We start from the raw sequence: 52,659 nt of genomic DNA, 5'->3' as shown, positions 1-52,659 counted from the left end.
AAGCAGGTTGCAAGGGTACTTTTTTTACAGCCAGAATCTGTTCTCTTGCCTAAATGTGACATACTAAAAAAGCAGCACTCTGTTTATCAAATCAGTGTGGAATTTCAATGCCTGCACTCATTGTTCCTGATGAATGAAGGGGGGCAACAGCCCTGGTGGAGCTTTCTTGGAGGCTGATTTGGCTCAGTTCTTGCTTTCTGTAGGAGGACTTGGCTCTTTTTTTCTGGTCCTGTTTTGACTTCTGAGTGATGCTGGAAAACCCAGGTCCAGCATGAGATGCAACACATCAGTGAGGCTCTACAAGATGCTTTTCCTCATCCTCTAGAAAAGAAACAGCCTTTGTAGAAGACTAAGTAATACAGTTTCCAAGCATTCTTGGTACACAAAAACTGGGCTGTTTTAGTCTTGGCTTCAAACTCTCAACCACCACTGCTGGTTCGATGCTGAGGCCACTGGAGTTTGCCTGTCCATCACTGTAGTAGTTCCAGAGCTGGCTGAACAGAGAGCTCTTACCAGACCTGGTGCTCTCAGCTCTCTCCATGTGCTTATGTGCACATCAGTATTTTTTCTGAGTTTGGGGGACTTTTTTTACTGTTGGATTCAAAACAAAAATTTCACACAGTAAAGCAATTTATTGTCCACGTGCTTAGGCCAGTATTCAGCAGGGGGCCAATTAAAATAGTGTAGTGCTTGTTAATAATAATTCAAAGTGACTTTCCGGTTCAGTTTTGGTTTATTTAAGGATGCATGCTGGGACACAGCCAGCACTCTTCAAAGGCCCGAACACACAGACCCGGCACAGCTCAGGATCTCCACTCCTTTAACCATGACTTACCATGGCAGCTGAAGGTCAGTTTTACTGCTCTCAGTGGGGATATTGAAAATCTAAGGAGAAATTAGCACAGAGTTTATATATTGTTTGTGTCCCACGGAAGTCCTGAGCCCTGATGTGGAATTTCAGTTAAAAAGCCATTCTGGTTCTTTGCAGCTCTGATGGACAGAGTCTCTATATTAGTGAATACACCACTAATAAAACCCTGGCATGATTTGCATTCTTTAGTAAATAAATGGACACCCATCCATAGGTCTCATAAACTAGTGAAGCTCCAGTGACTTTACTCCTACAGTTAATGAATTGCTGGGATTAATTACAAATTTGGTTGATGATATTCATCTCTATATAGCTCTATTTAAAACTCTCCCCTCCAAAAAGTAAGCATGCACTTGCATTACTGCTGCAGACCAGGATTTGGGGCTGGGTGGCCATGGGGGACAGTGAGCAGAGCACAGGGCAGGGGCCCTGCAATGGCAGGGAGCAACACATTTCCAAAGCTGGAGTTTGTGATTCGTTTGGATGAAGTGTCACTTTCTGCTTCCCTGAAAACACAGCCTCCCTCAGGGCTGTAACCTGCACCCCTTGGAGTCCTGTGTCCATGAGGTTTATGGGACATTTGCTCTGTCAGCTGGTGTAGTTACTCCATAAGTGCATATCATAAGCTCCAACATTTCGGTGCACCGACAATTTTCTTTAAAAAGTGTCTGTAAGTGTGAACTTAACCTACTTATTTTTGATGTCCAGTGAAGCTTTAGACAGCAATTTAATCATTATTATTGGTATTGTACAGCTGCTCCCTGGAGGTGCTCAAACCATGTCAAAAAGGGAACCAACATAATGAGTCTGACAGAATTTCAGAGGGAGGGATTAAATTTAGGATAATGAGTTCTGCTGCATTTTTAATCTTATTGTAACAATTCACACCACTGCATCCTGTTCATCTCTGGACTCAAAAATAAATGTCAATTGGGAATTAGGCTGTGCAGATATATTCTTTTTCAAGTCTTTTCCTCTTATAAAAATTAAAAACAAAAGGAACATTACATCTCTTCTGAGATGGGGTGGAATAAATTCTGTCTATGTAGGAGCTGGGGCAGCCTCTTCTTGTTTCTCTGAATCAGACACCAACTTACAGATTAACTTGGGCTTTGTGAACTCCACCGGTGGATTTTTAAAGCCCTGGGTGCACTCCTGGGTTGCAGTCCTGCATGCACTGGGGGGCAGTGAAAAGAGTGTGTGAAAAGTGAGAAGTGTGTGTGCCCACCCAGCAGGAGGGCTCGGACAGGCGGTGCCTGGGGAGCTGGCTGCTCCCACGGGCAGGAGGCTGTTTTTCTATAGCCAGAGTTCCAAGCAGGGTTTGGGGCTCAGAAGAGCTGACAAAAGTTGCCTTTCACTGGTGGAGTATTACTTCTGGAAATTTTATCTCTCACCCCTCTCTCCTGACAGGAGCAGCATCATTGTTTAGTATTGAGAACCGTAACTCCCTTATCTTGGGAGCTGAACAATGTGATATAATTAATAGAAGTAATGACAATTCATTCACTGAATACCAATTAGTGTTCAGCTTTCTAAGGGAATGGCAATTGGAAATGGAAAACAGGTTGGATGATACCAGATAAAGAAATCATTTCTTTGGTGTAAAGGACATTAAGAAGGTGTTTCATCCATGACAGGATGAAAAATGAAGCAAGCTTTGTGGCAACTGTGAATATTTTCATCTGTCAGTGTGCATGCTTGGATGGAGACACGAGCACAGTCCCACACAAGCACCTCGGTGCCCACGGCTTCCCTCATGGTGGGCTCTGCTCTGGGGCTGCCATCACTGGAACTGGATTTCTTCTGTTGGAGCTGCACTGGCTGAGAATGCTCAACACAGCTAATGGTTGCTTAATCTGTCGTGTATTTTTTTATGATGTGCTGAAATGCCAGGTTGGAATCTGGAATGCCTCATTTATTAGCTCAGTATTAGGAAGAATAAGGATGCAATTAGGGTTTGAAAAAATTCGGTTAAATACCCATTTCCTAATACAGAGAGATTAGGGCTCCTCCTGTTTCGTATTAGGAGGGCAGGCTGGACAGCAGCCCTGTAATTGGTGCAAATGGCACAGGACATGCTTGGAAGCACCTCAAGAATCCAGCTTCAGCTCGTCTGGTTCCTGGAGAGCTGCAGTTGCACATCCTCATGCTTTCACCATATTCTGGATTGCTTTTGTCCTCTCTTCTCCTGTTTGGCTAAGTGTCATTTGCAATTCAAGTCTCTCCAGCTTTTTGACAGAAGGGTTCTTGACAAATCTTGATTGCTGCCTGTCCTCCTCCTCTGGTTCTTCTCCATCTCTTTTCCCAGTCTCTCACTTATCCCTCAGAACTGTTCCTGTTTGTTCTCTGATGCTCTGGCACATGAAATGAGCTCAGTGTTGTTGCGAGAGGTGGCATGCTGCCCCCCTGCAGAACCTTGAAATGGCTTCCAGGAGTCAGCAGCCATCAAGCTTGCAACAAAAAACCATCCTCTGTGAATATCCATTGTATTTCCTCTGAAATACTGATGAGTTGGCACTGTGTTTCTGCACTGATGAAGTTTTGCCGTTATATGATCCCCAGAAAATTGGACTTCACAGTAAGACAAAGACTTTGTCCCAAATAGCACTTTTAGAAAATATTTTTTCTTGAAATTACAATTATAAAAATAGCCCTACTTTTCACTGTGTCCCCTGGCAAATGGAGCATGATGTTTAAACGCTCTTTGAAAAACATTCCTGAGATAAGATCATTAGTATATGAAAATGCTTTCTTAACAGAGGCAGCTTTTGTTGAAAAGCCTTCATTGGTGGTGGATTGGGAATAATTAAGTGAAATGTAATGACTCAAAATAACAAACAAGGTCTTCACAGTGATTTATGAACACCCAGTTCTCCTGGGGAAACCTAATCTGACATGAGCACAGTGTGAGGTGTGGTCGTGGTCATGGCAGGCAGGAGGGACATTTCTGAGCTGCAGAGCTGTGTCAGTGGCTGCAGAACAGGTTCTGTGCCCCACAGCAAGCCCATGCCAGGCTGGCAGCTCCTGCAGGGAGTCTGTGAGTTCACTGGTCCCACGTGTTCAGTTTGATCCTGACTGCATGATTGCCCTTTGTCTCTCCTGTCGGTAGCTCCTGGGGACAGGGACCTTCACGCAGCTCTGTTTTTGCGTGTGGCTGTGAATCTCAGCTGCTAATCTGAGCTCCTGTTGCCACTAACACTCCTATCTGCCTATATCTATCTATACCTATATCTATACCTATTCTACCTATATCTATATCTCCTCTCTGTGTACCTTCCAGTCCATTACGTTCTGCTAAATGCAAGTGGTGGAGGTTCTACACCAAAGTGGAAAAACCAAATGAAAATGAGAAATAGCCTTTCCAGTGATTTATACTCAAAGTGAATCTCCAGTGTGTGTGTTTGCCTCACCCTGTGCAGTGGTGTCCCAGGGGCAGGCAGTCCTGCAGTGATTTTTTAAACCTCTTAGAAACACACAGAGATCAGAAGTTAATTTTCATGTCTCTTCTATGGCTGCTTTATAATTAATTTCTCTGAACCAGTTTGTTTTTCTGCTGCCAAACACTTCAACGCTTATATGTAAATTATCAACATCTGAAGCTGTCTTTCCTTAGAAAGAATACAAGGCAGTCATCAGATAAAAGTCATTAAACATTCACAGCTATTCTGCTCCACTGATAATAAAATATTCTTAGGCAAAGGTGACCTTTTTACAATAGATTTATTAATGTCAGGACTTCAGAATTGTCTTTTCTCATTGCAAGTCTTACCAAAAACACCAAAAAGAGTGAAGTTTATGGTCTTAAAGATGTGTCAAAACACAGTCATTAAGGACATTTTCACAGCATGTTATTTATATAACCCATTTTTTTGTATTTTATGTGGAAAATATTGAGATAATACAGACATTCCTGACAGAACTCTGTATTCATGACTTCCTTTGACTTCTGATCATATTCTAGAGAATCCAGATATCATTTCTAGCCCTCACATTTATGGCCTTTGAAATCTCCCTGGGTCCAAGAAAAAGTTATTCCCATACGCATGAGAACATCAGTTCCTTTGAATGCAGAAACATTTTTATGTTGTCCTAAGTTTGTGCCCCCATTGGAGGGCAGATCCCTTAAAATCCAAACTATCCCAGAATTTCCATCTGCTTTTCCTGGTCTCCATCCCACCCAGCAGAGTTGGTGATGCTCATCCTCAAGCTGCTGTGCCAGGATTCAGTCCCATGTGCCTCCACTTTGGTATCTCTCCAAAATCAATATTTTAAAGAAACTTAAATTATTCCTCCTACAGGAGTAATGATTCATGCAGTGATAACATCAATATTAATATAATAATCGAACTTTAAAGTCAGCTGCTAAGCAACCTGTCATGCCCACGGAGCAAACTGGACTCAGACCAGAACAACTGGGACTGGACTGGAGAAAACTTAATGTGAAAAAGAAAATACTAAAGGAGCAAAAATGTTGGTCAAGTACCAGATTTTGCAGAGCCACCCTCTGGGCTCAGCTGGAGACTGAGAGCTGCCTTTTTGGGACGTTCCCATCCTGTCTGGTGTCCAGGCTGCAGCTCAGCCCCAGCACTGCAGGCTCTGAGCTGACACCGCTCCCCAGGCTCTGCCCTGCGGTGCTCCAGGTGCATCCACCCTGCTCACCTCCTGTGGAAATGAAGAATCAAGAGGAAATAGTTACAGGGAAAAATCTTATTCTCTTGCATTTTACTTCCCGCACTCTTCTGAAGGCCCATTCAGTGTTTTCCTTCTGGCAAACTATTTAGTCAGAGCAATTGCAGAGAGCTCTGTTTCTGCCCTCTGAAGGTTATCTAACGGCTTTCAGTATGGCCAGTTTGGGATGTGTCTTGATGTGCAGGGAGCTGGGATTAGCAGAATAGAGGGAAATTACTTATTCCAATAGCTTTTTAAATAAAAAAGCAAGTTGGTTTAAAAGAGGAAAGGCCATGCCAAGTATTTCCATTATATTGTTTTTTTCATTATCTTGAGGAGTCTGAAGAAGTCTCTGGGAAATGAGATTCTGTTCGGTAGAAGATGCAAGTGCAGGTTGGGAAAGGGTATCAGAGCCAGCTGGTGCAGAAGGAAAAGAGAAAAGAGGTCACTCATTATGATTTTTTCCTCATGGTTGCCAGCAAAACAGAGGAAGAAACATGTCCTTCGGGATATCCCAGCTGGCAAGAACATCCTTAAAGGCTGAATTCCAACCACACCAGCATCAGAAAAAATAGTTCAACAATCCCTGGAGACCTACATTTTTGTGGATTCACCAGAGTATTGGCAAGCGCCCTGGTTGTTTTAATCTCTAGAGTTGCATGGTGATGTATAAAGTAGAAGAAAAATAGGATCTCAACTCTAGGAACAGACCCAAATTGCTGTTGCTTTTGTGTTTCAAGGCTCAGCAGTGTTTCTTTGCCTTTTCTCTCTCCTTTGCTGTGCTTTTATCCTCCTAAAAAACACTTCTGCCTGTTGGCCTGCATGGTCTCTGCACTGAGCACTGCCTGGGCATGGAGGGACACCTGGAAGGTCTGGCATAGGCAGCAGGATGTTTTTTTCCTTTCTCAAACATCAACTACCTCACTTTCCTCTGGCTGTACCTTCCTTCTTGTCTTTTTAATTAGCTCACCTAACACATTGGCTGCAAACAGCGACCCAGGCTGCTCTTCCTCCTTTTTACATATCGATACATCATCTGCTGTGACTGATAATTTATGCAGACCCAGCTGTCCCCCTCCCTTGCCTCTCCACTCACTCCCTAAGGTTTTTCCAGGAGCTGCTGGATGGAAGATGCCTGGCAGCAGGGCTGTCAGCTCGTGCTCAGCACCAAACACACGCTGAGCTGGACCCCAGTGTGTACATCGGGGTCCATTTCGGGGTCAATAGTTGTAAGAATTCTCTCTGGCACCTGTCTGCACAAAAGGCAGTTCAGGCAAGTCTTTGTCACTCTTGTGAGTCTACTGGTGCTCCTGCTCCAAAAAATAAAGGGTTTTGATTAAAGCAAGCACAACAAGAGTAAGCCAGGGATTTTGAATTGTAGGAAGTCTTGACATAGTCTTCTGAACATTGAGGGCAAATTATCCATGGGAAATTACTCTGATTGTTGCCTCTATTATTTGTCCTTAAACCTAACTCAGTACCTCCAGACAGGTATAAAATTCTCCCTTTGCAAACAAGTGATACTTCTTTTCTTCTTTTACTTCTCAGCCCTCCCTGCTGAGGGTTTGGGTTTTTCTTGCCAACAAGATTTTTGGAAGTGGTCTTCTGCGCCTTTCCTGTCAAACAGTGCATTGTTCATGGTTCCAGTTTTTCTGCAGCTATTCAGTTTTTCTTTGATGGAAGTAGAAATAATACCTAAATAATCATTTTGATTTTTATTTGAGGCAGCTGTGTTGGGACAGAACCTATTGTTCAGATCTGTTACCTTTTATACAACAGAGAAAAAATTAATTACAGGGCTTTCCCCTGACATCCAGGCTCTTGCCTGCAAATATTCACATAAAAGATGAATGACAATGAGGTTCTCATTACAGCTTGATGAATTAGCCTTTTCACTTCAGTTCCAGGAAAGTCTACTTCATGGTCAACATTCTTGTTTAGGCCCTGCTGTGTTTTTTCTCTCATTGAATTCAAATTGTGCAGTTGCTGTCAAACCACCTTTGTTGGAGCAATCCATTATTTTGCACTGCCCTTTAGAATTCTTCACTTTTCCAGGGAATTTGCCACAGTGATTTGCCAGTTAGTCAGCAACAGCATCTTCCTAATTTTCCTCTGTGCACATCACACACCTGGGGCTGCAGGAAGAAGTGGCAGCTTTGTGTAAAACAGCAAAAGGAGCAGAAGAACATCCCCTTCTCAGTTCAGGGCATGATCCTTGTGTTCAGGGTAAGCCAAACTGCACAGTCTGATGTTCTCAGCCTACTGCCACCTTTTTTTGTGTGTGTGTCCACACAATGATCTTGTTGGCCTGTAACGCACAGTTTAGTTAAAAGTGGAATATATATGGACCAGGAGGGAAACGTGCAGAGGTGTTTGCTAGGAGTCGAACACTCGTGGATTCGTTTTCAGATTGTGAGAGGGTGGGACAAATGATGATGAACCTCCCTTGTGTCCCCCACATCTTGCGATGCCCAGAGCAGGGACACCCTGTGTCCAAGGGCATGAGGACCATTGTGCCTGACCAATCTGCTCTGAGAGGCCAAATTTGAAAGCTGTTGTCTACACAAAACAAAGTCAAAAGACTCACCCCTGCCAGGTGCTATTTCACAAAGAAAGAACATTTTGTTCCTTGCTCACAGTTCTTGGCAGTTTATCATGTTCCTTTACTTGTATCTTTAAGTGTCAATACCTTGATCAATTTTATTACACCTGGCTGTGGTCAGAATATTACTAATGGTGGCTCTGGTTGGTGTCTGGGGACAGGAATAAGTCATTTGTAATGACTGTAAGTGAAAACATCAAAATACTGTTAGGAGAATAATTGCAGTAGTGTGAAGCTATCATTATTAAGGTGGCAATATTTACCTTTATATCTTTTCCTAAAGCTTCCCAGACCACACTGACTTTTCTGGCTTCTTCCAGGTTTAAGAGGTTTGGGTGCTTTCGGAAGTGCTATCCCAACAGGATGCCAAGGCAGAGGGGTGGGCATGGTCACCCAGTGACCTTGCCTTGGATGGCAGTGCCTGTTCCCACTGTGTGGGAGGTGAGTGCAGGAGGGGAGGTGAGTGTCACCCAGCACTTCTTTGAGGAATTGTCCTCAGCTCCTGCACAATTCTGTGTCCTGGCATGCCACTGCTGCTCCAGAGCCCTCTCATCCATGAGAGCCCAGCAGGGACTCTTCTCCTTGCAGTTTGCTGCTGGAACAGGAAAATACCTTGGGAATTTTGTCTGCTCTGCCTGCCAGCTCTTCAAGGAAAACTCTGATCTCTCCAACCATGAAATAAAATCGAGTAAAATATCACTGAGCCATATGGACACCCAGCAGCATAACGCCCCTGTGGAAAGTCCTCCCTGCTGTCTCTGGTGCTGATTATCAACACAGCTTAGAGCAAAGCTGAGATTTTTAATGCCCCAAGCATGATGCACTCCCCTGACCTTGGGAATTATTTTTATTGCTATTTTGGCTGTATCTGTCCTTGGCAGGTTGCTGGATTATAAGCAGATGCAACAGAAATGGTGGAGACAGCTAATTTCAAAGGTACAGAGTCCTTCCACAGCACACGGGAAACATGTTTAATGTTTGGAAATCTTCTTGTGGCATGGGTTAAATTTGGAACTGCAAATGGAACACTAGAAATTCCTTCAGTCATCTGTTCTGACAGAAATTATACTAATGTCTGTATTTACATTGTTCTGTGGTATCTGTGCTCCTGCTGCCTGGGCTTCTTTGTGGGGTTTTTTCCCAGCAGCAGTGGTGGACAGAGTGTTTTGGCCAGGGGAGCACACAGCTGAGCTGGGGCTGCTTGCCCTGGAACGCTCGCTCCCTGGGCTGCAGAAGCAAGCCATGCACTTTATTGAAGGCTGCTTTGCCTCCAGGCCCTTACGCTTCTTTATTTCCCCTTAAATGGATGTTTTCCCCAAAGACAATCTTTTTAAAGCAGTTCAAACAAGTTTCCAATTACTTTTCATCACATTAGTCTTCTGTTCTAAAAATCTCAATCTCAACATCAAGTCCATTTCAAGAACTTGGGAAAGACTTCTTTTCTACCTGTTCTATTTTTGTAAGATGAGCATTTTAACAAAGAGCTTTCCTCTCTCCTCTCTCCACTTAGAAAACCTCAGTAAATTGGTTGAAAAGAGGACCAGTCTCTCTGCTCTAATAACAAGATTACCTCTCCCAGTTCATGCTCTGGATACTTGCTGACAAATGACCCCATGTGAGAGAAGACTCAAATATTTCAGGTGAGGAAGACATTTAAATACAGGGACTTCAGAGAAGTGCCTCACATGGGGCAGGTCCTTAACCTGTGCCTATGCTAAGTTGCATCCCAGACAACATTCAAGCAGGTTTTCCGAAATCAAGGCTCACAGAGCAGGTATGGCCCAGACCTGTGTTAACGCTTGGCTATCAGCCAGGCTGTGAGGTGGGATAATAACTTATATCCCATTGTTTTAAATCCTGAACCCATCGAAGAGTATAACAGATTACTGAATAGTTGTTACATGTGGGACTCTAGTGTGGTTGTTTATTTGCAGGTCCTACAGAACTGAGGTTCAGTGGTACCAGTGTTAATTGGAGGCCAGTTTTGGCAATTGCTACAGAAGTGTTTCTCTTCCCATCCAGACATGGAATGAAATCAGCTCCATTTCACTCCAACAGCCTGTCTTGACAAAGTAATCACCATTCTCATGCAGAATATTCAAATAATTCCCTGAAGTGCAATGTAAGGGAAAAGGAAACAAAAGATAATTATAATTTGCTGTTGGACTTTTCACAAATTGGGAGTTGAACTACCCTTGAAAGCCCTGTTTTGATGTGCAAGCCTTGCCCTCATGAGGGTGCAGGCACTGGCACAGTGCAGCTGTAAGACAGAGGCCCTTGTTCAGGTGCATGCCAGCAGCCACAAGCTCCTGGGTCAGGAGCTCACTGGGGGTCGCTAGCTGAAAGACACATCCCCTCTGGGTCCTCACCCTGTTTTCTGGAACTTGTTACATGGTTAATATTTGCAAAGCTTCTGATTTCATTGTTTAATGTAATTTTATTCAGTAAAGCGTTCTCATTGCATAAAGGTCTTGGTATTTAATATTTAATAGCATAAGTCCCACGTGAGTCTCAGGCAGAGGATAAAAATTACATTTTAAATTAATGTGCAGTCAATGCCTGCTGTTCTTTCTGCATTTAAAGGCCAATGGCCAACTCAAGCCCAGCACCATCTTGCAGGGGCAATGCCTGTGTTCTCTGCCAAAATGGGCAGTCACCATCACAGGACGTGTAGCATTCCCCTGTACAGGTGCTGTCACTTGCCTCCAGCTGGGAGCCCTGTGTTCCATGGCCATTTCAGGATGGACACCTGGGATTCATCCACACAATCTTGTCAGTCCCTCAGTCTGGCAGCTCGTGATAAAGGACACTGAGCGGTGCCCACAGCAGAGACCTCCTGCATGGCTTCAGGTGTCCGTGTGCCGAGCTCACCGACACCAGCACAGGACCAGCACCTGGGACACACAGCCCTACAGTTCAAACAACGCGTACCCCACACCTGTGGTGGTAATCAACAGGTCCTGGGCTCTGCAGGAAAGGGGTTTGGGCCCGATTTTGCAAGGATTCAGCATGTACCACATACCTGGAATTCCACGTTCGTTTATATGTTTGGTTATTTACGCTGCTGCTTTCGCAGTGATAATTTCATACTTTTCTTTGATGACTTTTAGCATTTCCTTTTTCTTTCTGGGAGAAGGTTTGAGATGGAAATCTGCACCTAATGTTTTTGTTCTTGAGACATAGCAACCAAAAAACATGTTCAACTTGTCAGATGGTTTATAGACCCACCCCACAACCAGCCATACACATGGTCCCTGCGATGTAATGTCCTATTGCCTCAGTGAAATTTTTATATACATATATATATACACATGTATAACATTTCAGATTATGTAATGTCACCATCTGCTGCTTTACATAAACAGTGTTCAGCTTCCACCTCTGCTGCTTTATGCAATGGTGTCCCCAGCCAAGCCACTGGGTAGGGGATGGAGGAGGGACTGTTCTGTTTGTTCTCCTCTAACTAAATACCTCTCCCTTCACTAGGGCAGAGGTAGGGAGCTTGCAGCCAGAAACACCACGAATTGCAGCAATGCCCATTTGTTTTCCACTTACTGTCCTTATTCTTCCATATGCAAACCAGCTTATGTTTACTTTGATGGGCAAAGTTGCTGCAGGGTCAAGTGGAAAGAAGAGATTGGCTGGAAAGGAGCAAATCCACCTTAAATGAAAGTGTCTGCAATAATTAGCAAATGTTGCAAAAATGAGCTGATAAACAAGCAAAATGTAAGAAAGGAAAGGTAAGCTTCAGGGCAATTAATTAAGATAGCAAATGAAAAGAGATCCAAAGTTTTTGCAAGAATTTAACAGATGGGAGGGTATACTGGGAGCATGGTATTTGTTCAAGCAGTGAGAAAAAGCTGGAAATAGAGGGATTCAGGACCATTTTAAAAAGGAACTGGTTTGTTTTCTAGGAATAAGCCTCAAGGAAATCAAGACAACATTTAATTTCTTTGCCCACATTTGTATTTTTGCTATTCAGGAAGTCCAAAGAAATGGAAGTTCCCTTTGCAAAACTGGAGAACCCACACACAGCTCTGCTCTTCAAGTGCAAGCATCAAAACAGTACTTTAATTAACCTGCAGTGCAGCACACCTGAACAAGTGGATTTGGGATGTAACCTGTATCCTGCTGTGGAGCTGAGCCTTATTGCCCTCTGGGGGTCCCTGCCTGCCCACCCTCAGCCCCAGAAGGAGCCAAGTGCTTGTGCTGGTGCCTGAATTCCCTCTGTACCACAGAAATGTGAGAAGCCTCTCAGGGCCAAGCCCCAAGCCCTCACATGGGCTCACTCATCCTCCACAGCTGTCAGTCAGAGGCTGGGGGAGACACTCCCGGAGGGGAGGGATTAGTGGGTGCATAAATGCAGGGCGGTGACTCCCCCTCTTCCTTTGTCCCTGAAGTTCTGTAGCAGGCTGAGACTCCACAAGAGATTTGGGTAACTGGAATCTGGCTAGTGAAGGTGGGCCATCATCATCCTAAAGCTCTTCTGAGGACTCCTAAAAGACTCAGCTCTAAACTGCAGAGCATTCTTGCTCCTAACCCTGCGAGAAGTCATACTTTAATGAGTATGCCATCACCCCAGTTTGGTTTTTTCCGTGACTAAAGCATGCTTGACTCTTTGGGGTGGGCAGCTTTGTAACAGTTAGCATTAAGGGACTTAGGGCAAAGGGATTGGAATTGCTCCATAGAGGCAGGGCTACATTCTGTATTCCAATTTTTGGTGGGTTTATTTCTAATGAAGAGCAAGGGAGCGATGTATGTTATGAGGAAGTGATCAATTACCTGGCATGTCTGTAGCACTGAGGATTTTATCACATCAGGAGGATGGTGATTGTTTTTTTTTTTTTTTTTTCTTTTTTTTCAGGTCTGCAGCAGAGCAGCAATCTCTGGATGCCTGATTGCAGCTGACAGGTGAGTTGTGGAGCCAGCTCACCAGTGACTGTGACAGGCCTCCCTATCTCGTGTCCCCACTCCTTTTCAGACTGTAATGGCTTGATGAAGATGTGCTGTCAGGGTGATAGAGATCCAGAGATTGTTACATGAGGAAAGCTTCGACTTGCTAAATTACTTTAATCTTGCAGGAGGCTCTATTAGCTCTTATTGGCCCCCCCTTTGTAGGGGTTAGAGAAAAAAGCAAAGGGGACGGGCTGCAAAACTGCAGCAGTGTTTGTTCTCCTGAAAAGCAGAGCCCAGGAAGAAAAGTGGGAATTGCACCTGGCTTTGGCTGCCTTGCTGGCACCATACTGTGCAGAGGATTAATTTAATTTATCCCAGCAGGTGTTGGGTGCAGAGGGCTGTTATTGGCTTCGGGGGGGGGGGGGGGGTTGTGAACTGCAGCACATTTGGTGTCTTGTCCCTTGCTGGTCTTGGAAAGGATGGAGAAATTATTGTGTGTTAGGCTACTCTTGCCTGTACCTGGTGGTGTGGGCTCCATCCTACTCCAAGGGAGGAGAGGGTTGTGGCATGGGGGCTGGAGTTTGTATGCAAACCTTGAGAAGAAGATTTTTGCAATGAAATGAGCTGATTACCAGTAGGAAGGAACTTCATTTATTATCTGATTTTTAAAAGCTTTAATAATTTTAGCCATTGGCTTTATCATCAGGCAAAATAATTATTTCAGTTATTATCTTTAATAACTTTGTAGGAAATCTTCTAAGTTCTTTTCCATGAATCCTACTTCAAATGCACCTGCAGAGATAAAAGCAGCAAACTTAACCCAATGAATAGCTGATAAACCAGAAATATCACAGCTCCGAGTTCATCCCGTGCATGTAATCAGTGTCTGTGCTCTCCCTGGCCTGTATTGGCGGCGAAGCTCTTTTATGATATTCTGTCATTTATGACAGCTCCTCCAGAGAGTTCATTAGGATGAACATTAATGTGGCTGAATCCAGGAAACTGCTTTTCCTGACATAATGCCAACATCTATTACAATGCTGTGCAGTGCAGGGGGAAGCTTTACGGTTGTTTAATGCACGTGTGTGTGTTGCAAATGGCATCACTTTTTAACTCTCTCCGTAAAGCAGTGTCTGTTTTCTGGATTGCCACCACTATAAATACATGTAATGGGGAGCCTGAGCAGCTGTTGTGTTCAGCAGTTGTCTACAATGATTATGAATTCATGGTTGTGGTTCCCAGTACTAGAGAGCCACAATTAATCTATACTATGCTTCAGACCATCAACGAGAGTGCTGGTGTTTCCTCTGGTCTATTGGTATTTCTTAGAATTCCTCATGCAAAAAATCTGTATTAGGAATTGAGGCAAAGGAAAGCAGCAATGGCAAAGAAACAGCCAGTGGTTTTCCCCTCTTCCATCTGTGTCTGCACAGCTGTGTAGTGCAGGAGCAGCTACTCAGAGTCTGCAGTTGGGTCACTTGTTTCAAGCTTAGCCATGGTGGAGTGTGGAGTGCAGGTGGGATGGATGTTGTGGACTCAGTGCTCCCATGCAGTGCAGACCATGTGTGTGCTTGGTTTTAAAACAAAAACAAAGGAAAGCAAAACTAAAACCCCTAAGTCCACAGAAGAAAACAGTGTTTATGACAACAGGAGAAACATGAGGCTGAGAATAATCTTTCCTTGCATGCTTGGCTCAGATGGAGAACACTGTAGCTTAAACTACCTCATGCTTTTTCCCACAGCCTTATTATAATCTCCTTTCTGGGTCAATTCCCAGGTAAGAGAGATGTGCCATTCCATTTTTAATTGTTTTCAGCTCAGTCTCCTGATTGCCAGTGCGGGGCTGGTAGGGCTGGCCGGACATGCTGTAACGTGTCCTGTACAAGGTTCTTATCTGGCCAGAGCTGCCGTGGGTCCCGTGCTGAGGAGGCTGCGTGGACACGGGCACCCACCTTAGTCAGCTGTAATGAGCCGCGGCTGCCAGGGGGAGAGGACAGCTGCAGTGGGTCCAGACTGGCCCCATCTGTCGGCTGCCTGCCCCGTGGTCTTGGATGGAGAGGTCCGAGTGGAAGACTTGGCTAAAAAGCAGGAGAATGACTTTGGGGGAGGAATTCAGGGCTGGTGAATTGCTGCAGTCAGCACGAGATGAGCTTGGGAGTCCCAGTAGCCTTGTGGGAGGCAGGAAACCCCAGGAATGTCCATTTGAGGTTAATTAAGTTCAGATCAAAGAAGCAGCACATCAGGAACTGCTGAAGGCTGCTGAGGAACTGGGGTCCTGATATTTGTGTAGGAGTAGGAGACTGAGCACAGCAAGTTCCGTAGATCACCCAAGAGATGGGGCTGGAAGAGAAAACCTGTGAATCCTGCTGCAAGATGTGAACCCAGAGCAGGATCGTTCCTGGCCAGTCCCAGGGAGCACGCAGCTTGTATGGACAACCCCTGCTTTGAAGGGGCTGTGGCTTCAAGGGAGGCAGAGCAGCTGGGAAGTGGGAATAGCAATAGATGGGGAAGTGAAATCTCAAGGGAGCATGAGAAAGTCCTGTGCCTGTTCCTGCCCCATGCCAGTGCCCAGTACCAAGGTGGCAGGAGCCACTGTGGCCAGTGCTGCCAAGAACTGGGCTGAGGGCACAGCCTGGTGTGTCCCTGTACTGGACTGGAAAGGAAAACCAAGCTGGGTTTTCTAACTGCCCTCTGCAATACTTCCAATTTTATCAAATGGATTTTATTTCCTCTTTCAAGTCTAATGATGTCAGGAAGAGGCAGCCAGGTTATAGCTCTATTTTTAATAATTAGGAAGATGGGTGCAGGACTGTGGAGAGGTTTCCAATAGCTAGTTATTTCTTTAAATGGTCTGGATTAGTATCCCATATAGCCGATGAATATATTGGAGTGACTGGATTGATTGATAGTAATTTCAGGATGTGACTGGAAATTCAATTATCTCTTAAAAATGATGAAACAAACAACTTAACCTGAGTTGGTTTTGTGGAGCTTCAGCAACCTTGACATTTTGCTCCATCCTGGAACAAAACAACAAAAACCCTGATTTACTGGGTGATTAATATTTTTAAGTTATTTTGCTTTGCTGCAGAAAAATAATTTCTGTTCAGCTAAATCAATGCTTCAGTCATTTGTATTTTACATGAAGATTGATATCTGCCCAGCACAAGGGTCTGGCTTGTACCATCTTCTGTTCTCTGGTGGTTTGGGTGCTGACTAATAGCACAGTTGCCTTCAAAATAAGAAACCCTTCAAAGCCAGCCCCCTCCAAATCTCCTCTCCAACACAACCCAAACAGAACAATTTGATGGGTTCCAGGTACTGTATTTTGAGGGTGTTTTCTGGGCAGGTGTGTCTTAGCCAGCTCTAGCAGGAGCAGTGCTGGGTGTCTCGTGGCAGCGGAGGCACCGGGGGCTCTGGGGATGCTCACACCCAGCTGTGAGGGATTCACACCCTGTCAGTGCCTCTGCCAGCCCGGGGAGGAGGAGGACAGGCACAGCCCATGGTCCCTGGCAGCCCGGGGAGGACAGGCACAGCCCATGGTCCCTGCCAGCCCGGAGGGGAGGACAGGCACAGCCCATGGTCCCTGGCAGCCCGGGGAGGACAGACACAGCCCCGTCAGTGCCTCTGCCAGCCCGGGGAGGAGGACAGGCACAGCCCTGCGGTCCCTGCCAGCCCGGGGAGGAGGAGGACAGGCACAGCCCTCGGTCCCTGCCAGCCCGGGGAGGACAGGCACAGCCCTGCGGTCCCTGCCAGCCCAGGGAGGACAGGCACAGCCCTGCGGTCCCTGCCAGCCCGAGGAGGACAGGCACAGCCCTCGGTCCCTGCCAGCCCGAGGAGGACAGGCACAGCCCTGCGGTCCCTGCCAGCCCGAGGAGGACAGGCACAGCCCTGCGGTCCCTGCCAGCCCGAGGAGGACAGGCACAGCCCTCGGTCCCTGCCAGCCCGGGGAGGACAGGCACAGCCCTGCGGTCCCTGCCAGCCCAGGGAGGACAGGCACAGCCCATGGTCCCTGGCAGCCCAGGGAGGAGGACAGGCACAGCCCTGCGGTCCCTGCCAGCCCAGGGAGGACAGGCACAGCCCTGCGGTCCCGTGGCAGCACTCCCTGCTGGAGGGCTGCAGGAACGGGGCTGGGGAGAGGCAGAGAGGAAAAATACCAGAATAAAAAAGCCCGATCAGTTAATTGGTGAAATCCTCTTTCTCTGGTTGACTGTATTAATTCTGACAGGAGCCTCTCCTCCTTCCCTGGAGTGCTCTGGCAAGTGAGATTCTTGCAAATAAAGCAAAGGATCTGCTGAATGCATAGCCATGCATAATTTAGGAGTGCTGGAGCCTTCTGCGCATCTCATCACAAAATGGCATTCAGTAAGTGCTAACACAACTCCTTTGTGGACAGACATTTCTGTGAATTTCTTGTTTTTCAGTAAGATTTGGACATCAGACCCCTGCCAGGAATTAAACATTGACCATCAGGAAGTACCCTAACACTTAACTGATGCATTTGTTCATGTGTGCCCACAGTCACAACAAAGAAGTGATTGTGGATTCTTGAGTGGGTTGGCTTTGAATGATAGTATGAATAAATGATGGAAGCCTACATTTTCCTTGAATTCACACTTTTCACCCATAAGTCATAAAAACAAATTTGTTGCTAGAGAAAATAGCTGGAAGGGGAGACAACGGCATCTCTCTCTTTCAAAGGGTGTGGGGAGAAAGTGTTGTATGTCTCTGGACCAGGTGTGTGAGCGGAAAGAGCCATAACTCTTTAACTTATGCGTATCTGTTCACACCAGGTAGATGTTTCATGCAGGGAGAAGGACCAAAGAAATAATTAAGACTAGTGTTGATATTTACTTGAACTAATAGAATGTTGTGCGACATCATCTGAATGAAAATCGAATTTGTGGTTGGTAGGTGGTTCATCCTCTTCTAACAGTGCAGAGTGATTAATTCTTCTTTATCATGCCACAAATAGTAATTAAAGAGAAATACTACATGGCTGCACCTGGTTTTCATTATACAGTTGCAACAGTGTGTAAACCAAATCTTTTATTGATGAGAACAGCCATAAGTTTGAAAACTGAGTGAAGAGCATGAAAACCCCTCTGAGGCTCCCTAGAGACATGTGAGAAATCTGAAATTATTAAAACATATGGTGGCATAAACTGATTACTGACAGCTCCTGCTGTGGCTGTGAGCCCTCATTCCTCTTTGACTTCCAACTTTTCGAAGGATTCTCAGCTTGCTTGGTTCTCCCCCTTCCCTTGGTAAACCTGCTGTGGCAGGGAAGCCCTGCCCATGCCCTGTACAGTGCGACCCAGCTGACGGACTGTCCTGCTGCAGGGACAGTTTGCTGGTCTCTGTTCAGCAGCACCCCCTAAGTCCCATCCCTGTTTGGTGATGGGCAGTCTAAAATCCCACTTACCTGCACAGTCCCTGAATCACAAGGCTTTATTCTACTGCAGTTTTTAAAAACCCTTGTTATGTATCTGATATTAAAGCTGGATGTTTATACCTGGTATTTGAGCCTCAGAGAGGGAGTATATTTGTATATCTGGTTGATATATTTATGCTGTTTGCCAAGTCCCTGTGGGCAAGGACGTTCACCACCACTCAGTGGCCATCATCTACTGCCATTCTCTCTTTATGTGTGCATATGTATTTACTGATATTGATTAATATTTATTTCTCATAAATAATACATCACTGCGATTTTGTGTGTGCCATTGCAAACTGCAGGAACACTAAGGGTAATGAATGTGGTGGTAAAGCTGCTCCATCCCTGCAGAGCTGCCCCAGGGCCTGGAGGCTGGCTCCTGCCCTCACATCAGCATCCCTTCCCACAGTGCTGACAACTATTGCTTCTCTGAGGAACTCGAGTTATTCATGTCAGTACCTTTTTGCCCAGAAAAATGGGCAGATTCTCCCCATACCTCACAGCCCCATTGTGCCAACCACAGCATGAGTAAACAAGAAAAAAGCCAAGCCCCTGGGCCCAGGTTCAGTCAGCTCTCACTGGAGGGAAGGAGGGAAACAACGCTGAGAGGTGAGCACATCAGCAGCTCCTCTTACGGGAAAAGTAGGTTATTCTGAAGCAACAAACAGGAGAAACATAAAACAAATAAACTGAAGAGAAAAGGAGGTGGAATTTGGACAGAGACTGGTTTATTGAATTCCAGCTGGACAGCGATACCAAATCTGGGAGCACTCTGCAGTGACTTTGGCACTGTCCCCCAGTGCTGGGAGACGGACCAACCCACTCTGCCCAGTGAGTGCCCAGCTAGGAAATACTGGAGAAAACTGGTTGTTCCCAATGGGCTTTCAGGGAGCCCATGTCCTTGTGCTCACAGAGTTCAGGGCATCCCTGGGAGTCCTCATCTGAGTGAGTATTTGCCAGCAAACCCCAGTCAGTCAAGTGCAGCCCAGTTCTTTACCATGGTGGTTGCTATTGCTGTGCAAACTTTGGTATTTGTTGGAAAAGGCTTATACCAGAATGGTTTGCTTTAGGAAAAAACATCCCTGATAAATGGGACTGTTCTGCTTTGAGTAACACGGTGGTGCTGGGGTCACAGCTAGAACCTCTCATCGTAGCAGGGGGAAGACTAACCTTGCTGCAGCATAGTAGCCTTGCTGGCAGCTTCTTTTTTTCCTCCCCTTTCCTTTGGTGAGGACACAAAAGGATGGAGGATTCTGCGCCAAAGCCAGGATGCTGAGCCCTGGGGAGTTCTGATTTGGCCCATGCCCTAATCCTACTGATCTGTTCTTAAGCATGTGCTTTGATGATCAAAAGGCAGTTCAGATACCAAACAGCACTTTGCTACCCCAGTGGTTCTTTTTAAAATGCTTTTTAAAGAGGACAGGAACATATGTGATGCTTACAGCATGGATTCAGGGAGCTGGCTGGTGTGGGAAGTCACTGTGCACACCTGAGGCAGGAGGGGCTCCGAGGGTGTCTGTGCCGCAAATGCATGAGAATGCCTTCTGCATAGCCAGGAATGGGTTTTACAACACAGAGGGGTTCTTCCAGGCACAACCTGGCTGTTGTTAGTATGTAATTATATGCAGAGGACCATATGTCCCTGCCTTTGGAAACTTGTGTAGTCCCTGTTCTTGGAAGCACCTATAAAGTCAATATGTTATTGACAGTCATTGCCTGGTTTGTCATGTGGAGTTACCTGCCACCCCAATGGGCAGGGAGTTGCTTTTGCAATGATTTTTTGGTGCTCTGTCGAAGCTCATAGCTCTGAATCAGTTTGTGTCAGCTGAGATCATCTTTTACAGATTATTTTCAGCAGTGAGTGTTTTCTGCAAAACAATTATTTCAATAAAATCAATCAGTTCCTCCCTCCTGGTACTGCTTCGGTCAGCCCCAGAGCTGACCATGGCCAGGCTAATGCCTCTGTTCCTGGCATGTCCATGGGAATGCCACTGCCAGCACAGCTCAGGGGGGGCCTCAGACAAGCACTTGGTGGGGCAGGGAGGAGCTCAGCAAGCCCGGGTTGCCTGCGGGCATATGGGATCCCAGCTCTGCTGTCCCTTTTTTGGACAGAGTACTTACCCCTTCCCACACCACCCAGGCTTTCTCTTGGTCGTGGATGATGGACCCTGGACTTCTACTTAATTTAGTGCCCGCTAGTTTTCTGGATTTGTCCTTGTACATTTGTCTTATTTTTACACTTGTCCTTAGTAACCTGACCCAGTTTCCGTTCTCATGTATTTACTCCCTATGGCAAACGCCAGAGTCCACAAGACATCAAAGATGATACGTATCCTCTTCCAAATTTGTTGTGAAATGATTACCTGGAGGCAAATTATAATTTCCTAAGACTGCAAAAAATTGAGAAAAACCCTGTTTCAGATGGCAGCAGCCTCAGCTCTGCAGTAATTGGTGTCTTTGGCCACTCTGCATAAGCTCCCCATGGTTTCTGCTCCCCTTGTTTTTCTGAGCCACTGGCTAATAGTCACAGCTTTGGCAGCTACGTGATGCTCCAGCTTTGTCCTTGCACCATGGCCATGGAGAGCTGTTCTAGAAGAGGTGACACCGAGCCCTCAGTGCCTTGCCCAATGTGAGGAGCATTTTAAGGGCGGGTCCAGGGGGCAATGTTCAGAGTCAAATGAGTAAGAGAAAATTTTATACCAGTGGGAGTCTCTTACGTATCTGATGTTATTTAGGAAAATATGCAGAGAGAGATTCTCTATCTTTAAATAGAGTTGCATATTTTATCTATCAAGAGAGAAAGTCTGGTGTGTCAGAATATGTAAATATGTTGAGTAGCTCTGAGGCTGGCAAAAGAGCCAATATTAAAAAAAAAAAGCAGATTTGAATCTCTGGCTGCCTCATATCCTCTGCTGTAGATGCCTACCTCCTTAGGAAATAAAAGATTTTGTTTAACACACTGAGCTGTCACAGTTAAGTTCAATACCTCCAGTGTCTAGTGCTCCTGAATGTAATTGGGATGCTGTAAATTTTCCTAGTCATTACTTGGGAATGGTGCTCCACAAAGTCAAGCTGAAAATCAATTGGAAAGCTGACTTCTTGCAACTTCCACGGCTTCTTTTCTTTTCTTGAAAGTTGAAATATTTTCCTGCAAGAAAATTGCATTGACTGAATCCCTGTGCTTCTCTGTTATGTCTTGCTTTCTGGTTTTGTAGCTGCTCCATCTTACCCACGTGGCGATTTCATTAGGGAACTTTTGAGAGTTTTTCTTTTAATTAAAGGAGATATCATACTTCCTTGGTTAGACTACAGCTGCTAATTCCCAGCTGTCTTTGTGGCATTTGTTTAATTAAGAGCAAAATTATCTGCATGATTGGAGAACCTCTTCCTTGGCTCTGAGCTGGTTAGGCATTGCTACCAATGCAGATACAGATGCCTTCCCACAGACCTCTTCCTGTCCAAGATGTGCCCTTCACCTTGCTCCCGTCCTTCAAGACAAAATTTTTGAAGGAAGAAATCCCTACAAAACCCCAAACAAACCCCCAGAGGTGGATGGGTGGGTGCTGCTGGGGGATGGGGGGCAGGCAGCCTGGGAGATGGCCCAGGTGTCCCCTGCCTCTGGCAGCTCCTCGTGTTCACAGGATTCATTGGGCACAGGCAGGACTGGCAGGCTGAGCTGGAGGAATTGTGATACCAGGAGAGTCTGAGATGTTCATCACAGCTGTGCTAAATGGAAAATTCCCAAGTGACCCAAGGTGATGATTTCTCATAACCTTTGGGGTTTTTTTTTTTCTTTTTACTGGATAGACAAAATGGAAAATTGATGAGTGCAAGCCACACTTTTTATCCTGCTTCTGAGCAGGCTGTTGAATCCACTTGATCATAGAGTTGATGTATTGAGTTTGCCCAGACCTTCATTCTCTGCTGTCAGTGTGTCTGGTTTGACTTGAAACCATCTCCAATAAATTCAAGGCTGTAAAACTGTAATAGGACTCAACAGCAACCTCCAGTTCCTTGAACTAAAACATGTTTTCAGAGATTTTTGGAAGGTATTGATCTTTAGTGTGCTTAATGGTCATTATTAACCTCAGAATTATGTACGGTAAAATGAGAAACAGAAGGAAGGAGGGAGAGACAGAATGTTTGCACTGCTGAACAAGACTGATTGTCCTGGGAAGAGGCTCCTGGTGCCTGCTGTCCCATCATGCTGTGGGTATGCGGCCAGAGAGTGCAGGAACAGTGACACAGCCACGGGGCTTCTGCTCTGAGAGTCCCCTTGGCTGCTCTTCACTCTCTGAGCAATCGCATCCCATGGAGGGGCACAGGATTTTAGGCATAATTCTGCTTTGTGAGAGCCAGTGGGATGAAAACAGCACAGCAGCAAGAGTTGGGGCGCTTGTGGGGCTGTCTCCTCCTCCCTTGAGGAGTTTTTAAAGCCTGGAAAGGTATCAACCCATTAAAAATCTAACAAAAGGTGAAAAATTCAGAGAAAATTTGACCTATTAATAAAGGATTTAGCTAAACATTTGTGGAAATATTTATACTTCACTATACCATTAGCTTTTCCAGTTAATCTGCTTTCTGTGCTAGGGCTCTGAGTAAAATATGTTCCTGGAGTAGTTTACAAAAGAAGTTAGTGCTGTATCTGGCCTATTATTCTTCTTCTATAAAAGATTTTTAAAGATAGATGCAAAAGTCCATATCTGAGGGGCCACTAATCATTTTTCTCTCTTATAGAAAATAAAACCACTAAAAGGCAACAGAAATGACTAGTTCCTGGGAAGTCTGCTTGGTTTGCTTGTCATTTTGCAAGGCAACTTCTATTTGCAAATGGAAAATTCTTAAGAATTTAAAATGTCACTTAGAGCATCTGCAATTGCCCTGTAGAAGAGTTTGTTCACCTGTCAGCCTATATATGCATATGAACATGAATTTCTTTTACTCCTGGGAAATCTTGTCCAATTTTAACACTTTTCAGTGTGGTTGGTGAGAGGGTAGCCTGAAGATAAACACAGGAATATATTATTGCATTTGACACTTTTCACAAACGTTGTGCTTAGTGTATTCTGAATATTGAATGTGGAGGACGGGCCCTGCAGCCCATGGATAAACCTGGTTCATGCCAGGAGCCCAGTTAGTACCAGCAGAGCAGCTGCTGGGGGCGAGGCTGCTGAGGACCAGCTCTGGGCTTCTGCCCCAGAATAATGAGATGCTGCTTCACTGGCATAAGAAGCGTTGAGCACTGGCCCCTTTGCTTCTCTCTCGCTCTGTGCCCAGCTTGTAACGCTGGTGTTCCAGGGCTGGGGCACAGCAGCACTGAAGACTGAACCTACCAGGGCTCGTGTCAAACTTCTGTTTTCCAGATTCTCCTCAGTCAGTCGCAGCTACTGGTTGAACAGGAGTAAATGTTTTTAAAAATGCCGAGACTTACAAAAATCCTGGGTCACAGAAGCCCCCAGGGATCACTGGGAAGACTTCCTTGTGGCCACAGAAGCATGGGAGGTGAGTGCAGCCAAGGTGCCTGTTGTAGTAGAACATCCACATGAGACAGAGCACCGAGGGACCCCAAAACAAGGCATGAAGACATTTCCCCCTCCCTTGTGAGCTGGAGAGTACAAACACCAGAGCACTGTACAGACCTCCTTGAAAGCAAAAGGTCTTGCCCAGTCTGCCTAGAGCTAGTGTCTGGGGAGGGGGACAAGCAGGGAAGGATAAAGACAAGGAATTTGTGGCCCCTCAGGTTTGAAATGCTCAATTTTGAAATATCAGAATATTGTCAGAACTGATGCCTTGGCTGCATCCACAGCCCTTTGAATGGCAGGCTCCCTTGGCATCACGGTGCTGCAGCCGAGCCTGGACTCTGCCCCCCTGAAGACAGAAAGGGGCTTTCAATTACCCCTGTCCATACTTCAGAGGCTCAGCCTGCAGATCCAGACAGCAAGAACATGTCCTAAAAACAAATTCTCAGCTTGAGTCCTCACGGAGAGCAAATACTGCAGCTGCATCTGCCAAAGGACGGCTAGTTCGGTGCTGGAGGGATCTGTGTGGGGCCGGATAAACACGTAACTTAGCAACAGAGAGCAAACCGTGCGGGTTTGCGGGGAGATGTCGGAGGCAGGCTCCTCATCGACTCGTACCCGTGTGCGGAGAGCCCTCGCTCTGCCCTGGGCAGGGCTCCAGCCTGGCTGGTGCTGCTTTCCTGGGCTCATTCAGCCACTTCCACTTTTCCACGGGTCCCATAAATAGTCATTATGCCTGTCTCCTGTCAAAGGGACCTGTCATCAGCAAAACCCTCCGTGGCTTTTTCCACCTCTTTCTCAAAGTAATGAACAGTCTGTTGAGCCAACAGTGTTGCACTATGTATCTGCAGGAATTCTCCTAACAGATGTGCTGAGGCTTGGAAAAACTTCTTTTAGATAAGCCAAATAATCTTTTCAATTATCTTTTGCTGAAAATATGTATTTTTGTAGGCATTCAAGAGTGTTATGGCATAAAATACCAGCCTAATTATCATTAACTTCTCTATTATGTTTGCTGAAATATTTTTTTGAGTTGTCAAATATGCAGCTATTTTGTTATTTGGGAGGGAGGCTCTAGCAGCTGGATAGTTTATTTCTTGATTGTGCAATTTGATCCACATAGTTCATTTCAAGAAGATGTTATCTAAAAGGATAGCAGCAGCAGCTCATATTTTTTATTAGGATTATTCCACCGTGGTGGGAACAGCTTCCTCAGATGGTCCTGCAGCTCCCAGGGCTGGCACAGCAGGTGCTGGGGGCCAGGGCAGTGTCACCCCTTCCTGGTGTCCCGCTCACTCCCCTGGCTGGGCGATGCCACAGGCAGTGTCTAACTCGGATCTGGGCTCTGCGTGCAGCCAGGCCCAGAATGAGGAAGCAAGGCTGTGTCCTTGCTTCACAGCGCGTGTGCACATCTCAGGCTCCCTCAGCTCCTACCCAGCTCCCAGAGCACTCAGCTCCTCATGCTGAAAAACAGGTTTTTCCCACAAATTTGGTCGTGGTGTTCAAGGCTGATGGAAAATCCCTCCAGCTGTTGTTGCAAAACACCATTCCCTTGAAAGGAAGGGAAGTTTTATTGCACCACAGAGCCAGCAGAGGGGATGCATATACAATTCATTCTGGTTCTTCCAGGAAATTCTGTTTGGCTGTCACATGTCAGAGCTGTGACTGCTCTGGGGCTACTGAGACCTGTGAGGGAGTTACTGCATGTGTGGGTTCAGTCAAGATGGGGGGTGAAGCATTGTGCTTCAAGCATTGGTGTAGCCATTTACTTAAATTATCACTAAACCTAATGTCACCCCATCTCCTCCACTGCCTGTTATTGAGTGCTCCAGCTGGGTAATCTCATTAGAATTTGTCTTGTTCTCACCTCTGGCAGCAGCCATGTACACAGCCTCACAAAAGGTTATTCACACAATATTGCATGACCTTGATGAAAGGCTAATTTGATAAGAATTCAATTTAAAATTCCATTTGTACTGACAAACCAGGATTTTATTGATGTCACAAATTTTCAGCAGTAGAAGTGACATTAGGAGCCAGGCTGCCTTGTTTTCAGGCCTGGAGGTGGACAAGGCAGAGGATTTATATCAGAGGGTCAACGTACCTTGCAGCAGTTTAGTTTAAACGCTTCAGTAAACTGTTTGTAAGTTTTCTTTCCTTTACTATGCTATTTTTCTTTACGGTTTACCTAAAGAGATCTTTGCAGTGGCAGTGAGGAAGCAGTGGTGCCTGATGAGGAAGGCTGTTTCCCTGTGCATTTCAAAGCTCATTTCCTACTTGCCCTTTCATCCTTCGGTCTCCATCAGGTTAAGCCAACAGACAGAATAAATAACTAGCCTGGTCTGCTCTCTGACTGGGGTGTTCCTGCTGTGAGTACAGGTGGTCCCTGCCCCTGGCAGGAGCTGGGAGGTGGCTGGGGACACACCGGGCTGGGCCGGGTGTGGAGGTCCGGCCCCGGTGCGCGCGGACACCGGTGTCCGACACGTCCTACGAGCAGTGGGAGTGCAGCCAGGGATGCAGTCCATCAGCTGCTGCTGTCCCTCAGCTTGGTTTGGTGCTGAGAGCCATGTTTAATGCTTCCCGGGTGTGATCAGGAGCTGCTGATGCTGCCATCCCTCCCGTGCCCGTCACACTGCCTGCATCCCTCGTTAACCTTTCTTGGCAGCCCGTGTGAGGCGTGCCAGAGCGAAGGTGGGGCTGTGGTGGCCCACCCGAGGGCAAAGGCAGGACAAGGAGAGGCACAGAGAGGAGAACAGCAGGTTGCCAGGGGCTGTGGGAGTCCATGTGTGCGGAAGAAAGCAGTGACTGAAGTGGCAGCAGCCCGTGACGGTGTTCCAGAGCCAGCAGGGCTCAGCAGGGTGGCAACGTGTTGTTTGTATGAAATGTGTCAGGGTATGGCAGGGCAGGAGAGCCTGGAAAAGGCAGCTGAAAGTAACAGTGCTCCAGCGTGGAGACACCTGGAGAGGAGGGTGTTGGCACCTGGCAGGGGCTCCCCAGATGTGCACAGGCTGCTCGTGACAGCCTGGCTGGGCTGTCCTGGAACAGGACACCACCTCAGCAGCCAGCCTGTGTCCCTGCTGCCCACCTGGGCACAGCCTGTGTCCCTGCTGCCCATATGTGACACCTGAGGCTGCACCGGGTTCTGTGCTGCCATTCCAGGTGGCAGGAGGTGGCACAGAGCAGGACACGGGATGGGACTCCCACCCAGGAACGGCAAGTTCCTGTGCCCTGCTGCCATAAGCTGTGCATGGGCACGTGCTGCAGTTACAGCATCTGGACAGTCACAGCTCTAGAGCAGATCCTGTATTATAATTACTCTAAGTTAGTACCTTGGAAAAATCAAATGTGCTCTGAAAGGAATGATATCCTCAGAAAAAAACCCATGCAAAGTAAAAAACCAGCCTTATCTGACTTAATTTCCTTTTACTTTGATAGATTTTGCAATAAATTACTTATTTAATGGATAGCATGAAACATCACACAGTGATATTTCAAACATTCAGATGCCTTGATCATTTAATGCTATTTTCCCTTCTTTATTATGCCATAGGCAGAATTTTAATTATAATATTTATGCAAATTATGTTTGTATAATCGTATTTGAAAGACTGTGTGGATAAATTTTCCAGCCAATTTATCTAAATACAAGCCTTAAACTTTCCCTTTATCACTGTCACAAACACTCTTCCTCCTAATTTGTCATTTTAGGCACTTCTATTACATTATCACAGAAGGCTCAGTGTCATTTGCGGCCTCCAAAAAAATAACTCAGGAATCATAGTCAGAAAACCCAAGCCCATGTTTGTGCACATGAGGGATAGAAAATCTTACTTTGTACGCAAAATTACGTATTTTTGAACTGCTTGGTTTTCCCTTTCCCTGCTGGCTGTCTGAAGTCTTGTCCCAAAAGCTCACTGCCCATAACAACGAACGTCCTTCCCCTTCTAAATCTGCTCAATGTAAATCCTTCTGTTGGTGTTAGTGGGTGACGGGGTTCATTAGCAAATGACTGTCTAAATGAGAAAAGCAATTAGGCAGATTTGTGAAGGACAAAACTTGTATTGATTAATGTAATGATGACACATGCAGAATAATTTTGGACTCAAACATAAAGATCAAAAGGATGGGAAAAAACAGGTGTCTTCCAATTAGGGCATAAATCAACAATTAGGAGCTTTCTCTGACTGCCTTTTGAAACTCCTGGCATTAATCACTGCTGATCTGTGCATAACGCTCCAAAGAAAGGAAGCAACCAATATTTTCACGTAATTAAAGGAAATTATATATTCAATACCTTTTAATGTGATTAACAATGATAGGATGAAACTGTTTAAGAGCAGCAGTTAACAGGAATATTAGCTGCCATTATGGCTGAGCTAAATATTCAAGGTTATATCTACTCAGCTGTGAATTTGGAAGGTTTGCCTGGTAGGTAAGATAAAACTCTTCACTCAGATAATGTAGCAGGTAGTACCTGGGAAAGATCATAATTGGTGCTGTGAAGCAGGGCCACGGTGTTATTTGGTTACCAGCAGTCCCTGGGGTGAGCAGTGAATGTGCACAAAATGTCAGTACATCACAAAGATGCCAATATAAAAACCTGACATATTATTCTGCAATAAAAAATAGATCCACTTCTGAATCCATTATGCAAAAGAGACACATGAATGTCACAGCCCAGTGCTCTGCCCTGGATTCTGAAAGAGTGAGGAATCCACAGAGAAACCAGCCCGGCAGGGGATTTTCCCAGGGCTGTTTTGGGGAGCGGCTGCTGCCCTGGGGAGGCACACCAGGGTATCCCTGAAAGCTGCTGTCAGGGCACAAGGGGCTGGTGGGGAGAAAGGGCTGGTGGATGGACAGACAGACCACCTGGACTGGGTGTTCTGTGGGTGCTTGGGCTCCTCTCTCATGACCTGTGCTCTGGGCAAGGAATGGCCATGCCCTGGCACCGCTGGGCTCCACAGGCTGGGCCCTGGGAGGGAGGGAGGCTCACCTGTGCCCCGTGGAGCCCATGAGTCTGTGGGGGCCCTGATGAGGGAAGCTGAGCCAGAAGAACAGGGTGCTGCGAGTCCTTGCTCCAGTGGCTGCCAGCAGCTCTCCTCCCTGTGGGGAGACAGAGCATCGCCCTCTGCTCCGTGCATCTGCCCCTGTGCTAAACCCCATCACCCCTGCTCTCCTTAGCAGGCAGGAGACAAAGCATGCCACCAGCTGAAAGTGGACTTCTGGACAAAATATTTGCATTTACTTCTTAACGGTCTGCATGAAAAGACACATCACAGAGAGGGACAGAGCACTGACATGCATGAGAATTTCTGTTAATGCGGAGTGCTCGACAGCACACACATAGGTGGGTTTTTGTGGTGTTGGTGGGTGTATTAAAGGAAACAGTTACATCCTGGCACCAGCTCTTTTTTTCTGGAGGGATAATTTGTTGTATGAATGTAAGGACCTGTTAAATTAACCAAGACCCAGTAGATGAAGTATAAATTAAGAACTCTTGTGTGCCTTCCTGTTCTCTGTCTCCTGTCTCTGTGAAGGCACCAGTGATCTCACACAGCAGAGTGCTCCATTAGAGCTTGTGCTTCAGTGAGGCAAGAGGACAAGAGCGCTGGTGAATCCGGGTTGGAAGATAATTATGTTCCTGTCTCCAACGCTCAGCAGTGTTATCAAAATCCTGGGTAATGAGCTGTTCCCCGAGTGACCAGGGTGGAGAGTGTTACAGCTCAGTATTTGGGGCCCTGAAGGGCTCAGCAAGGAGGATTCTGTCAGCTTGCAGCAGCACTGGGTAAAGCCATTAAGCCCAGCCCTGGCCGGTGGGCCGGCTGTGAGTCAGGAACACAGGCATGGGGCTGGGAAGGAGAGAGCAGTGGAGAGCTGCTTGTGCAGGAATGCCTGCTCATCCTGAATCCTAATGACAGCAGCTTAAATACCAGTGCCTTTCGTTATTTCCTGGTATAATTAAGCAGAACCAGGCAGCTGATGATTTTTATTTTAATTCAAGCAGAAAGCCTTTCCTTGCCTGAATTAATGCCAGCCCAGCGGCTGGCCGCACAGATGCTAGGGCGCTGGTTTGTTTATCCGGACACAAAGCCTCCATAGACTGGGTGTGGATGATTAGTGACTGCAAATCTTTATTTGGAAAAATCTGCTCTGGAGTTTCCTCTTGTCCCCAGAAGTCTCTGAGTCGAGGAGCAGAGCAGACAGCACTCCTGCTCCCTGGCAGGTGCTCCAATGGGCGCTGAGCTGAGCCCTGCCCCAGCGGCGTGAGCGGGGATGTACAAACCTTCTCCCTGCTGCTGATGACAGGCAATAAGGGAGGCAGATGCTGGTACTGCCAGGAAAGCCCCGTGGGACTGACTGTTTGCTCTCCAGGGCTGGAGCAGGTGCAGATGTGTCACCGAGGTGACACTGCAGTTACAGGTTGCAGCGTGCAGCAATTGGGAACAGCCCTGCAGGGACCTGCTCTGCCTGGGGACAGCCCTGCACCAGGCTGCTGCAGCTCGGGGCTCCCCAAAGGTCTCCAGGGTCATTGGAAGCCCCTTTCCACCTCTCAGTCTAAAATACCCTGATTGTGTGTCCTTCCAGGAACCACAAAAAAAGGCAGGTGGGGAGGAGCAGGGCTACCTTAAACCTGGAGGCTTCAAGCACCCCGAGTTTTTCTAATGTATCTTAAAATACTCTGTCATCTTAATGATGTTTTGATATGTCCCACTAAATTACCTTTGCAAACGCCACACTAAAATTTGGCCTAAAAAGATGGAAATCAATTCCTGGATAGTGAAATTTGCCCGGTCCTCTTCTTTTAAGCAGTTAAATGACTGAGTAATAGATCCATAAATGAACATCTTATTAGCCCAATCCTGGATGGAAGAATACACAAATCAGCCATTTGCTCAGTGGATATCACTTAAGCTTGCCATCCATCTTAGTCAAAGGAGGTGCCGAATTTAATTTATCAGTGGCTGGCCAAGATCTCCCAGAGAGGGAAGGGGGGAACAGTAGTCTCAAACTGGTGCTTTCCTGCAATGGATTAGCATGCCTGTTGTTTAATTGCAACTCTCTGAAATGCCGGGATTTCTTCAGCTGTGAGCTTCCATGGGAGGAGCGGTGGGGTAAGCAGGAACATCCAGTTGTCAAAGCATTGGACTTGTGCTGTGAGGGCAGCCAGGAAAGAGGAGCAAGCCGTGTTTGAGCAGGGTGAGCACAATGGTGAGTTCTTCATGTGGCAGAGGAGTGGCACAGGAGCTGCTACAGGTGCTGAGACCCAGCACTCCTTCACCACCTCCTAAGGAGCAGCTCACCTGGACTCTGTGGTGTCCTTGACAAAGCCTGAAGCTGAACAAGAGACTTGTGCTCTCTTTAAAATTGACTGATTGAGATATCATTTGGATGCAAAATTTGTCATCAGTATTCATGTCCTCAGTCTCAGATAGCTTTTATTGAGCCAAATTTGCAATGATCGGAAATCAGAGAGTGGCAGGTTTGAGCCAAGACTTAGGAGGTCAGGCTGGACTTTGCAGAGGTCTCTGCCTGAGAGGGCTGGAGTCTGGTCATGCAGAGGATTTGTGGGTTTGTACTAAGCTGTGTGCTTAATAAAAGAAGTAGTTGCACAAAAGGGATGGCACAACCACCTTTGGTTAATGTTGGTAATTCTGAGTAAATCAGTGTGCAGTTGTTCTCCAGAATCAGTATCTCATATCTCTGGTTGCAGTAAGCCCAGAACTGTGGCATTAAGCACCTCATTGTCCTGTTACTACAGAACCAGTCTGCAGCCTCCCTGCACCCTCCAGAGCCACATTTCCTTGGCATAAACACACTGTAAGAGTTGGAGGCTCAGGACATGTGCCCATTCCCCAAACCCACAGCATTCCACTGGGACACTAAGGAAAACAGAGCTCTGGTGTGTTTTTAAAAATATCTCTGAAGTTGGGCAGTGCTGGTTGGGTCCGTTGCCCAGTTAAAAGCTGAGAGGAACCTGACAGCTGTGGTTTGAGGAAGAAAGCACCTACTCGTGTGCAGTCTGCTGCTCCCGAACAGCCAGAGTGGTTTAAGCTGTTGAAAACAGGATGAAATCCTGCCTTGGGCTGCGTGTGCTGGGATCAGAGCCGCAGCCGCAGCATGACTGCCGGGCTCCCAGTGCCGCTGGGCTTCCCTCGGTCCTCGAGTGGCTTTATCCAGATATAACTCAAATCATAATACAGCTCCTTAATGTTGCTAACTGTGTGATTTAGGCTTTTGATCAGCAGAATAGAGTGATCCCGAACACTTGTAATGAACTATATATTTATCTGGGGAGTCGTACCACTTTCATCCTCCACACAGCTAATAACCATAGCTCAAAAGAGCCCCTGGCTCTGCATCTCATTTTCAATTCGTGCCTTTTTAAAGAAGATAATCATGGAAAGAAAAATGCAGGAGTTCGGGGAAATGGCTGTGCTGTGTCCATTAGTGGGAGAGGTGGGCAGGAGGCGGTGAGAGCTGGCTGGATCCTCTGCAAACCCCACGTGGGTCTCTGCAGCCTCAGAAGGGGAAGGGAAAGTGAAGGCGGAGTGTGGGGGCTGCAGGTGATTGTGTGTGACACTCCCCTTGTTCCTGGTCTGTGAGAGCCGTGGAGGCCATCAGCAGGAAAAGGAACCCACACCCAGGGGCAGTTCATTTCCAGGTCCAAATGCTGCACAGGAGCCACCCAAGCTCCATCCTCCCCCTGCTTTCAATATCACAGTTTTCTTTTGCCTTTTCCTTTCTCTCTGAAAGATTTTTTTAGTGCAACTTAGAAGCTGTTCAAGCCAGGCCAAGAGTTTTAAACCATAATATCAGAACCACAAAGTCATGGAATTACTCTCATTGGTTTTTTTTCATTCTAATACATTGTTGGGCCTAAATCCTCTATGGAGTCAGGGTAGTTCTTTGCCTGCATTTGTAACAGAGACATGACTTCCTGGCAGCGCCACAGGCAGAGTGGGCTGAAATTCCTCCCTGTCCTGAGTAGCCCTGTCCCAGTGATGGGGGCACAGGAGGCTGCTGGCCACTGGCCTCCTGCAGCCCTTCAAGTCTTTTAGAATGGAGCAGGAGGTCCAGAGGTTGGGGAGGCAATTGCTGCCTCAAAACCATGTCACAGAATGCTCCAGGTCTTTATGTATTAGGCTTATTTGAACAATGTGTTTTGTTCATAAATCACCGGTGACAGAAAATGTACGACCGTGTATATCACATGCTACGGAGGGTGATAAACAGGAGGTCTTAAGTATCTGAGGAAATTTCATTCCTCTGGCTGGTCTGGTATTTAGGACCATTTTGAAAATTGTTCTTTGCCAGTAAGAGCTGCAGAGAAATTACCATCAATCTAAAGCATCTGGGGCCTGAGCTCAGGCTGGGGTTAGTGGCTATTTTGCATTATACTGACCTGGTGAAATGCCAGTTGGTTTTTCTGAAATAAAAACAGCAATAGCCAATAATTAATGTTCCCATAGTTAATTAAATTGGTCCAGCTGGTAAAGTGAAGCCATACACTCTGGCCTCAGAGATTTGCTGCTGTGGGTCATGTCCATGTGCATGCCTTTGAGGGCTATGTGAGTGCACAGGTCATGTGTGTGGTTCCCTGCCCAACCCTTCCCACAGCAGCTCCAGTAACACCAGTGACATCCCCAAAACCACCCTGGGAACTTGCTGCTTTCCCTTTCTGGAGCAGACTGGAGCAGCTGAGCATCACTGACATCTCCTCCTCCTGTGCCAAGTCGTCACTCATCTGTGGGTTTATTAGCTGTTTATGAACATGCTCTAATGTTTTAGGGAACAAAGCTGACCTTGGCTATGTGCAATTACCCCGGCTCAGTGCTGTGTGACAGTGCAGAGGGATGTGTGCACCTCAGGGACGTGTCCCCTCCCCTCGGGGGCAGGAGGTCTTGACCAAAAGAGATGGATGAAATAATGACAGTAAGTTTAATGGGATGTTGCCAATAGTACAGAAGCAGCTCAGCAGTTCCCTTAAAGCTCCTGTTTAAGCGCAGTGGGACAGTTTCTGTTCTGGCAACAATCTGGTGCCACTGGATTACAGTTTGGCCCATTTCTGTTCAGGTTTTTGCTTTAAATCTGTTGTGTTTATTTTCTTCTTGCTGCTTATCATGGTCATATTCTTGTACTGTAAGAATGGGACTTCACAGAGCCACTACAAGGCTTTTGGTTCATCAGTTTTTAATTACATTTGAATTGAAGATTCTTTTTCCTCTAAGCTAATTTTCAAGTGACAAACAAAATCCCCTTAAGTGCCTTTTCTTTTCTGCCATAAACTAGTAAAGATGCTGTCAAATTCCCTCAGAAACGCAGCTTCTCCAGCCCCAGAAGAGTGCAGATTATTGTTCTATTAGAAACAGGACAGAGCAGTTCTTAGGTGAAATAAAACCAGTGCCAGCCCCTCAGTGCTTATGGCAGGTGACATCACTGGACCCCTCGGATGGCTCACAGGATCATCCCCTCTAACCTGTTTCCCGTGATTAACTTCAATTAGAGAGAACAGGCTTGATTAGACTGCGAGACTAACTTCTCAGAAGCCATTCACTGTTCTTTCCAGGGCAAGGGAAAAGTGCAGGGCTTAGTGAAGGAATAACCTCTGCAGAATTAACTTACTGCTCTTCTCAAATGAATTTTCAGGCCTCTGAGCACTGCTGTGTGGATCCTATAAGAGATTAAAAGGTTGATTTGGACAAAAAATCATGTGTGGGACCTCCTGTACCTCCTATCCACTGATGCTCAATGTTACAGCATTGATGCATCTGGTACAGTTGTGTTAAAATTGCTGATAATTACCTCCATCTCACTGTGTTTCAGTTCTCGATAACAATGTGCAACAGCTCTGTGTCATTTCCTTTCTTCCCTGTACACACCAATCTGCTGGATTCATCTTTCCAGAAATACAAGCTGAAGATGATAAGGATAATTGATGATTCCCTTCTGGACCGGGTCATTATTAATAGCTGTGCTCACTTAGGCTGTCAGCTAATCTCTTCTGCCGAGGGCTTATCTCCGTGCCTCGCGTGGAGCTCGCGCTGCTCGCCGTGCTCCTGCCGCGCGCAGGAGTGCCGAGGGGAAATGCGCTGTGTGTGCAAAAATGACATTGGTTCTTAACCTCCCATTTTGGTATTCAAATTTGAAATCTTTGCTTCAGCCAGACAGACCCAAATGCTCAAACTCCTCCCACCAGCATGGATGGAGCTACTGGCAGTTTCCATGTTAGCTTCTATGGTTTGAATAACCCATGTTCCCACGGTACCCCAGTATCTCCTAGTCCTTGGACATCCTTCCCACCGTGTGGGAGGCAGGACAGTGCACCTGCACTGCTGCCAGTGGGACGTGCCCTCACTGGGCAGGGCTGCAGCTCAAAGCTGCAGCACTCAGCTCAGTGCTACCCCGGGCACAGTGCTGGGCAGGAGCTGCTTTGGGGCAGGGGTGTGGGCACAGCCCAGGCTGGGCCATGGGACAGGGCCAGCACCCCTGGGAGGAGAATGCTGATAGGCGAGGCTGGACCTCGCCGTGGGAAAACAGGAAATGAGAGTGAAACAAGCCCTTGAAATATCAGTGGGTCAATACTGTTACCCAGTGACATCTATTCTTTGGCTTCTGCTAAAATGAAACTGGTTGAGATTTTCCTTACTTTTAATCCGAACTGTAAAGAGAAAAATCTCTTTGTAGGGATTGCTTTGTAGAATTGAAACAAGTGGCTTTTTTGCCTGCTGAATGTTGATATTTTGTCACAGGTCTTCATTTATCATCCATTAAAAAGAGTTTCCAAACCCTCCACTAGGGCCGGCTTTGTCCCAGGTGATGCTTTGGTCCTTGAACCAATCGTCACAACTGGGGCAGAATCAGGGTCCCTGGGCTGAGCTGCACCTGCAGAGGGACCTTGAGGTGTGTTTGTAGCTGAGGGGCAGCAGATCCAGATTTTTCACCACCCACCATGATAAATCTCCTTCCCTCCCTCCCCTTGCACCTTCAAGAAGTTGTTCCTTTTATTTGCGAAGTAGAAAAATGATTTTTAAAAGGTGAAAGAGTATTTCTGACTTTGATAGCATGATTAGCTGGGCTCAGAATATTGTTATGGCTTATCTCACTCTTCTGTGATAACTCAGAAATACAATAAATGTCTTCTTACAGCAGACTGACATTCAGTATTGAAATTGGTCTCCTAATCTTTATGTGATTGCTTTCTCTGTGAGAGAAATATTGCCTCTTGTAGGGTATTTATTGTCTAGTTCTTTCCAAAGTATTGACTTTATGTAACCGTTTGATATACATCAAATCCCTTAGAGATTTAATAAACTCTTCTGGTCAGTCTTCTGTTGTAAACACATTGAGATTTATGGTCATCTTAGTGGAAAGCCCTTTTTCGCTGAAATTCTCTGCTTCCAGATATCAAAAGACACGAATGGGAGCATAGATCACTGTGGGAACCTGAGCTCCCAGCTGTTGCATGCTGGTCAGGAGCTGTTGATGGTCGAAGTGAAGTGTGTGTGTCGGGTGATGGTGCAGCTGCCAGGGCTGGGCTAGGGGCACCAGGACCCTCCTTTGCTCCTGTGGCTGCAGGGCCCGGACAGCCAGCTGGGCTCATCTGTCCCTGACACAGCTTGGCTCCAGGAGCATTCCCATGGGAGAGCAACGGGAAAGGAAAAATTTACTGTTATTCAGTTACGCAGAAAGTTCATGTATTGGTGCTGTGCTGCAGCACCTGGAATTGAGAAAAATGGAAAACTGGGGAAAGAAACATACAAGCCTCACGAGTAGCCACATGTATGTCATCTCCCTGCCAGGTTCCTTGTGCTTTCCCACCCTCTGACTCTCTGGAGCTATTATTTCTTATTCTGAAACCAGACCATAGGTATTTCAGTATGATACTTTAAAAGTGTCCTTTGCTTTGGGATTGGAGAGGGGAGGAACACACTTATTTTTAAGAAGAAACTTTTCTCCATACGGGAATCGGCTTTCCAGGGATAGCCTGCAAGAAATCCAACCAAGCTCTTCAAATTCACTCATTAAATGCAAATACTCTCTTTTTCATCTTACATTAACCTCCCTTTAATGGTGTGAAAATGTCTTTTCATTTCACAGCTCAGCATTAAAAGACTATATAGAGAGAGGTTTCTGAAGTGTTATAAATCAATAGCAGCTAGAGAACAGAGCAGGTTCCTGCTTTGCTTGCGCTGGGGAGGAGCTGCCATTCCTATAATGTCCAAATCAATCTCCTTAGGCTGGCAGTGCATCCAAACCCTGCCCCACCCATCCAGCTGCTGGAGATTGGGGTCTAGGGTCTGGCTCTAGAAAGTAAGCTCTAGATTGAGGCTTTCCTCTTATTTTGGTGAGATGAATTTCAGTTTCCCTTCTGATGTTGCAATTTAATGGGCAAATGCAGTTTGCAGATGCCTCTCCACAGACTTTGCATTTCCTGTTGTTGTTGTTGTGGTGTTCCTGCCCTTCAGCTCCTCTCCCAGGCAAGAATAAGAGGCAGCAGTGAAGATAAAATGTTTTTTCTCACCTGTCTGTCACAGAAGGTGCCTGCATTGCTTCTCTGGCTGCTTCATGGCTTGGGGACAGGTAATTAGTTGGGACGGTGATGAAACCTCAGATAAATGGTGTGATTCCATGGTTTCTCTGCTGATGGGAACACTTAATGGGAAACTTACCGGGAATGATAAGCTGATGTATTTAAACAAGCTAAAAGGGGAAGCTGGGCGATGTTTTGAGGCAGCATGACAACCACAGCTCTCTGGCAGCTCACTATTTCCCACTCTGCAAACCCAAACCTAGAATTGAAGGCTGGTGTGTGCATCACTGTGCCCAGGGCTAGACCTTGGCAACAGCATGGAGGGGGCTGTCCTTGTCCCTCATTTGTGTGCAGTATTGCACCAGGCTGGAATCTCCCTCAGAGCAAATATTGGGAACAACTCCCAGGGTGCTGCCAGCCACCCAGTTTGCTCCTTTGCACATCAGGTTGTTGCCACTGGAGCAGCAAGCAGAGCATTCATGTGGAGCTGAAACCTTTCAGTGTTATTTCATCTCCATTATTTTTCCCTCCTGATCTATTGAGTTATAACCACTTTCAAAGACAGGGACAGATTATGGTCATGGAGATGGCTTAGCTGGGACACAGCTAGTCATTTTTCCTTGCTGATATTTTATTAATATATGTTATTAACCTTGATTCTCCTTCCCCATGGTGCTTTATCATCTGAACTAATTAATTCTTCTTGCAAGATGTACAGGGAAGGGATGGGCATGTAAGCGAGATGTGTCTCCAGGTGGCCATGGTGGTACCTGCAGTGAGGGGTGATCCCAGCTGAGGAGGAGACCTGGCACACAGCAAACAGAACCTGGATACGTGTACCTGTAGGTTGGCTGGATTTGTCCTGTCCCTTTTAACTGGCACAAACGCTGAGGGAGATGATACCCTAAGGAATAACAAAGCTGGCTTTCTGCTTTTTAAATGAACATGAGATAGCCAGGAAGAATAAACAGTTTATTTGGTCGGTCGCTCCCAGGCAGCAGCGTGCCAGGATGTGCAGCACTGAGCGGCCCCCTAGATCCCATGCCCTCCCTGCTCTCCCCAGGCCGCTGCGAGTGATGCCCAGCCCCAGAAGGATGTGATCGGGGCTGTGCAGAGGGTCCCCTCTCCCTGCCCCTCACACCACGGTGCTGCCGGGGACTGCAGCCCCAGGAGCTCACCAGCGACTCTGTGCTCCCAACAGCTGCCATTAACACTCTTCTTCCTTTTCTTTCAATTCCCCCTCCCCTTTCTTGTTTTACTCTTTCCTTCTCTCACACCTTCCTGCTCCAGGGCTGACATTTGCTAATAGCAGACATTGGTAGAGAAGCAGTGGAAGTCTGAACGAAACTGGGTGCCTGCTATAGCCTGGCAGGGTAAATGTAATCCTGTTAGCAAGATGAAAATACCATATGCCAGGGAGAGATGGAAGGAGATCAGAAAGGATGACTGTTCTTGCAGAGGGCAAAAGAAAATACGTACACAAATTCATTCAAAACGAAATAAAAATTGACTGGATTTGTAAACAATCTTAATGTCCTGAAAATGGCTCATCTGATTCATCTTACCCAGGGATCTCATTGCACTGAGTGACCTCTGTGTTCACAGCCTGGGCTTACTGCTCTTTATCTCAGGGTCCCTGGTGCTGGTGGGAAACGACACCTCCAAAACGATGCATTTGCTCCAGAGCCACTGCAGGGCTGTGGAACGGGGGAGAGTCATGTGTCCCACGGTCTGAGGGGCTGTTTGTCCATTCTCGCTGGGAAATTCAGAATCTGCAAATGCTGAAGGGGAGGGAAGGTTCCAGGGAGATCTTCCTGCAGCTTTTGGTGCTACTTTGTCTTCACGTGGATAAGCCAGTGCTATCAGTTCTGCCCATGGCTGTCCGAACATCCAGGTCAGTGAGGGTTGAAGAGGCAGGCACTGCCTGGGCTGGGGACAGTGTCCCTGGGCCGGGGACAGTGTCCCTGGGCTGGGGACAGTGGCCAGCCCCCTCAGGGCCTGTGGGCACCCACGTGCTGTCACAAACCAGTGTGGCTGGGAAGAGGGAGCGGGATCATATTGTCCTTGATGCCAGGAGAGATCTGAAATCCAAATGTTGTTTCAGGGAGAGCATCTCTGAGAGCAGCCTACAGCGTTTTACAGGCATTTGAGTGTTCTTCCCTTTGAACTAAGCTGCAATTTGTCTTTGTAGATGTCTCTAATACATTAATACAAATGGTGTAGTAGTGGAAATGCATTATAATACTGCACAGTGTTGCTCTTAGTAATTCTCCTCCTTCAGCAAGTGAACACTTCCTCGCTCATTTGTATTCATTGTTTTGATGCTTAACTTGAAAAATGTATATTATACAACAGGCTGAAACCCATGACGAATAAAAGGAAAGAACCCAAGGGGATAATAAGCATCTCAGCACTGCTGTGATGTCTCCTGCTGCTAACATCAAAGCAACCAAAGGCATAACTGCTGTGTGCAGAGGACAGGGAGTTCCATGGAGATCCATCTCACCTTAGGGATGGGGACCCCGACACCAGGGAGACCAGGGAGCACCACCAGGGCCAGCACTTACAGGGGCTGGTCCTTCCTGTCCCAGTGTCACTGCAGCTGGGTCACTGCAGCCCCTGTGCTCTCAACCCGAGACTGCTGCCTCCTGGGCAGCCATGCTCCAGCCAAGCAAATCGTCCTGGGCTTGTCCCTGTCCAGCAGGAGGTGGCTCCGTCCCACCCCGTGCCTGACCCTGTGTCCCTGTGTCCCTGTGCCTCTGTATTCCCATGTCCCTGTGCCCGTGTCCCTGTGTCCCCGTGTCCCTGTGCCTCTGTATCCCCATGTCCCTGTGCCCGTGTCCCTGTGTCCCCGTGTCCCTGTGCCTCTGTATCCCCATGTCCCTGTGCCCGTGTCCCTGTGTCCCCGTGTCCCTGTGCCTCTGTATCCCCGTGCCCCTGTATCCCCGTGCCCGTGTCCCTGTGCCCCTGTGTCCCTGTGCCCCTGTGCCCGTGTCCCTGTGTCCCTGTGCCTCTGTGTCCCTGACCCTGTGTCCCTGTGCCTCTGTATCCCCGTGTCCCTGTGCCCGTGTCCCTGTGCCCCTGTGCCTGACCCTGTGTCCCTGTGCCCCTGTGCCTCTGTGTCCCTGTCCCTGTGTCCCTGTGCCCCTGTGCCTCTGTGTCCCTGTCCCTGTGTCCCTGTGTCCCTGTGCCTCTGTATCCCCGTGTCCCTGTGTCCCTGTGCCCGTGTCCCTGTGCCCCTGTGCCTGACCCTGTGTCCCTGTGCCTCTGTGTCCCTGACCCTGTGTCCCTGTGTCCCTGTGCCTCTGTATCCCCGTGTCCCTGTGTCCCTGTGCCTCTGTATCCCCGTGTCCCTGTGTCCCTGTGCCCTTGTCCCTGTGTCCGTGTCCCTGTGTCCCTGTGCCTCTGTGTCCCTGACCCCGTGTCCCTGTGTCCCTGTGCCCGTGTCCCTGTGCCTGACCCTGTGTCCCTGTGTCCCTGTGTCCCCGTGTCCCTGTGTCCCTGACCCTGTGCCCATGTGTCCCTGTGCCCCTGTGCCTGACCCTGTGTCCCTGTGCCCTTGTCCCTGTGTCCATGTCCCTGTGTCCCTGTGCCTCTGTGTCCCTGACCCTGTGTCCCTGTGTCCCTGTGTCCCTCTGCCTGACCCTGTGTCCCTGTGTCCCTGTGTCCCTGTATCCCTGTGTCCCTGTGTCCCTGTGCCCTTGTCCCTGTGCCCTTGTCCCTGTGCCCTTGTCCCTGTGTCCCCGTGTCCCTGTGTCCCTGTGTCCCTGTGCCTCTGTGTCCCTGTCCCTGTGTCCCTGTGCCTCTGTATCCCTGTGTCCCTGTGCCTCTGTATCCCTGTGTCCCTGTGTCCCTGTGCCTCTGTATCCCTGTGTCCCTGTGTCCCTGTGTCCCTGTGTCCCTGTGCCTCTGTGTCCCTGACCCTGTGTCCCTGTGCCCCTGCCCCTCAGCCTGGCTGTCTGCTCTGGGTGATCTGGCTGCAGTGCTCTCGAGGAGCAGCTCTCCATGAAGTCTCTGATGTCTAAGGGAAGGTTTGGCTTATTCCATATGTTGTTGTCTCCAGTAACATCGTGCACACCTTGCCTTGTAATTCAGACCATAGAATCCTGGATTTAGTTTTGGGGTATTACTGTCATGGATTTTTACCCTGCGAGTGTACCTGTAAAGCCATTAATATTCAAATAACTTCACTAAATAAGCAACTATGCCAGAGTAGTTATTTATTACTATTTATGATGAGACTTATCTAACTGATTTCTCCAACACATTTCTCCAGAGGAAATTAGATACATTGCTTAGTTAAAGCTGTGCCAAGGAGGAAATGTTTCTATAAATACTTACCAACTCATCTGGAGAGATGATAAGTGCTGGTGTGTCCTTCACAATGTCATGTTAGTTGCTGAGTCTGGTTTAAAATTCAGTTGTTTATGTTCTCTGGGAGAAAGAAAACCTGGTGGTTCTAAAGTGAGGAACAAAGTATATGCACAAAAATCAGTCCTGAACTTTGAAACCTTGAATCTAAGGACTTTTTCCTTATTTTTTTTTCTTTTCTGTTAGATTCAGTGGGGAATAAATTTCCAGACAGGCTAACACATTCTGCTTGCTTACCTGGCACTGGAGGACAAAGTGACACATGGTGCCAGGCAGGGTGTGTGTGCCACCAGTGCAGTGGTGGGAGCAGTGTCTGTGCCCAGAACTGGCATGCCCTGTGTCCTGCACCCCGTTCAAAAGGAGCTCAGCAGGAGGAGGCACCGTCCCGCCCATGGGACTGCAGCACCCTGACAACAGGTGGGTACGAAATTCCACTTCAATTACACTGAAAATTATGTTACAAAGAAGGAACTTTTGTTGCGAATCGGGCTGAGGCACTGTATGAAATACATTCACATAAGCAAATGACTTAACTAAATCTCAGATTTTGCCAGTTATGAAACCTCCTGTGGTTTCCAGCAGGCCTGGGAAATGGAAACAGCCAGCAAATAATGAAAAACATTCCTATAGGCTTCCACCTATGGATTGCAGGAGGGATGCAGGGAAATTGCATGCTGGTTTACAGGAAATAATACACAAAGAGCTGGAATGGATCGATGAGACTGGGGTCCACCCTCAGCATTCCTCCATAAGCACACATTCCTCTCATTTCCAGTGCCAGCCCTTGTTCAAGGTGACTCTTCAGTTCTGTTGCTGTTTCGGATACAGAAGTGACCCAGGGGCACCCAGTGATTTATTGGTAATAACTGACCATTCAGAAATAGCTGTGGGTGCCAGCAGCTCCCCAGTGCCCGGGGAGGTGTCGGTGCCCCTGCAGGTCCCCTTGTTCCTCTTGGACCTGTGGATTTGATTTATTTATTTCTTTGAGTATCTTTCCTCCTGATTTTTAAAAGCTCAAATATGGACACTATTTTGCTGCTGGCTCTGAGGTAATGGGGGTTTTTTGGCAGTTACCTTGTTATACAATCTCAAATGTCAAGAAATCCACCTACCAGCCTGTCTCTGCCTTAATAGCTCTATTACCAGCTCTAGCTAGTTTCAGAATAAACTCTAAAACTATGGCTAAACACATAGATTGCATCTATCTGCAGCCGTTAAACAAGCTAATTCCCTCTCTTGCCTGGAAAATTGTTCACTCGACAGCTCTTTGGACCTGTCAGGTTATTTTTAGCCACAATTAACACACCAACATACAATGTCATAGCACCCCTTCTGTTAACTGATGTGCCAGCACTTTTTTATTCCGTAAACTATAAAAAGTTTTAAATTTTTAGTATTTAAGGCCTTGAAGGAGAAAGCCCCCTCCAGTATTGATGCCTGATGGCATTTAGTCAATGAATTAAGAAAAAAAGAACAGTGATGGTTCTGACTGTCTCCCAGCTCTTGCTAGCACTAAATTACAGAATTAATAGGCTTTTAGAGGAGACTGACACACAGTTACTGTGGTAAAGACAATTAAAAGTGGAAAGCCACTTTTCTCACCACATTTAATTTTAACTGGAGGCTTTGAGACTCAATAAATCTTTTCCTTATTTCATTCTCACGTTTTCCACAGGTATTCAAGTCTTAAAGGAAAGCGCCTGCTATAAACAACTTATTTTTTTCTTTCTCTGAATCTTTTGCTATTCTCTTTTTTCCCTTTCTCAATAAGAAGTTGAGGTGCTTTCCCATCACTAGCCCTTTGCTTTCTTTAGAATTGCTGTTACTAAGATGTGGCTCGGGTTTTATGAAAATACAGTGGGGCAGGAGTCTCAGTCCCATCTGGGATTTTTCTGGCAAATCCAGCTGTGGGAAAAAAAAACAAAACAGACAAAGCCACTTGTCTGCAGGAATATCTCAGGACAGTGGGACTGGGGTGTAAAAGAGGGGTTTTTTTAAGAAAACAACAGCATCATAAAAATGCAAATTTTTATGACAGTTTTGGAAACACACTCAGAAAATCTTTCTATTCCAAGAGCTTGGGCTTAATTAGCCTTTCCTTAAGCTAATGGTATGAAATAGAAATTTCAATTTTGTTTAAAAACACTTCCCTAAGAAACACTTCCTAAAGAAGTTGCTGAGAATGGATTTATCCAGCCTCAGTGGCTGCTCAGAGGAAGCTGCAATGATTCAGCATTTCCCCCACGCAATGGCTCTCGCAGGGTTTATTAGCACAGCCTGCTCCAATGCCTCTTGGAAAGCTCTTGGCACAGCAGACTGTAAGTCTCTTCACTTGCCAAAAATTGTTTTAGGCTCTTGTTCAATATCAAGTTCATATTGTGACCTTGGGTGGAAGCACCCAGGAAGTGTTGCTGCTTCTACCAGTCAGTACCTTTAAGGCAATTTCTTTGGGGGAGATGAGCCATGAGTCAACCACATCTCCTGGTCGGGGGCATCGTGGTCCTCCTTGGTCAGATACAGCGACCCAGTCCCTGTGACCAGTCTGAGGGGTGCAGAGCACAGCATGGGGAGCTCAGTGGAGATACCCCCACACTTAGCAGTTTGAACAGAAGTTCATCCTGATGGCAGCTTTGGTAGAGGAAGCAGGACTCTGGAAGACAGAAGAGCTTTAAGTCCCTCCCTGCCCTGGCCCTTCTGACAGGCCTCTCTTGGCAGGACCATCATGACTTGTGGCTCTCTTCCACCTTCCCCAGCTCGCTGCCACTGCAGATGTGCCCTGAGCTGATGCAGAGCAGCTTCCCTTGCCATGCAGAGGCAGCAGCATTAATGGCAGGTGACATTTATACCTCCCTCCCCACTGACTTAACATCGCATGAGTGGTTCAACGTCTCCACAGAGATTGATGGAGCAAATTACCCTTCCAAAGGACCTGTGTCTCTCTGACTGTAGGGATCAGGGTGACTAATTTCAGCCTGATACTTCCCTTCCCAAGGCAGCAGCACTGAGACGTGTCCTGGCCGTGCCCCCGTTCTGCTTCCCAATTGACTGGTTGATGAATGGCCTGGCCTTGGCACTGGCAGCAGTGGTGATGGATGCACTGCCCGGCTCTGCGGCTGTGCCTGGCCAGCATCTGGCACAGCATGCTCTTACCTGCTGCTGCCACCTGCTCCCAGCCACCTCACCAGCCCCAGAGCAGCCCCACATCCCTTAGGGACCTTGTCAGGAGGCACTGGTGGCCAAGGGTTAAAGGAGCTCCACAGCAGGGCCCTGCAGCTGTGTGGCTCACTTACAGTCAATCCCTGTATGATGTTGTCAGTGAGGGTGAAATGAACTTGAAGTAGCTGAAAGCAAGATAGGTTAATTAAAAACCTTGATCAAAGCATCATATACCACATAAAAGGTTCCATCTTTTAATTATTTTTAAATGGTCTCTCAGGCAGGATGGCCGACAAGCAGTCCCTGTTTCCAGGGTCTATGAGCTATGAAACTGTGTCATCATGTCAGATTCAGTTATCACTTGCTGTCCAAACAAGAGAAAGGCACAGCCTGGGATCATCCCCCTGTTCAGGATGAAAATGAGGAATTGATGACTCGTTACACTGGTGTGAGGTCAGGCCGGGAGCTGCACACACACTCCCAGCCCGGGGCAGAGCCTGGCTTTGCATCCTGTCGGTGTCAGCTCCAAATCCCACACTTCGGAATGAGGTTTCAGCACCTGCTGGATGTTGTTGTTCTCACAAGCACTTTCTGCTGTAGAGTGAAATCAAAGCAGTCAGCCCAGCAGCGTCCCAGCTCCGTGTTTGACTCCGAGCAGCTCGCTGTGCTCCCCAGCACGCTGGCTCCTTCAGCCGGGAGCTGTCGCCGCTCCAGGGCTCCCTGACACCTCTGACTTGGGTGAGGGCAGAGGGACAGAGGGCAAAGAAATGATTACCCAAGGAAAATTTCAGTGGGAATTTTAGGTTACAAATGATAATTCTGCACTCTGTGTAGGATAGCTGGGAGATGCAAATTCAAGTCCAACCCACCACAGCACTGGCACAGGTACCATGGGTGTCAGTGCAGGGATGTGCTGTGGAACAGCAAAGGTTCTCCCAAATCCCTCTTTCTGGCATGTGAAATGGGACCACAGCAGCATGTACTTCCTCCTACCCTTTGGCTTTGGTATCTTTCTGTGCTGTCAGAGGCCTGTATTTACCATATATTATACACTTAGAAAATGACAGGCCTGTAATGCTGACTGAAGGCAGTTATATGGTGGTGTGAATAAATAGCATTTCCAATGCAATACTGGGATAATCTGGGCTGTCTTGGGTGGGGTACTGCAATTGCAAAGACTTCCTCTCTTGTGTTGATTTTGGATTTCATGCAAACATTGTTTCTATCCTATTATTTAGCCCCTGGGATACAATTTTTGGAATACAATGATTTCTTGTATAAAGGCCCAGGTTAGAATCCAGCAGTGTTCCTTTCCTGTCCCATGATTTGCTGTGAGAGGGGAAAGAAGTGCTGGAGAAAAGAGCAACACACGCACACACAGCTAATGAGAGCGGGGTGTGAAAGCGTCCTGTCTTTCCTTCCCACCCAGCAGTGATGGACTCCAGAGCGAACTGCAGCACCGAGAGACGTGGGAGGTGTGACACACGGTTTGTTCATCGCCCCATTTACTGCAGAAGCAGCCTATGGCTGAAGCAGTGGCCACTGTGCCTCTGGGGCCAGCCAGCAGGGGTGGGGAGGCCGGAGCATCTCAGCCCCCTCCGCAGCCCAGGACCTTCAGAGCTCCACGAGGGGCTGGGGGGTCGCTCCTGGCACAGCTCCGAGCACACCCACCCCGCCACTCACAGCTGAACCCAGCCTGTGCTCTGCAGTGAGCAGCGGGGCTGTTCACAGCATCCTGCCGTGAACTGGCTTCAAGTGGCCCCTTGAGCTCTCTCAATTAATTAGTTTGATGAGGAGCTGGGTTAGTTACCAAGTACATGAGCCTCAGAAGCCAAGTTACAGAGCAGCTGTGAACTGGTTTGTGCTCCTGGGCCAGCACCACCAGGGCTGCTCTGCATCTCCCACATGCTTCAACACAGTCTCATGCCCTTTTCCCTTTCTTTCCTATCAAATCCCATTCCTTGGGCTGCTCTCCCTCCTCCTCCAGTGCTGCAGAGGACAGCTTTTCTCACTTCCACTATGGTTCTGCACAGCCCACTCACCTTTCAGTGTCAGTGTGATCTGTGTTACAGAGACATCAAAGCACAGCATCCTCTGGGAAAAGGAGAGATAAAGGGAGAAGAAAATGTTCCAGAAGCACCGACAAGCAGGAGTTGTGTTTAGCCCCTTTTGGAACAATAATCTCCCCGAAGGTGCGCTGAGCACTCTAGCAACACGCAGCGGGAGCAGCCAGGGCTCTGCACAGCGTAATCTGATCATGCTCTGTTTGGATAAGAAACACAGATTCATGCTTTTCACCTTCTAGGAAAGATTTATTATGAAAATCAGGTCCCTGCCTCAGAGCACACAAAAAACAGTTGGCTTCATAACCTTGGGGAAAAAAGATAAATAAAGAAATCCCATGAGACACGTGTGAGAACTGAGTAAGTATTAAAACATATGTTGGAACATATTGATCCCTGAAAGCCTCCTGCAGCAGACATGAATCTTTTTCATTTCCAGCCCCATTGATAGTTTAATGAGGATGGTGTGTGCCACTCACCTGGGTCAATCATTTATGCAGATTCCTGCCAAGCCCCCACCACAGGCCCTGTCTCAACCCAGCAAAGAAGACCGTGCCATGTTTCAGCTGAGTGATCTCAAACCTCTGCAGGGAGCACAGCACAGCTCTGGCCAGCCATCCTATCTCAGCCTCCAAGGGCTGCCACCTTCATCAGGGCTGAGAGATGTCCAAGGACCTACGATCTGTCCTGGGATCAGCATCCCTCCTGCTGGTTCTTGTCCACGGTAATGTCCCAGTGACACCTGGCTTGGTGTGAGCAGAGTGCCTCAAATGGACCCTTTTATTCCTGTTTCAGGTACACCAGATTTTTCCTTTTTCTCCTCTCAAAGTGTATGTGTAATAAATATAGCACAGGCCTAGGAGAATGAAAAGATGAATCACAGGCTAAGAAAATATTTGACTATATTTTAAGCAGGACTCCCAACAGGTACAACCATAGCGATCTACCACTGACATGCTTCAGAGGCATCAAAAGACTGGTTTCTCCACCATTGAGTTACTGTTAATTATTCTTAAAATAAAGTGCTACCATGCAGCATTAATTCAGAAGAAACTGTAAGTTCCTTGCTATTTTATACAGCTTCTTTTCACAATGAATTAATGGGAGTTAATTTAGCAGTTCACAACAAACAGGACCACTGAAAGAATACAAACTAGGTGTTGCTTCCTGAATTCTTTCTCCCTCTTGTTAGTGCTCCTCTTTGACTTTTATTAGATGTAGTACAAAAGGTCTTAGTCTGGCAGAGAGTAAATTTGCTGGAAAGGCAGAAATCGGGGAAAAAATACTGCATGATTTTCTCCTCTTGTGGATATTAACAGTTTGGCACAGATACATTGCTCTCGCAGTGGAAAAGAATGGTAAAAAATGGGCTCTAATTCTTTGCAGTATGTTAATATTAGTATCTGTGAACAGTGTTGGTGTTGTCATGTCTGTGTAGCATGTCTTTTGTCCAAGAATGATCCCAGTTTTCTGGAGCAAGAACCATTTCAGACCACAGGTGGCACTTTGACTGTCGATCACTTTCTCTAAAAATGCAAGAGATTTTAGTCCTCACTGAGATGGAAAACTAAAATAAGCAATTTGGAAAGCATTCTGCATCTTGGAGAGGCTTTCTATAATTTATTCAAACTCAGCTTGAAATAGAGAAATGGTTTTACCCCCAGAAGCATCCAAAAATACATTGTGTCAGCAAGTGCATTGTGTAGGAAAATCACCAAATCTTCAAAAGCTGCAGGTCGAGGTCCCTGTGCTAACAAAGTGCTCATTTACAGCTGCAGCTCCTGTGGATGCCTGTGCAAGCCAGATGCTCAGCAAGTTTTGGGGTCCAGCTGGTGTGCAGCCAAGAGGCTCTTCAACAGTAATGTCCACACAGCCAGATAGGAATTTTGGGACCACCCCCTTAGCCAGTCCAGAAGCTGTAGGGATGCACAGAGGTTCCTTGGGCATTCCAGGAGAGTAGCATGCTCCTGCCTCCTGGCTCAGGCTTCTTTCTCTGTGGTGCCAGAGATGGGAGCTAATTTTTACTACAGTGGGCATCCACTCTAGAAGGTCACAAGGGATGGGAGGAAATAGTCCCAAGCTGTGTCAGGGGATGTTCAGATTGGATACTGGGGAAACTTTCTCCATGGAAAGGGTGTCCAGCCCTGAACAGGTTGCCCAGGGCAGTGGTGGAGTCCCCGTTCCTGAATAGATTTGACAGACATGCAGGTGTGGTACTTAGGGACAGGGTTTAGTGGTGGCCTTGGTAGTGCTGGGGGAACAGTTGGACTTGGGGGTCTTAATTGTCTTTGCAACCTCATTAACTCTGTGATTCCATAAAGCTGTTGCTTGCTTTTTTAATTTGAAGGTGCTTCTGTCCTTCTGGGAGATCATGAGTAGAACAAGCTGGGGTTTCATTTCCATCAGGAACAAAGCAAATCAGTCCTGGAAATGCTGCCTGTGTGGTTTTAAAGATCTGTAGCAGCAGTTGTAGAGACTGGGGGTGGGGAGAATGGCACACAGAGAAAATTTCATTCAAGCAATTAAGGAATCACCACACTTTTATGATTAACTTCTTGTTCCCAGGTTGAATGCAGAAGCTGTTAGTGGGGGCATTGCTATTCCATACCTGACATGAACAATGGGAATATTTGTTCTGCCCGGGAGGATTACACCTTCCATTAATCTAAGTTTTATTGAAAGTTTAAATAACAGACAGACAAAATTTGATCAATTAGCAGTGTAATTCCAAGGAGATGTCACAGTGAAATTAAATCTCAAGCATTTTTAATGCAAAGAAACCTAGGAGCTCCCTCCAGTTTTCTTTCTCAGTACAGTGTTTAGATTTTAATTGAAAGTTTATTCTGCTTTGTGCATCTTCTAGTAAATTTTCATTTCAGACTGTAATGAGAACAGTTTTCTATTACAGTGTTTGTAGCATTTCACAGATAGATCAAAGATGCCTCATAAATGAAGAAAGCAAACAGGTTTGTGTAGGATCCACTAGCCATGGAAATCTCCAGGAGAAAAGAGATTGATGTGGGGAAAAGGAGAGGGAATTGGTGCTGCGATGAGGAAGGATGCATGGGGGGAACCAGGTGGCTGTGATTATTGTACCCACGTGCTCAGGCCCTGAGGGCTCAGTCGGGGTCCTTCAGGTCCCACCAGTGCCAGACAGCTGGGGCTGTTCTCTTGCTCATCCCACCCCAGACAAAAGCTGCTCCCTGAGCCCACCTCGGCACTGCTACTCCTCTGCTTCCCGTGGTCCCCATCCTGCCATCTCGGCTTTCATTTCCTTATATAATTTCTCTGTCCCCAGTGAAGTGTTATTGCAATCATTACTGCTCCACATGTCTTCCATTTTTCTTATCATAAATGTCATTCTCATACTGCAAATACCAGAAGTGCCACAACCTTCTTGTGAATCTATCTCAGTGTTATCTTTGGAGACATACCTCATCTGAAAAGAAGTAATACTGAAAATAGCCGTATATTTTTGGGTGTATATTTTTGTCTGGAAGTATGTCAGGGATCAGCTTATCGGGCAGCTGAAGCAATGCAAATCCCCCGTCTGCACAGGTCTAGGTTTGTTTACACACTGAGAGTTTCTGGTCAAACCTGGGCTTTGATACCCTTACAAAAAGCTTCCCAAAAGTGACAAAGGCTCCAAATTTAACAGAAGATACTGGTGAGGAAAGGTTTCTCAGCGATAGTGGAGGCACAGAATACAGCAGCAGGGACTGAGCTGCCGGGTGTGCAGCACATGGGCTGTGATGGCAAATCACTCTGGACTATTCCCCTGTCAGTCACCATCAGATGAGCAAATACCAGGAGGAACTTGTGAAAATTAATAGACATGGCTGCACATACCCAACGCCTGATTATCTGTAACTGTACCTACCAAGCCAATCTGTTTGCAAATCCTGGGGCACCAGGCAGCTGGAGCCCTGGCTGGGGCACACCAGCTCTCTGTGGTATAATCATGCCTGGGAGGTGAGGATTTGGGGTTTCTCAAGAAGTATTTTTTCTTAGTAATAGCAGTGATTAACCTTGCTTCAGTCACGAGCAGCAGTATTTAAAACAACAACAAAAAAAAAAGGCAGCTGAGAGCTGCCTGCAGCTTGGCTCGGGCAGCCGCTCCTCCATATGGCGTGTGAAATGCCAGTACATGAAATTAACTCTCATAAATAAGTAATAAGGGCTGATTTGCCCAGATCTGGATGGGCTGACTTCCTGTGGAACACAGCCCTTAACCGTGGCATCATTGTAACTGCAGGTGTTCGAGGCCACAGAGTTCCAACAAAACGTGTATTCTAGGGAGAACTTGGAAGGAAAACAACACTTTGGGAAGGGGCCAGCATTCCAGCCTCATTCCAGGATGCTCAAGGAGTGCCTGTTTGTGTTTTCAGAATTGAATGTTTCGGTTTTCTGACACTTTCCACAAGTCAGGCTCAAGTGAAATTATATTTTGTTCAAACAGAGCCTTTGAAGTAACCAAAATTTTCCCTCTTCCAGAGGACTCCTTGTATGGGAGTTCTTTTTCCTCTCCAGAACGTGAGAAAATTGAAATAATGAAACTTCCTCTGAAAAATCAGAAAGATTTGTCCCACATCACAAATCTCAAGTAATCTTTCACTGACAGGACAGGGGGTTCAGGCTGAAAGCCCAATTCCTGCTAGTACAGAAATTCATTATGCAAGAAGGTGGCAAGATTTTAAGTAAAACTCTAGGATTTAGAGTTGCCCATCTTTGACAAAAAAATTAAACACAAATAGTCAAATTCTCACAGACCCTGGTGACTTGAGACATCAGTTTTTCAGCTCACCTGCAAGAGGCCTTCCCAAGCGCCTGGTGTCCACTCGCAGGAGGCACTGGTTCAGGGACTGACCCAGCTGAAAGGGCCAGGCACCAGTGTCTGAATCCCCCTTTCCAGCGGCACCGTGAGTTCGTGGAGGCCTGATCCTGCAGAAACAATGGAATTTTTCTTCAGTCACCATCAGTGAAATGGAAGCAGTGTCACTGGGAGTTGGGGATTGATGAATGGTCCCTAAAGTGTGGCGGCACAATCTGTCAGAGCCGAGGTTAATGGAGGGAATGGAAGTAGCCTGAGCTTGCACAGCTGACATCATCTGCTAAATTAGCTGGAAACCAGCTCACAGTGTACTCCTGCTCCTCACCTCACTGTCATTGACCCCAGTACCCAGCTGCAGCACGGCACTGCCTGGGATCCACATGGAGCCTTAGGCAGCTCTTGGGGGCCAATGTGCTGGGCTGGCATTGCCCGGCTCTGCTGAGGCTTGGGCATCACCCTGGAACACGGCTATGGCACAGGTGACAGCGTGACCCTGCCCTCATTTCAGTGGGACACCAGGCTTGGCTTCAGTTTGTCCTCAGCCACTCTTAGGGCACAGAGAGGGACTCACAGAAAAGGGGGAAATTCCACTCAGAATTCATTCCCATGTGTTGCAGAGAGTATCTCACAGGTGAGACTGTGCATCCCTGTCACTTCTCCAGGGTCTGGTTCCTGGTCAGAGCTGGTACCACTGTGGCCTTCAGAACCAAGCTC

The 52,659-nt window shown here is 47.0% G+C and overlaps 1 long non-coding RNA gene across 7 annotated transcripts; it reads left to right on the top strand.

Annotated features, from left to right (window-relative positions):
* Positions 1–7,125: 7,125 nt before the first annotated feature.
* On the top strand, positions 7,126–51,983 carry LOC137485959 (uncharacterized). 7 transcript variants are annotated; one of them, XR_011005520.1, is made up of 6 exons: positions 7,126–7,765; positions 9,652–9,915; positions 13,006–13,052; positions 17,266–17,402; positions 42,082–42,312; positions 47,124–50,299. It is a non-coding gene; the product is annotated as an uncharacterized lncRNA (long non-coding RNA). The 7 variants fall into 7 exon arrangements; XR_011005519.1 differs by lacking the exon at positions 17,266–17,402 and having other exon boundaries at positions 7,127–7,765; positions 42,082–42,316; positions 47,124–50,298; XR_011005517.1 differs by lacking the exon at positions 17,266–17,402 and having other exon boundaries at positions 7,128–7,765; positions 47,124–50,297.
* The last annotated feature ends 676 nt before the right edge of the window (positions 51,984–52,659 follow it).

This window comes from Anomalospiza imberbis, chromosome 20, assembly GCF_031753505.1.
Source record: "Anomalospiza imberbis isolate Cuckoo-Finch-1a 21T00152 chromosome 20, ASM3175350v1, whole genome shotgun sequence".
NCBI lineage: Eukaryota > Metazoa > Chordata > Aves > Passeriformes > Viduidae > Anomalospiza > Anomalospiza imberbis.
The sequence above is the reverse complement of the archived record's forward strand: the minus strand, read 5'-3'. Positions and strand labels throughout refer to the sequence as shown.